The sequence below is a fragment of the Nansenia antarctica genome (genome assembly GCF_963989245.1).
Source record: "Nansenia antarctica genome assembly, chromosome: 2".
Taxonomy (NCBI): Eukaryota; Metazoa; Chordata; class Actinopteri; order Argentiniformes; family Microstomatidae; genus Nansenia; species Nansenia antarctica.
This window is the reverse complement of record NC_137675.1, coordinates 75,292,480-75,352,479: the sequence shown is the minus strand read 5'-3', so window position 1 is coordinate 75,352,479 and position 60,000 is coordinate 75,292,480. Positions and strand designations below refer to the sequence as shown.

At 43.8% G+C, this 60,000-nt stretch overlaps 5 protein-coding genes across 5 annotated transcripts in view; 2 read left to right on the top strand and 3 right to left on the bottom strand.

Annotated features, from left to right (window-relative positions):
- Positions 1 to 4,123: 4,123 nt before the first annotated feature.
- On the bottom strand, positions 4,124 to 6,644 carry kcnj4 (potassium inwardly rectifying channel subfamily J member 4; the record flags this gene model as incomplete). The annotated part of the gene is made up of 2 exons (XM_080523433.1): positions 4,124 to 5,714; positions 6,622 to 6,644. The coding sequence occupies 2 exons, from the start codon at positions 6,642 to 6,644 to the stop codon at positions 4,124 to 4,126; spliced, it is 1,614 nt and encodes a 537-aa protein (XP_080379559.1).
- Positions 6,645 to 20,621: 13,977 nt separating this feature from the next.
- On the top strand, positions 20,622 to 27,831 carry kdelr3 (KDEL endoplasmic reticulum protein retention receptor 3). The gene is made up of 5 exons (XM_080524215.1): positions 20,622 to 21,006; positions 21,621 to 21,721; positions 22,374 to 22,532; positions 26,492 to 26,744; positions 26,969 to 27,831. Exons 1-5 carry the CDS (start codon positions 20,916 to 20,918, stop codon positions 27,007 to 27,009), a joined length of 645 nt encoding a protein of 214 aa, XP_080380341.1. The 5' UTR covers positions 20,622 to 20,915; the 3' UTR covers positions 27,010 to 27,831.
- An 860-nt stretch (positions 27,832 to 28,691) lies between these two features.
- Positions 28,692 to 31,923, bottom strand: LOC308150618 (GTPase IMAP family member 9; the record flags this gene model as incomplete). The annotated part of the gene is made up of 2 exons (XM_080523432.1): positions 28,692 to 29,728; positions 31,788 to 31,923. 2 exons carry the CDS (start codon positions 31,921 to 31,923, stop codon positions 28,692 to 28,694), a joined length of 1,173 nt encoding a protein of 390 aa, XP_080379558.1.
- Positions 31,924 to 32,691: 768 nt separating this feature from the next.
- LOC308150617 (ankyrin repeat and fibronectin type-III domain-containing protein 1) lies at positions 32,692 to 42,121 on the bottom strand (the record flags this gene model as incomplete). The annotated part of the gene is made up of 17 exons (XM_080523431.1): positions 32,692 to 33,458; positions 33,829 to 34,033; positions 34,606 to 34,772; positions 34,962 to 35,124; positions 35,440 to 35,623; positions 35,977 to 36,143; positions 36,493 to 36,714; positions 37,076 to 37,195; positions 37,329 to 37,461; positions 37,890 to 37,989; positions 38,393 to 38,500; positions 39,229 to 39,319; positions 39,508 to 39,605; positions 40,464 to 40,580; positions 40,775 to 40,975; positions 41,296 to 41,587; positions 41,960 to 42,121. 17 exons carry the CDS (start codon positions 42,119 to 42,121, stop codon positions 32,692 to 32,694), a joined length of 3,297 nt encoding a protein of 1,098 aa, XP_080379557.1.
- A 4,397-nt stretch (positions 42,122 to 46,518) lies between these two features.
- Positions 46,519 to 60,000, top strand: part of mei1 (meiotic double-stranded break formation protein 1) — a gene marked incomplete at both ends in the record, with an annotated part of 37,565 nt that continues 24,083 nt past the window's right edge. Inside the window, 14 exons of the mRNA XM_080523430.1 lie at positions 46,519 to 46,659; positions 46,875 to 46,998; positions 49,985 to 50,035; positions 50,489 to 50,562; positions 51,888 to 51,993; positions 55,076 to 55,288; positions 55,570 to 55,718; positions 55,918 to 56,032; positions 56,970 to 57,086; positions 57,345 to 57,444; positions 58,892 to 59,026; positions 59,201 to 59,315; positions 59,455 to 59,546; positions 59,872 to 60,000. The exon at positions 59,872 to 60,000 is cut by the window's right edge and continues 19 nt beyond it. Of these exons, the coding sequence (XP_080379556.1) occupies positions 46,519 to 46,659; positions 46,875 to 46,998; positions 49,985 to 50,035; positions 50,489 to 50,562; positions 51,888 to 51,993; positions 55,076 to 55,288; positions 55,570 to 55,718; positions 55,918 to 56,032; positions 56,970 to 57,086; positions 57,345 to 57,444; positions 58,892 to 59,026; positions 59,201 to 59,315; positions 59,455 to 59,546; positions 59,872 to 60,000 (1,661 nt within the window). The remainder of the gene's footprint in view (positions 46,660 to 46,874; positions 46,999 to 49,984; positions 50,036 to 50,488; positions 50,563 to 51,887; positions 51,994 to 55,075; positions 55,289 to 55,569; positions 55,719 to 55,917; positions 56,033 to 56,969; positions 57,087 to 57,344; positions 57,445 to 58,891; positions 59,027 to 59,200; positions 59,316 to 59,454; positions 59,547 to 59,871) is intronic.

Genomic DNA, 60,000 nt, shown 5'->3' with positions numbered 1-60,000 from the left:
CTTCTTGAGAGCAGCTCTGAAGGCTCCTGTAACTGTTTGTTTACCTCTATATAACTTCATCTGAGGCACACAAGTATCAGTGTCAGTGTTTCCTTTTATCACCTGTGACGTGGCTGTAACTGTCCTTAGACACACACTGTCCTCCTCACCCAAACCGTCAGGCTGGTGGACAACCAGAGATGCTACTGTTTTAAATCAATGCTGAGAAAAGCTCTTGTGCTCCTTCGCAGAACATTCAGCTCTGGAGAGACTTTGTGCGTTTGATGTGGCGGCATCACTATAGGCTTTGCTTCCCTTTTTCTACAGAGTGTGTGGTTTTGCGTTCTTGTTGTTATTTAAAAAAAAAAAAAACGTTTTAACTGTTCTTACTTAAAAGGGTCTTTTGGGTACTTTTACACAACAAATGCTGGGCCATTCTGAAAAACATCATCTTTTTTTTTTGTCTTGTATTTTTTGGTTGGACCCAGGAGGAGGGCCAGGACATGTGTGTGTATAGTTGTCAGGTGCATTACCACTAAGCTGTGATGCTGGCACTGAACACAATTAGATTAACCAGTTTAGTTCAATCAGTTGCAGGGGAGGCTGGTGGAGGTAGACATTGGAGGACATGCTCACTGTAATGTTTGGAAGGGAATGAGGAATGGTATTAAAAATGTGTGTTTGATACCATTCCTCATTCCATTCCATACATTACAATGAGCCCATCCTCCAATGTCTACCTCCACCAGCCTCCCCTGATCAGTTGTGTTAACTTATTACTGAATTGGGCTGGCACAAAAGCCTGTACACTGGAACCATGCCTTGGGTTTGGGAGCAGGGTGGAGATATTAACTATTTCACCACTAGAGGGAAGCTCTGTCTCAGTATTGTCTACTGGAAACCTCAGTGATGGAAAAGTCTTGAGCGCCATCTAGTGGCATGGCATGAGAACAGCAAGTTTATCCTCAACCTCAGCCCTCCGTATTCTCTGTATATCCTCACTCATTTCTATAACCTGCATCAAGTGATAGGGTCTGTGCAAAAAAAAGTATGTATCAAACAATATACAATATAAATATTTATTTTTTAACACCAAAAGGTATACACAAGGAATAAAGTGCTGTTTTATTTGATATATTTACTCTCGTTTCAAGCTTGTGTCAGTCTGTCCAATGCAGAGGTTTTTCGTGGGTTTATGCATGTTTTGAAAAGCACATTCATACAGCATCATTATACAGTAGAGCAGTGCAAGCAGGAAGACTTAGCGGAAGAGATTGAATAAAACTCATTCTACAGTATATCAGGAAAGCATATCACTAATAGGTTAGTTTTAGTAAACAAAAAACAATCTTGACATAATTATGTGCTCAACGACTTGTCTGTCAATATTTACAGCATGTACACATTACCCATCACAAGTTTCATGATTTGAATATTTGTTTAGAATAACAAAATATAAAGTGCCAGTTGCATTGTATTTACATCTTCTTGTACTTCATTTGCTTCAAGAATCAAAATAAGTACGTAAGTAAGTGAAGTTGGAAGTTTACATACACTTCTGAAGTCATGAAAACAATTTTTTTAACCACCACCAACAGATTTTATGTTAACAAACATATAGTTTGTTATAGCTCTGGCAATCTACTTTGGCATCTACAACCGTGAAGCGTGGGGGTGCTTTGCTGCAGGAGGGACTGGTGCACATCACAAAATAGATGGCATCATGAGGAAGGAAAATGATGTGGATTTATTGGAGCAACATCTCAAGACATCAGCCAGGAAGTTAAAGCTTGGTCGCAAATGGGTCTCTAAATGGACAATGACCCCGAGCATACTTCCAAAGTTGTGGCAAAATGTCTTACAGACAACAAAGTCAAGGTACTGGAGTGGCCATCACAAAGCCCTGACCTCAATCCGATAGAGAGAACTGAAAAAATGTGTGCAAGCAAGGAGGCCTACAAACCTGACTCAGTTACACCAGTTTTGTCAGGAAGAATGGGACAAAATTCCACCAACTTATTGTGGGAAGCTTGTGGGAGGCTACCCGAAATGTCTAACCCAAGTTAAACAATTTAAAGGCAATTCTACCAAATACTAACTAACTGTATGTAAACTTCTGACCCACTGAGTATGTGATGAAATAAATAAAAGTTGAAATAAATCATTCTCTCTACTATTATTCTGACATTTCACATTCTTAAAATAAAGCAGTGATCCTAACTAACCTAAGACAGGGAATGTTTAGTTGGATTAAATGTCAGAAATTGTGAAAATGTATTTTGTATTTGGCTAAGGTGTATGTAAATGTCTCACTTCAACTGTAGGTATATAAGAAAGTGCAAGGCTTGCAATAAAAAGTGAAATGGTAGATGTATGAAGCAAGTAATACTGAATGCCCAGTGCTCATGTGCATGCACACACTCTCTCACAACACACACACACACAATTTTTACAAATTTACTGTTGAAAGAATATATACGCAAGTATGCAAGAGATGCATATTAACAAATGATAAAGAGGAAATGGGAGCGTTGTCAGGGCAGCAAAGAGGCAGGGAACACCTTTCAGATATCAAGCTTAAACACAACAAGAACAGGAGTTCCAAAAGTTAGAGAAATAAACATAATTTTAGTAGTTTATAGTCAGTAAACAGTAAATCATAGCCAGCCCAACAAAGAAAATAACTCTGATTCACCTCACTCATTCTACAGTACTGCACTAATAACATGTTCATGTCAGTCCAATCCACAGCACATGCATTCAGGATCATGTATTATTTATAACCCACTCAGGGATGTCCAAAACATCCCCTTTGAAAAACCTATTGCACATTTCAGGAATACCTTTACTTTATTAACATAGTGCTACAATTGTTGGCATCATCCTTCAACTTTCCAGATCCATCACTGATGAAGACAAGTATTTTTTTTCTGTATAACCATGTACAGATACTGTCAATTCAGTACTGCAACCACAAACCCTCTGTAAACAACAGTGTCTGAATTGTGTATTCTTTTACCAATGATGGAACCGTCAGTCAGTTCTAAAGGCGTAAGCATATGACCCCCACACATACAGTAAAGAGGAAATGTAATGGATAGAACTGAAACTATCAGCATAGAAAACAAAGTTGTCAAAATTAGATATTGTATTCGAAGAGCATTCATATAGATTTTAAAAATTATATTCTATTTAGTTAAATCTCTAAATTCAATCTTTTATCAGATCTCACATCTGCTTCCATTATGGTGCGTATTCATGCCAATTTTTGTTTGTACAGTACATGTGCTTGTTTTATACCAAATTAAATTAACACTGTCAGTTCATTGTACTTTAAGCTGATTTAATAAGAAATAGGGCTTTTCTATTTCCGAAATTGGCTTTTTCGAAGCAAAGTAGGTTGAAAAATTCAAAGTAATAACTACCTAATTGTGGCAAATCAAAACACCTATACAGTAGATTGATTTCTTTTAAAGCAAGTTACATCCTGGATGTTGGGAAATGAGCTATAGGCCTACAGTACGTAATGATTGCACTGGTAATTGTATTGTTGGTACAGTAGTTTGCACACAACAACCAATCGTTATTCACTGACCCGTGAAAAAGACACTATATGAAAGGAATGTTGACTGAGGAAAATAGTGCAAATAACCCTGTTGCGAGTATCTAACTACGATCTAAAGAAATTATTTTTACAGTATAAATCAGAAAACAACCCTGTCCCTCACACATTGTTCATGTGTTACCTTAAAGTTAAGCTTTTCAGGCCCTGTGTACTGCTCTTCGAAAAAGAAGACAGATTCATATCTCTTATTTCTTTCATCATTTCCTTCATTTCACATTTCGCATTCAAAGAAAAATCAGGACTTCAAAGAGATTACGGATAAAAATATGAATGTCAAATTGAAACATTCTGCACAGAAACTATGAAGATAGACTTAATATCCTACAACAAGATATTTAATCAGGTTGAATATCTCTACGTTTCTGGGTATCTTCCCTTGGACATTTCCTTCAGCAACTCAATCTCTCACAGTCTGTGCAAAAGTTCTTATTTGGTCCTTATTTGACAGGAAGTTATTTTCATCCACAACTACACACTCTTGGTGAGTCAGTCATTGTCATATCTCTGCCCCTACAATGCTCAGCGGATCGTCAGCGGATCAAGAGGGATGGTAGTCTGTAGAATGTCAAACTCTATCTGATTGTCCATGTCCATAACGCAGAGCACGTTGCTTCCTGACGTCACTGTCGCCGTTTCCTGAAACATCTTCTGGAAGTCTACTGACACTGAAGTCCTCCTCTCCTCTATCCTCTCTCTCTCTCTCTGTCCATCTAGCTCGTCGTCCTCCTCCTCTCCACAGCCGAGGGCCATCTCATTCTCGTAGCAGAAAGCGCTGGGGGACCTGGAGGTCTTGGGGGTGAGATGCTTGCTGGTCCTGGGACTGACTCGAGACGCTGACCTAGAGGAGGCAGAGGAGGGCCGGCTGTTAGCCTCGCTGAGCTCCTTAGCGCTGCAGTGTGGGGTGCCCTGGACCTCATAGGTATTGTGAAACAGAGAGTAGTCCACCTTGTAGCGGTCTCTGTCCTCACAGATCACAGGCTCAAACCTGTGTCCCCAGAAGATCTCCGAGGCCAAGTAGGAGCTGCGGGCCTGGGTGGTCATGGCAGTGGCCTCCACCATGCCCTCCATGATTACCACGACCTCAAAGTTGTCAGACTCCAGATCGGCACGGCTCAGGGTGTACAGGGGGCTGTCCTCGTCGATCTCGTGGATGATGACCAGGGGGGAGACGAGGAAGAGTCTGTCTATGCCCGTGTCGTAGCCCACGTTGAGATCCATTTGCTCCAGGGGGATGAACTCTCCCTCCGCGGTGACGTAGGGTCGTAGGAGCTGAGCGCGCACGTGGGCCTCCACGATGTGGCTCTTCCGCAGGTTCCCCACCCGCCACATGAGGCAGAGCTTGCCGTCGCGCAGAGCGATGACAGCGTTTTTGGAGAACAACAGGGTCTTTTGCCTCTTCTTGGGCCGTGCTATTTTGGCCATGATCGTGCCGATCATGAAGGCGTCGATGATGCAGCCCACAATGGACTGGATCACCACGGTGATCACCGCCACGGGGCACTCCTCAGTGACACAGCGCCACCCGTACCCAATGGTGGTCTGGGTCTCAATGGAGAACAGAAAGGCCCCGACGAAACCCTGTACTCGAAGTAAGCATGGCGTCCACTGTTTCTGGCCCCCTGCACTCTCACCGTCCCCTAACGCATTATCATCATGTCCTGAAGGGTCAAAGCTCATCCCAGGGTGCGGGTCAAAGTCCCCATGGGCCAGAGACACACTGTAGAAGATTATGCCAAAAAACAACCAGGAAACCAGGAAGGTGGAGCAGAAGAAGGCTAGTAGGTACCGCCAGCGAATGTCCACACAGGTGGTGAAGATGTCGGCCAGGTAGCGCTGCTGTTTTTCCTCCATGTTGGAGAACACCACATTGCATTGCCCAGTTTTCTTGACAAAGCGACTTCGTACCTGGCTGTTGTTGCCTGTAATGGAAAGATTTCTATTAGTCGAAATCTTTCCATTGTAATTAGTTACCCCTGGACCCCCAGCTCCTGTCGTCCAGCCACTCCCCTCTGTAGGACATGGGGAGAGTATTTGGCGGCTCGGGGAGCCGTTGTGTAGTCCCAGTTTGGAGATTTTTAGGCCCTCCTCGTCCGGCAATACGAAGTTGTACCTGTTGAATGAACAAACAGGGAAAAGGTGTGGACAGATAAGAAAATTGGCCAGAATAAAGAGGGCATGATGGGGGAGTCATTCAGAGGAAAGGGCAGGAAACGTGAAACCGGTTTAAGAGAAGGTGAGGAACAGGAAGAGGGGATATAATACTGTGTCTGTAAGCTGATTGCACTCTGTGAACTTTCCAGTCTACCTTGTAAAGGACACAAAGTGACTATGCATAGCTCGCCAACTCTGATGTGCACACACACACACACACACACACACAGAGAGAGAGATAATGTGTGACTCATATTCCCTGACGCAATAATACAACTCTAATAAAAAATATAGTGAATGAGGAAAATGTTTTATGTAGTACCCCTTTGACCTAACCTATGGTTCACTTTTCAATCGGTCAGACTGTACCTGCCCTCTACCTGCCTCTCTCCTCTGGGAGGGATTACCTGGGAAGGTGAGCTCAGTTTAGTGGGATTGCGGTCATCATGGATTTAAGGATTATATCTGGGTCAAGTGTCTTCTGATGACAGTCTATGTTGACCGGGACACATTGATAGGGACACATTAAATGTATCAATTAATGGTTCTGCACTGACTGGGAATCTGTATTGTACTGTATGTTTAATGAATATATCGTCAGTAGTCCTGTTGCATCCTACCAGTAATAGTATCAGTAATATCAGTTGAATTTGTCATTCTTGTGCCTACAATTTCAGTTTTACTACAGCAAAATCATAACTAATATCTTTGCTCAAAAGATTAATCATTTCCTTGAAAAGTAGGAGAAGACAGCTATCCTGACCAGGTGACCTAAAACTCTGTCTCTTAGTTACAGGCTCTGACGAGGGCCTGGAGTTTTTCTTGATCACAGGTATGACCAGTTCCTGTCATGGAGTCCTTCTCACCTGTTGGCCCGTGCTGTTCCCATGGCACCAGTGAGCACCAGCTGGTCAGCAGGTGTATAAAGGGGGGGTGTTGGTGGGAGGTGGGAGGCTGGACTCCGACCTGACAAGTAGTCTACTCTCAAAGATTTTGTATCATCATGGCAACCGTCAATAGGCCCATCGGTGGCATCGCCTGAGAGGACCACTAGGGAGAGAGAGATGATTTTAGTTTAGTTTAACAATTTCAAAGGTAGACATAAAACATAATAGATATCAAAATATATCATTGTGGATGATGCACAATACAGTCTAGGACTGATTTCCATTGTGGAAGATGGCTAGGCAACATTGACAACAAGGTGAGGCAAACACAGTATGGCAGCAATTTATTTTTTGTTTTTTTTCTTTCCTAGCACCGGGGGAGCCACCCCTCCTAAATTTCGTTGTTTGGTACCTGTACTATAGCAATGACAATAAAGACCATTCATTCATTCATTCATTCATTCATTCATTCATTCATTCATTCATTCATTCATTCATTCATATATATATATATATATATAAACTAAAAGCAAAGTGAATAAATAACATCTATTTCATTATTGTAGTTCCATTGTTTCAGCAGGGGGGCTCATTCATAAGGTCAAACAAGACCGTTTTTAACATGAGACATGTTACCAAGATGTAAAGACATACTGCTGTAGTTCTGTATTATTATCAGTTAGCATGGATAACTAAAACTCAATATTCTCAGAATTTAGGGAAACACTTTATCTTTTTGTAAGTTGCCCTTGTGTATACCTGTGTAGTATTACTGTAATTTACTTTATTACAACATTAACATTCTGTTACATGGTACAGTAATTAGGTAATTGCCTGGTATAGTGTATGGAATTGAGCAGTTTCTGTTAAGTGGAATAAAGGATTATTATAACAAACATGCATTACCATCCAGTATTCAATGCTCGCCCTGCATGCCCTTGTTGCCATGGCATTTGCTGATACAGAATGTGTCTGTGTTGGTAGCTCATTCAGAGACACTGTCCTGAGCTTACCCTGCTCTGTGGAAAGCTTTCCCTGTTTTAGAGCTGTTTTCAGAATCAGAATCAGAATCAGAAGACTTTATTGCCATGACATGTAAACATGTTAGGAATTTGGTTTGGGACAATGGAGCACGGTTTACAGCAGGACAGGTGCAAGACAGGACAAGACAGTGCAAACCAACATCAAAGTGCAAGAGCCATAATTAATATAAATATAAAGTGCAGAGATCAAGTGTTCAAGTGTTCATGTCCAGACAGTCCAAAGCTCTCTGGGTGGGGGTGGAGGGAGGGTAGATAGATAGGGGTCAGGTCAGGGGGGGGGGGGGGGGGGGGGGGCCAGCGGCATTTAAGAGCCGGATGGCTGTGGGGAAAAAGCTGTGTGTATGTATGTATACCAACTTAGTTACATGTTTCAAGGCCTTGCTAATGATAGCATTACTTCTGTTGGACTCTACTCCTGTTTAAAAGGGAATCCAGATGATCTCTCTGGCTGTCTTTATATTAGACTGGGTTTATGTGAGTAACAACCAGTGGAATGGATTCTTAATAGGACTGGTTGTTAAAATCCCTAAATATTCAGCACAACAATTGAGTGGAGTTGGAGATGTCCTATATATGAATCCTGTAGCAAGCTTGTCATTTTATGCATGTGTGATGTACTACCCCATAATATTTGCCCTTGAATAACCAAGTTTATTGACACATCGACCGACCTCGGAGATCAGTTTGATAATGTGTAGATTCTGAATTCCCCCTGTGTTTACATTGAGGGTTACCTAACACAATACAGTACCACAGATGAGATGAACTACCTCATTTTACCTGCTGGCCTTACAGATGAATGCAGGTCAAACAGGTGTGATCCTTGTTTGAGTTGCCATGCTTTTGAGGATCCCTGGGTGTAACAGAATGTTTTTATTGCCTCTCAGTTATGTTACTAACAGGATCAGTTCTGCCATTAACTGCCCATTTCCAAGTGTGATTGACTCTTGATCCCCAGTCTTTGGTGGGGTCTAGAACCTACAGTTGGGTTGTCAGCGTTCATGCAAACCATACATTGATTCCCATAGATTTGCATCAGTGCAGGCTGGTGGAGGTAGAAATCGGAGGCATTGTAATGCATGGAATAAGGAATGGTATCAAACATCTGTGTTTGATACTGTTCCTCTGATACCGTTCCTGATTCCATTCCATGCATTACAATGATGCCGTCCTCCGATTTCTACTTCTACCAGCCTCCCCTGATTTGCATCTATCTAAAGATATGGATTGTGCTCATGTTCAGTCCAAAGAGAGTAAATGTCTCCTATTCATTGCCTGATCCGTCTATTCATGGAGACCAACGTCACGATTGGAGTGTACCTCAGAGTTTACCTTACATATTGTTAGTGACCTATAATGTCAAGCAAAACAAAACAATTTGCTTGAAAAATTATCTCTGAATTTACTAGCATCACAACATCACATAATGTTAGAAAAAGGCTCAGGGTTGTTTATTTCTGCCGTTATGTAATAGTCTGCCCCAAAATAAAAGAAATCCCAACCCATAATCCTTGCATCATAATACCAGTAGAAATCACTTAGCAAGCCAAGATCACGGTTCAGTAGTAGTTGTAGCTATATTGCTTTTGTGAAAACATTACACAGGTTTGATGTTATGTGGGGGAGGCATACTAGATACTAGATACTCATGTGACCTTTGCGTGACCTTTGAATGGCAGTGGCAGTTTCCTTGACAGATCCACCACCAGATGTTAGGATCTACTGTACAGTACGTAACAGTTGCTAAAGCCTTGGACATGGATAACTGAATTTTTTTCGTTTCCGGTTTCCGGTTTGTTCATCATTTACCAAATGTACCTACTGATAAGATACAACAAATACTGTACATTTTTCAAGTAAAAAAAAACGTTTTAAAAAAGGAAATGTCCATCCGATCAGTTATAGACAGATATGGGTAGCACTTCTGACTGAAAATGAAAGTTACAGATTGTACCTTCAAAGCTGCTTGAAAACATTCTGTGACATTGTGACATTTACCAGAAACAAGGACGTAGTAGGAAGGGGATTCTGCCCTGATATTATGAGGTCACTATTTCCATATTTTACTGCTGCGGTCTTAATACTTGCTGCTGTCATTCATACAAGGGTAATGGTACCATAGGCTCTCATCCTCCACCCCCCCCCCCCGTACAGTTTGTCTACTGTAAATAAAAGAATAAATATAAAGATCTTCCTTCTTCTAGCATTGTGACTGCCAATGGCCCTTGGCTCGAGCATACTCGCGTATTACTTTTTCTTGCGATGACTGATGGATAGATGATTCACTTACAAATGTATTTGTTGTAAGTCACTTTGGATAATGGTGTCTGCTAAATGTCAAAAATGTAAATGTAAATAGTCTGGGACTAGCGCAGGTTAGCATGTCACCTCAATTAGGTGGAGGTAGAAATCGGCGCATGCAATACCAAACACGCGTGATACCATTCCTCATTCCGTTCCATTCATTACAATGAGCCCGTCCTTCGATTTGTACCTCCACCAGCCTCCACTTCTTTAACTATACTTGGCCCTCTCCATCCAGAACAGATTGAGACTGTTTTAGGAAGATGGGATGGGATGGGTCTTTGTCCTTTACCATTGACAATATTCTTGGGTTTTGCTGTACTACATGGGCTCAAACCCCTCACAATGTTTGACATCCTCAATTTGGAGGAGATTAGAAATAAAGTAACCTGCATGGATTTACTTGTCAAAGGCAGTGTCAAGAGGAACGTTACCACAACATTCCTACATTTTATAATGATAAGTCACATTAGCCATAGAACGATCTGAGCAGCCAGTTACCAATATGGATCATTTTAAAAAGACCACCTTAAAAAATGTTGAATAATGAATTAAAATAATCATAACTACAGTACTACTAAGTCTTGATAGACCAGATTTCTTGTCTGTGTTAGCCAGTATCACTACTACTGTACCATTTTCTCTTTGTGAAAAAAAAAAAGCATAGTGTTTTATGTTGATTTCTTTTCTCTATTCCCCCACAGATGCCCCTGGCTCCGCCGAGATCAGGATGACAACACCAACTGAGGACATGACCTATGATTCAGGAGTAAGCTGAGGATAAAACCAATCAACACCATAGCGATTGCAATGATGCACACTTTGTTGGTAACAGGTGATCAATAGTACAGATGCAATAGCCTAGCTCTTATGTGGCTTTAGCCAAGTTCTATGGATATCGTTGCCATGCAATGGTCACAATGGTACATGCTACAGATGTGCTGCTGCAGGTGCTCCATGGAACACCGGTGACTAACAGCGAGCGGTTTCCAAGGGAACGTGTTTGGAAGGTAACTGTGTGTGGTAAAGCGAGGGGGATGGAGCAGAATAGGAGAGAGCCACTAGAGACGGGGTGTAGGGGGGGGCAGCAAGAGCACTTTAGCATGAGTCACAAAGAGTGTGAAAGATGAAAGGGGCAACAGTACACAATTTGCTACACAAACAGTTTCAGAGGTGTTACTACAAAGTATCAAAGCATTTGCTTATTGATGTCAAATGAGAAATTGATGAGAAATCTAATGAACCGTTGTTACACAACACTGAAGGACTTAAGCCCCTGAAGCACAAGGGCAGTGTGTGTGTGTGTGTGTGTGTGTGTGTGTGTGTGTGTGTGTGTGTGTGTGTGTGTGTGTGTGTGTGTGTGTGTGCTGAAGATGGTGGGTCCTTTTACTGTATCTCTGTGCGTAATAATCTCCTAATCTCTAGTCTCGAATGTTGATATGAAAGGTGGGGGTAGGTCTTAAATCGGGCGACCTAGCATAGATCTCTCACACACTAATCCCATATGGAGGGAGATGGGAGCGAAGGAAGGAAGGCAGGAGGAGGTGGCAGGGGGTTGTTGTGGAGGTGGGATTACAATATGAACAGAGCTGATCTCCTCAAACACTTATTGTTGTTCTTATCTACCTCCAGCAGCCACCACTGGTGATGGGCCCAAGCAAAACCACATCACTCTGTGATAGACAATTCACACTTAAGTCTACAGTACAGTATTGATTGATAGATCTATAGTATAGATAGTATAGATTTATATTTAAAACAGGTAGGTAGGGGTTTGGTTTGTGTATCTCAAAGTAAAGTGGGAGAAATAAATAAACATTGTTTTCTTTTTCTCTGTGTCACTGTATCACCTCATCATTATGTAAAGTCACTGATGTAACTCAAATGCTAGGAGCTTATATGTTGACCCAATAAAGAACTGCTATTTAGACTTGGCTAATAAGCTTTTCTTGGGGAAGGGGGGGATATAGTAATTGCAGTAACACTGTTACATAAACTATTTTCTATTACCAGAGCTGAGTTCATGATTGTATGATTAAATTATACAGAGTTAAGTGTCTGTTAAGGACCTCTTATAGCTGTGATTCATGTTGGTGGCCTTTGTGTCTGTTTGAGTCCCTTTGAGGCCACTGTTGATCCCTGTGTGCTTCGGCTTTGGTACATTTCCAGAAATCCATTAGTTATTTTTTTGCCTGGTAGAATGGGATTATAATCATAAATCATTCGTATAATCTTAGCATGTGGTGAGAAATGTCTCTTCATACGACAGTTGATCATTTCAGGCATTCTGCAAGACACTCAAGATTTGACTAAGCAGGTTTCAGTGACATTGTCCTTACCATTCAACAGCATTTATTCTAAAATAAAGAAGTTTCACTTAATTCAATTCACAACAAATCAAACTACAAGCCACCATACGTTTTAAGAAGACAAACAACATCCAACAGTCTAGAAATGATCTCCTCATATTCAGCCACAGACAGATTTCTGCCCTCCAGACCTAAGGCCTCTGTCCCCCTGCATGTCCATCACGTCCAACAATCTGGAACCATCTCTGGGTGTTTGTGGACAGGAACATTAGGGTTAGTGATCAACTGCCTGCTAAGTGGTGATTGATCAAGCGGATAGACATCAAGTCCATTACTTTGCCTCAAGCGGGGGTTGAGCGTCATAATGACGTCGCACCACACCGTCAAAACAAAAGAACTAAATAAGCAGCAATTGTCTGCAGAATGGAAATACACAGCCCAGTTAATGAATGTATTTATTCCACTTCGTGATCAGCATTGTATTCAGACAATCAATTGAGCTGTTGCTGCAACTTGGTCTATATGCGGAACAGCAGGTCCCCTTTAAACAAGGGAAATATTATACATCATACATCATTGTTCTTTTTGCAATAACTGTAGGTAATCATATTTTTTTCTGGTCTGTTAAATGTATTACTGGATGTTGATAAGATGTTGTTTTAGAAAATTATGTTACCAAAAAAGCTAATAAAGTTGATGAAGTGATACGGTTTAGGTACTGGTATGTGACTTGGGATGTGGAGTTATACTGACTTTGTCAATGTTAAATCCCAGTTTTGAGACTGGGTACAGACACAGCCATGCCTGACCAGTCGCGTGATCCCCCATCCCGGCCCGACCCGGCCTGGCCAAGACACACAGCCAACTGTGGGATTATCTGTTTCATGACAACGTCCACTTTCCCCTCATTTTCATGATCCTTTACTCCCTCTGTTTATTTGTCTCTCCCAGTCTCTGAGCAGGGAGCCTGTCCCCCGTCCTCCTCCTCCTCCTCCTCCTCCTCACTCAGTTCTGCAGATCTGCCATCTCTCCCTGGAGGAGACCCTGTTTACTCTCTGTGTGTTTTATCAACTTCAGATGTGAAGTTTGTGTACTGTAAATGTACCAGTATAACTATAGTATATTTATGGTTTAGTCTCGTCTAGTTTGTGAACCCATACTAAAAACGGCATTCACTTTTCAGTTTGAGACCTGGGCACATTATGACACAGAGACGAACTTCAACAGACCACAACAACCTGCCGTTACTAAAGTTAACAACATAACACTGTTATGCCTGAGTGTGTCAGGGAGGGAGTAAGACTGAAATGCCTAATGGAGTTCTAACTGTATATGACGTAGGCAACAATTAACTCTGTCACACGGCACAGCAGTTTCCATGATGCATAAGGCTATTCTAGACTATGACACAGTGCTTAAACATACCCCCGGCAGGTAGAAGAGCTGTAGTAAGCAGGGATATACTGTGACTATGTCATACTGTTACCTTGAGCTGGTATTATTGCCAAGTACTTAATAGAGGATATACTATTAACCTAATTTTTGCTATCACATTGACAGGTCTCCACTCAAATGACTCAGTGTTCATGTTGTTAGTATATCTTCAACTTAATACACCATTGTTTCATTTAAACTTTTTTCAATCCAGCTAAAGCATTGTATCAACACATTCAACAGTGACACAACATGACAACTTTTCAAGTTGTTCAATCATGTGATACAGTAGTCATTAGTTACAAGTTATGTACTGAACTGTACTTTCTTTATCCAATTCTTTTCGTTGTTGTTGATTAGTCTTTGACTGGGAAATATGTACTGTAGCCTATTCACCATACAGTATTTGTACAGGTTTGTACATTAAATACATTTCACACTACAAACCTGTTAACAACAATGTACAATGGACCCTGGAGTCTTTTGCACTCTGAGAAGTGACTGAGGAGAATTTGACTGAGGAGACTGAGGAGAATACTTAATAAACAGGCTAGGCTTACTCACCTTGTTTTGTTGGATCACTTGGATATTGTTTTGATTCCTTTTAGTATTGTAGCCTCACTTTAGTCCACACAAACACTTGTAGGATCTGTATATATATATTTATTTTCCACTCAATCTTGTACAGGAGTTCTTTCTTATTCTCCCTTCACTTTAATCACATTTTTGTAGACCTTCATTCGTTTTCCTTTTGTGTTTCTCCTTTGTTATCCTCCGCTGCCTCCTAACTGACTCCTGTCTCCTGTAATCCCCGTCCGCGCGCGTTCTCTCTCCTCCATGTACTCATGCACTGTAGTCTCCAAATGCTGTGTCAATCTCCTCTGTGCAAAGCGTGTGGGTTCAAGAGGGAGGAGGGGGAGGAGAGGGAAGAGAGGGAGAGGGGAGGAGGGGGGGGGTGGGCCTGTCAGTTTGATTATGTCTTCCCTTTTATGTCTGTATATATTCCTCTGTGTGTAGGTGTTAAATGGTGCATCCTTCCTCTCTGAGAGAGTACGGATGACTACATCCATCCCAAATCTATCTCTCTGAGGGGTAATTGTGGTAATGATACAAGCGATGTGTGGAAGTAGAGAGGAGGAGAGGAAGAGAAGGAGAAGAAGGAGGAGAGGAGGAGTAGAGGAGGAGATGAGGAAGAGGAGTGGAGGAGAAGGAGGAGAAGGAGGAGTAGAAGTACAGTTAGTTGTCGTCTGGCAAGTAGCAGTTAAAGAGAGGTCTGTTATTAGTCTATTACCATGTTAATACTATGTTTTTACAAAGATGTCTGGTTCTGAACTGGATTCTACATCAACACTGAAGTGCAATTAGCCACCAAATATACAACTGAACCGGTACAGCTATCTCCTGGTTCCAGTCCTACCTCTCCAACAGGAAACACCATCAACGGCTCCAGTTCTTCCCCAGGCCCAGTCAACCAAGGCGTGCCTCAAGGCTCTGTGCTTGGACCGCACCTCTTCACTATCTACATGCTTCCCCTCGACCAGTTCATCCGCCTCCACGGCCTAAACTTCCACTGCTACGCTGATGACACCCAACCGTATCTCAGCACTACATCATCCTCTCAGCTCCCCCCTCAATCTCTTGTCAACTCTTGTGAAATAATCTCTTGTGAAATAAAAAACATGGATGTCAGCTAAACTACTCAAACTCAACAGCAAAAAAACAGAGCTCATGGTTGTGGCACCCAAGGCGCTGGTCCAGATGGTTGGTGACTTACTCCTCCAGGTCGACGGTTGCACCATCTCCCCATCTCCCGAAGTCCGCAACCTGGGTGTCATCCTTGACTCCACCCTCTCCTTCCAGTCACACATCAAATACATCACCAAATCTGCCTTCGTCCACCTCAAAAACATTTACAGATTCCGATCGTCCCTCTCTGACTCTGTGGCCGATACCATCATCCACGCCTTTGTCACCTCCCGTCTGGACTATTGCAATGGAGTCCTTTCGGTAAACCCAGCAAAGCCCTGGACAGGTCCAGTATGTGCAGAACTCAGCTGCCAGGGTTCTCAACCACACCAAGCCCTGGCAGCACATCACCTCCCACCCTCATTCACCTCCACTGGCTTCCGGTCAAGTCCCGCATCATGTACAAAATCCTCCCTCTCACCTACAAATCCCTCCATGCCTGCGCCACCCAGTAACTGACCTTCTCTGCCAACATACCCCATCCCGGAACCTGCGGTCCTCAGACATGGGTCTGCTTTCCACCCACCGCATCAACCTACGAACCTTCGGGGACAGGGCCCTCAGTGTGGCAGCACCCACCCTTTGGAACTCTCTCCCCACAGTGATCTGCAATGCCCCCCTGGACACCTTCAAATCAGCCCTCAACCCATCTGTTCACCTTTGGCCCTTAGTTTAGTTTTGTCGCTGTCTGACAGTTTTTCTGTAAAATGTGTAAAGCGTCATTGGGTTCTGTGAAAGGCGCTATATAAAACCAAGATATTATTATTATCATTATTACTATTATTATTATGATTATTATTATTACTAACTCTGGAGAACAAACCTGCATCCTTTCAAATCTGTATACCCACTCACAGTGGCAGTCAGGCGGGCTTCCAACCCCTTATCTTACCCAGTGCAGTCAGTAGCAGTGTCAATGCATGTTAGCCTCTAAACACGGTCAAACACCACATCCTGCCTACACCACTGCCAGACCCCTTCTACGCTTGGGGTGCTAATCCTCGCTCCTTCACATAAGAGTACAGCACATTCTCTAAGGTGCGGTAAAGTTGTTATTTCGATTTCCAGTAAACATGTTTACTCTTACATAAACCTCATTCTTTTGATGTAGTCTCATAAACATGTTTTTCTCAATATGAATCAATGTAACAGAAATTTAAATAACTTGAAAACATACCGTACTCTATGCATGAAATGTGTGTGAAATGCAACTGAATATTCAGGCAATAACTTCATGAACTTGAACATGAAAAAAGTAAATGAAATGAAATGTCTCCAGATAACTTGATGTGTTTTTACTGTAAAATATCAAATAAAATTAAGAATTTACAGTTTCTCAGCCCCAATGGAAACAACACAGAAACTTTTTTCCAGATCAAGCTAAAAATAATATTAGAAATCTTAGGCATGGAGCAAAGAAGTTTCTATGGAAACCATAAAAAAATGTTTGCTCTCTCTGTTCTCTGCCTCTAAATGATACAGCTGAAGGGACTTATTTTCAAAGCGCTCTTCCATTGAATAAAAGTACAGTGGGAGTATCTGGAGCCGTACAACAGACAGAGACGAGGAGTGAGGGGGTGGATGGATGGAAGGGGATAGGTACCATAGAAGAAGAGAGCAGATGGGCAGAGGTTTGAGGGGGACGTCAGGAGCTGGGAAAAATAGAATGTGAGTTATGAGATTGAATAAGGGCCTCTGCCAACTTAAAACCATAGCCCTGGAAATATGATTCCAAAAATTAACACAAAACCAGAAGACATAATGCAGCAACATGTAGTATATACAGTACCAGTCAAAAGGTTGGACACACTAGTGTGTCCAAACTTTTGACTGGTACTGTCCCATTAGAGACAGATTATGTAGTGAAGTGCATATGACGTGCATATACGCTTATGACGTGCCTTAAAAATGTAAAAAGAAAAAACGAATATGCTTCTTGCATGGCTTGTAGACTATGAAAAAACTTGGTGCAAGGGAGAAGACAACAATAATCTTAGTAAACAATAGAAACCCAAATCGCTGTCTAAAACAGTCTTATTTCGAGCACAAAAAGAACACCAGCATCACAACAAAGAGATTAAAATCTGGGGGAAATGATGGACACAGGTTAGCAAGGGTCAGACAAACAGTAGCAGGAAAGAGATCTCTCTAGCATCACACAGCACAGGGGAGGAGAACTAGGGAGAGAGGGTACATGAAACAGCTTATCCTGAACATGAAACAAGTACTTTTCCTGCTATGACTAGTGGATAGACGATTCACTTACTTAGTCAAATGTATTGATTGTAAGTCGCTTTGGACTTACTCTCTAACATACTCTAAATATTATGTTGAGTGCTCTGATGTCATCCTTCTATCTGTTTACAGAAACTCAACTCCATCGGAATCTGATCGACTTGGCATTGGGGCATTTATTTATAGATATCTTAGAATCTTTTTTCCCATGTTGAAAAGAAAGAGGACAGTGTGATGACCATGTGGTAGGAAGTGTGTGTTTGTGGAGTTAGAGACATGCTTGAGATATGGGAGATAGAGCATTGACCAGAGTTAGATATATGCACTGCTAGAGAAGACAAGATACAGTATAGATGGAAAAACACAAGACACTGCTTGAGATAGGCAGGAGTATATATCTCTAGAGATAGATGAGCATTAAAGATATCTAGAGATCAGTGGAGGCTGGTGGAGGTAGAAATCGGACGATGGGCTCTTTGTAATGCATGGAATGGAATATAGTTGATCCCATTCCTCATTCCATTCCATACATTACAATAAGCCTGTCCTCCGATTTCTACCTTCCTCAGCCTCCACTGATAAAGATAGACAAGAATTAGAGATGGGCGTAGCTAGGGGAATGGGGACGAGTGTCAGAGACAGAGTGACTAGGCAGGCTGCAGAAGGATCTGGGAAGAAGATGACCACACACTCCTGAGTGTGTATTAATAGCCAGTAATCAGTCCTGGGAGTCGGATTAGTTCCCATAACCTTTTGATAGGCACACCTTCATGACGGCATACAGGTCAGCTGAGTGACAAACTTTCTCCAGTGCTGCTTTCCTCCAGGTACACTCCTCTCTTCACACACTCCTCCTCTCCCTCTCATTCCATCTATAATTTCCGTCTCTCTCATTTCCCCTACAAACACTCACCGAGAAAATCTGAGCAACGTAGATCTAGATTCCATCAATACAACGTTGTTTAATGTCTTTTGACTGGTGCATCCGGTAATTGGGTGGCATTAGGTTTTACTCATTTTCTACATTAGTGTTATCATTTTTCAATATCCTTAGACCTAAAATAGTACAGAAACCATTCTGAATGGTTGAGATGAACATGTATATATGTTGCATTTTAGCAGGCCAAGTAAACACACACACACACACACACGCACACGCACACACACACACACACACACACACACACACACACACACTCACACACACCATGTCCGAATGGACCTTACAGATGTTTCCGCTCGGCAATTAGTCCAGGACTTAAATCTAAGTTCTTCATGAACGGAGGCGGGGTTTATTGTGATTTGTGACAGACAGAGAGACAGAGGAAGTTGATTATAATCAAACTGCTGGGCACAGAAACAGGAATTTGGGAGCAGAGGACCTGTGGGGTGGAGTGAGGGTGGGGGATGCAGAAGAGAGAAAAGGGAGGGGAGGGAGAGGAATGGGGTGATCGGTTTTCACAATGATTCAGAGATGTAAGAGGATTGGAGAGTAAGGAGGGAGGAGATAATGATAAAGATAGAAGGATGTAGAGTTGAATCAGAGAGACGGAGACGGAGTTTAAAGCACTAAACAAAACATGGAAATAAAATGACATGGCCCTCAAGTTGGGTGGTCATGTGAGTGCTAAGCATATTGTGTATCATCCTTTTGAACAGTTTGACGAGAAGGGTTCCTTTTTAGGGTTAGGGTTAGGGGCGATAAGTAGAGGCTAAAATTGGTTGAAAATAACTCTATAGCCCTACTGTTAAAAAATACTTGATGCCAACTGGAACTGTATTCAAAGAACAGCAGGCAGGCACCCAAAAAGTGCCTGGTTCGAATATGGTTAGAATAGCCATGCTTCTACAGAGCTGTGGTTAAATCATGTGGTAACCTTTTCCCGCTTTAACTTCTTGTCTGGACATTTGAGGATTAAGCTCAATAAAACCACTTTCATCCAAGCTGATCGATGGGAAGGCTACTTTGGATACAGCCAAAAAGTCGTTTTTACTTTGCCATCAAAATAAATATAATGCTCTAAGAAGTTGCTATCATGAGTCAGTGAGGTTAGATAGGGATGACACAGTGTACACATTAGATCTATATGACTCTGGATAACCATGAGTGTGCGTCACTGCGCACTATGACCCTTTGGTTTGCAAAATAACTGATACACCTAGTAGCCTACAGGCCATCCGGAAATATCTCCATTCTCGTAACCAACTTCTGTGTCCAATTGGCTGCTGTTTGTCGCCATCTGCTGTAGAAAAACATCACCTTTAGAATTGTCTCCCAGCTATGGAGCTATTTTAGTACCATCAGAAATTGAATTGTATTGGACAGATTGAATTGAATATGAGCACAAATTGAATTGTATTTCACAGATCTGAATTGTATTTGACAGATTGAATTGAATCTGAGCACAAACTGAATTGTATTCGACAGATTGCTCTATTATTCTACCTAGCCCAGAGTCCCCGGATGAGTGCCTCTAAAACGGAACTCGTATTTTGAGAAAAACTGAATTGTATTTTGAGAACTGAATTGTATTTTGAGTAAAACTGAATTGTATTTAGAGAACTGAATTGTATTTTGAGGAAAAAACTAATTGTATTTAGAGAAACTGAAAATAATGAAAACTGAATTGAATACAATTCAATCTGTCGAATACAATTCAGTTTGTGCTCAGATTCAATTCAATCTGATAAATACAATTCAGATCTGTGAAATACAATTCAATTTCTGATGGCACTAAAATAGCTCCATACCCAGCCCACTGTGACATGCGCATGCATTTCGAGCAGTAATTTGAGCGGCTGAGAGGGAAGACGGATCCTGCTGAAACTGTCAGCCACGTCACCGCCGCCACTAAGGATTGGTTTTTCAGCCCATCGCCTCCAGACCAGTGCTGCCTGCAGTGGAATCCCTATGCAAAAAAAACTTCTGGAAATTATTATCGTAGCCTGCATGTGCATTATATCGAAAGAAGAAAGATAATTTGTGCACTTTTCTTTTTGGGGGGGGAATTGTTTTATTTTTCCTACGGTGGATTCTAAAACCATTTAACTTTATTTCGGGTTCTCTACGAAGAGTAGAGCCTAGGTTACATTAGTCGGAGGCCTTACATTATTACACACTTTTGTAATATAGGTTTAGTCGATATCCTCGCTTTTTTATACGTGCCAGACTTTCTGGGTTTTTGTATTCCACCAAGACAACATGAACATTTTTCGTCTAGCCGGTGACGTGTCGCATCTCGTTGCTATCATCGTTCTGGTTCTCAAGATATGGAAGTCCAAATCCTGTGCTGGTATGTTGTTTTGACCATGTTTATGTCCACAGGACGTTTATTCTACATGAGTCTAGTTGTCTAACAGCTACAGAACTTCTGGGTGAATATTAACTGTCCACCACAAGAGTCTTTCACTGTATGACTGTCTGCGCTTTTATGATCAATGTGTAAACAAACCTGGAAACACAGGAAATTGCATATGATCACATTTATAGACGACTGGTCATTCTATTTCATAAGTTGACAACATTAATTAAATGATCGTCCTGCTGTCATTAAGTCTACACATGAGAGATGCCTAACTGTACTTGACGTAAGGCTGCGCTGCCCTAGAAGGTATTCAGCTCGTCGCATGATTGACTGTACTTTGAGTTGTTGTCGCAACTCGAGTAACAACCATATCAACACGAATCCTAACTTCAATCGGTTACATTGAAACATTTTGTGACCACAGTCAGTGAATCACTTTTAAAGTGATGACCACTTGGCCTCCAACTTCAAAACATGATCACTCACCTGTATGTTACGTGGCAAATAAGAGTTGCACGGATGCCTACTACAGCCTGCAGGCAGGCACAAGTAACTTGTCTTTGTGTGTGTCTTACGAAATGATTGGTATTCTATCCCTGCAGGTATTTCTGGGAAGTCTCAGGTGCTTTTTGCAGTAGTCTTCACCACCAGATACCTGGACCTCTTCACTAGTTTTATCTCCATCTACAACACTATTATGAAGGTTAGTGACACAGCAGCTAAAGCTGTGCTAAGGTTTCATCTTCCGTCCAAGAGAACTACAATACTGGGTGAACAGGTATTTGCCCTGTCACAGCCCTAACACACCTCCTGTTTCAAATAATCAACTTTTGATGGTCTTGACCATGATTAATTCAATCAGGAGTGTTTGTGCTGGGCTGGGCTGGGCTGGAACCGTGCCTGCACATCCCCACTAGCTATACTATACAGGACCAGAATTGGAGAAACCGGTCTTGTATAATGAAGTAATAAGCATATCTGCACATCTGATATTGTAAGTGCAGGTGCAAACAGAGTATGAATAAACATATGAAACTGTAAAGAGAAGAAAAAAAACTCAATGCAACACTGCTTATCGCAAAGATCACTGAATCTGATGATCACTGACGTTTCGGTCCAGAGACCTTCTTCAGAGTGTAAGCTTGGTTGCATGGAGTTTTTCTTTCTTTATAAGAGACCCTTTAAGGGCCAGTTTTACAGACAAGACTTAAACCTAGTCCAGGATTAAATCATACTTGCAATGGAAAATCTCCATTGAGGATGCTTTTTAGACTAGGATTTAATAGGTCTTAATCTGCATCCATGAAACCAGCCCTAAAAAGTGACTTAAAATCCCTTGTTGCTGTTTCTACTAGGTGGTGTTCCTGGCCTTGGCCTATGCCACTGTCTACCTGATCTACATGCGCTTCAGAAGCACCAACGACTCAGAGAGCGACTCGTTCCGTGTTGAGTTCCTGCTGGTGCCTGTGGCTGGGCTGTCCTTCCTGGAGAATTACGCCTTCGCTCCACTGGAGGTAAACAAACTCTTTAGGTCTGAAGCATGGGAGGCTGGTGGAGGTAGATATCTGAGGACGGGTTTCATTGTAATGAGATTTACATACTTCCATTACAATAAGCCTGTCCTCTGATTACGACCTCCACCAGCTTCCACTGGCCTAATGTCCTGTGTGTCTGAGGCTATAGTGCATATCATTGTTGGATCCATTGTCTTATGGCAGAAAGCGTGACGGTTGCATCTGCACTAATGGAGACTCAGATTGTCCTATAGGAATGACAGTACCTATTACTACATCACAGCATATGAATATAATGAGGGGGTACAATGTGGGCAATGGAGTTAGGTTCATTCTCACTGTTTCCCTGTATGGGAAAAATAATTGAAATGGCTGCCCACGAACAACTTAACTTATTTGACCCTAAATGGTCTCTTTGATGACTTTCAATCAGGCTTTCGCCCCCTACATAGCACTGAAACAGCCCATATTAAGGTCCTAAATGGCATTAGTGTAAATAACGATTCCAGAAAAATCTCAGTTTTGGTACTACTATCTTAGCGCTGCCTTTGACACTGTAGACCACAACATTCTAATAAATAAAAACTTGGGTAGGACTTTCGGGCACTGTCCTAAACTGGTTTAGATCCTACCTACAGATCAGAAACTACTATGTCTCCATTGGCAACTTTGTGTCCGACCAAATTAATATGACATGTGGAGTTCCCTAAGGATCAATCCTTGGCCCCCTTCTATTCAATCTCTACATGCTTCCATTGGGACACATCCTAAAAAAGATCAATATTGCCTACCACAACTGTGCGGAAGACACTCAAATCTACAAAGCTTTCTCAACGTACGACTATAGTCCCATCGACAATCTCTGTAATTGCATTGAACAAATAAACGCCTGGATGAGACAAAACTTCCTCCAACTAAACAAGGACAAAACAGAGATAATTGTATTCGGTGCACCTGACAAAAGATCAAAAGTCAGTGCAAAACTTGATTCTCTCTCTCTTCAAACAAAAAAACAGGTCAGAAATCTTTGTGTAATTGTAAACAAGAATGAGAGGTTTCATGTCCAAACAAGACCTTGAAAAAGTCATCCATGCATTTCGAGTAGACTTGATTATTGTAATGGTCTACTAATAGTCCTATCTAAAGGAGCTGTTCGTAAATTGCAGCTCATCCAAAACGCCACTGCTATGGTCCTAACAAAAACAAAGACATTTTAACACATTACACCAAACCTGAGATCTCTACACTAGCTACCAGTCTCTCAGAGAATTGAATTGAAGTACTCCTAATTGCATTAGGGATGGACGGTTTCCAATTATTGAAACCGAAAAACCGTCAAAGACTAAAACCGGGGTTTTCCGGTGAACCGAAAAAAAAGAAAAAAAAAAAGAAAGAAAGAAAGAGCGCCAATTTCTAATAATTGAGCCCTACTGCTACAATACACTCATGTCGAACACCATTAAAACACCGTAAGCACAGTCGCAACACATTTAGGCTACTTAGTTTCACAAATATAAGTGGAAAGGCAGACTTTTGTAAGCTACACCATACATGAAAACACATGAACACTTAACACACCAGCTCCCGCTGATCCAGGGTGCACGCCTGCACGGAAGATCATCTCTTGGAACAGCGTCTTCATTGAATGAACTGCTTTCTCAATATCTTGGTTCTTAGACAAAGTTTCAGCTGCTGCTCAATGTATTTAAATATTTGAATACTGCTCAATAATCACTGAAATATTAGACTTAGAATTATGCAGTGAACATACTTAAAGCTTTTCATAAAAACCACATGCCGCGAGACTGACTCGTCCTGAACTGTCGTAAGTCAATCAACAAAGAATGCCCCATCAAAATAAAAGTGCCCATGGTAGAGCTGTCAAAATAGAGCTTTCAAAATAAATGTACTAATACAGATAGAGATAAATACAGAACTACCTTTGCGTCACTAAGTGACCGCGTATCTTCTGAGACATGCGTTCTGTCATCACTTTCAGTAGCGCCTTCACACACAGTGGCGCTGTGCACAAACACTCTTGATCCGTATAGCTCTTGTTTTATTATATTGTGGTTTAGTAAATACTGCACTTGGAGTTACATTCAATGCATGATTTGTGCTATAGAACATAAATAAAGTTTGATTGATTGATTGATATCAAATCAAATCACATTTTATTTCTATAGCGCATTTCTCACAAAAGTGACCCAATGCGCTTTACAGAGAGCAGCGAAAATGATCTTATTAAATGTAAGCGAGTAATTGTAAAAAAAACTTTCCTATCTACCAATAACTGAAGGCAACTATCTTTCCCATAGAGTGATTCGTTACCCTTAAATATAATCCCAATTAGATATTAATCCTCAGTTATTCTTCACAACTGACCAAACCTCTCACTCATTGCGCGGCAGATTCAGACTGTATCATTGTTATTTTCACACACGACAAACATGTGACATGTTCCAGTTTTATTCTTTGAACAACATAGAATATACAATAGAATAGAAAACGTACCACACACCACACACTCTTGTACACACTCTAGGCATGTATTATATAGCAATCTATGATATCTTGATAAAATGTAAAAAAAATAAAAAAAATAAAAAAATAATCTGGTTTCAGACGGTTTTGATAAAAAACCGTTTCTATTTTTATAAACCCCGGTTTTCGGTATAACCGAAAAACCGTCCATCCCTAAATTGCATACAAATTGGATCAAAATACCTATCAGATCTCCCACCCTATATTCCAGCAAGGCCCCTAAGGTCAGCTGAGACAAATCAACGAATCATTCCAAGAGTGAAAACAAAACACAGTGAAGCATCTTTCAATCACTCTGTGCTCCTGGAACAAACTCCCGGAAGAAATCAAACAGGCTCAAACCCTAAAAATGCTTAAAACTAAGCTAAAAACCTTCATGTTTTGCACCAGTTATGAATGATCACTAACACTCTATCTATGTCTTATCCGTTATCTGTTATCCTATTAAATGTTTTATCTTTTTACTTCTTAAATCTGCAGCAGTTATGAGTTTAGGCTGAAACATGCTGAATCGTCCATAATCCAGCTGCTGTGAATTCACTGTAAATTTAGGCCGAATGTGTTTGCAAACGTGTCATTTTACACTGCGATCTCACACACCGTATCGGCCAGGATAGCAGTTGAATACAGATGCAGTATCAAATGTGTCATTTTACACTGCAATCTCACATGCCGTATCGGGCAGAATAGCGGTTGAATATAGATGCAGTAATAGTTTTTAAAATGTCAAGGTCGGAGCTGACGTCTTGAAATATGAATGCAGTACCTGTAATCTCACACGGGGTATCGGGAAGGATAGTGGTTGAATATAGATGCAGTAATAGTTTTAAAAATGTCAAGGTCGGAGCTGACGTCTTGAAATATGAATACGTGCAGCCCACTACCTGTGATAATCTGCGACCTTATTCCTGTATCGTGGTAGGATACTTATACAAGGTGCAGAGGTTTATCTCTCTGAGAGACATAACACTTTTATCTATCTTTTTATTCATTGTATATTATCTTGTTAAATGTTTATCTATTTATTTTCTCTCTATATATATTCTTGTCATTTTAATTTTCTTACTATTCTCCTCTTGCTGTATTTTTAATGCTGTATGTAAAGCACTTCTGAATTGCCCCTGTTGTATGAAATGTGCTATACAAAAAAACTTGCCTTGCCTTGCCTTGCCAAGGATGATAAGGGACATTTATACTGAGTTCTAACTATAGCTCACACATTTCAGTTGTTACTATAACATCCCCCTTGGGCCAATCAGTGTAATTTTGTAAATGTTTCATCAAAATTGGCCCAGTGGTGTCTGAGATGTCGCATGTGACATATACACGTCCCCTGATGGATTTCATTACGGAGGACAGTAAGGCTCCTTACCATACCAACACCCCTGAATATCATGCTTACCTTTGGTGTGTAGATCCTGTGGACCTTCTCCATCTACCTGGAGTCGGTGGCAATCTTGCCCCAGCTCTTCATGATCACCAAGACCGGGGAGGCAGAGTCCATCACCACCCACTACCTGTTCTTCCTGGGTCTCTACCGCGCCCTGTACCTGGCCAACTGGGTGTGGCGCTACCACACAGAGGGATTCTTCGACCAGATCGCTGTGGTGTCCGGTGTGGTGCAGACCATCTTCTACTGCGACTTCTTCTACCTTTACGTCACCAGGGGTAAGTAGTATGAGGAGCCTGGGAGAAGTTGGTAGGGTGTCAACCTGTACTGGGGTAGTGGTAGTGGTAGTGGTGGTGGCAGTGGATAGGGAGTTGGACTGGTGATCAGAAGGTCATGAGTTCAAATCCCACCTGGGAACACCACCACTAGTGTGTTTAGTGTTTAGTTTACCTTTAACATCCCGTTGACCTTGTTGTTCTCTTTCCCTCCCGTTTCTCAACAGTGCTCCAAGGAAGAAAGATGGGTCTGCCCATGCCCGTCTAAAGAAGGGTCAGTGAGGTTTTAAGCAGCTCCCATTTTGTACAATTTTCAATTGTCCCAGCAATTGAAAGCACCCCTGCCCACCCAGTATACCAAGTTGTGTATACCCCAGAACCTTGAGTATACCAAGTTGTGTATACCCCAGAACCTTGAGTATACCAAGTTGTGTATACCCCAGAACCTTGAGTATACCAAGTTGTGTATACCCCAGAACCTTGAGTATACCAAGTTGTGTATACCCCAGAACCTTGAGTATACCAAGTTGTGTATACTCTCCAGAGGACGAATGTTGTATTCATGGTACCAAGGTGTTTGTTGTTCAACGTTTGTGGATGTGTGCTTCTTCTTTCAATAAGATGACCAAAGAACGTTGTTCTATATATTTGTGCATGTGTGAGGAACTGAATGTTTGTGGAAATGTAGTATGTCTAATAACTGTGGGAATCTTTCTTTTATTACTCTTGCCTTATCTTCCTTCATAGAAGCAGATATATAGGAAGTTGGCCATCTTTAGTCAAAAGTTAGTGGTGCCTACATTTTCTTTTTATAGTATATGGCACATCTTTTGAATGTCATACATTGTTTATCATTGTTTTTTTTGTTTTTTCTGCTTTCATTTCTTTTTACAATCAGTACTGTACATTAAAACAGTGGCCAAGTAACTCTACAAAAGCCTTAAAGGTTAACATGGTTTCAACAATTCACATTTGAGTCATGTATTAAGGCTGCTATGGGCCATACAGTACTGTATGTGCAGGTATACACCCTCCTTGTCAAAGCTCTATTGTTATGTTTTGCCTTTATGAACATAAGTTAAGATAGACCCCATAAAGAATACCAATGTGATGTCTGTGCCTCGTGTCTGTCCACCTTTTTGAGTGAGGTATGTATACCAAGTTTCTTGGTTGCTTTAGTTTTCACCAGTATTTTCCATTCCATTTCTCATGAGAGGAAAATATAAAGTCACATATGAAGCCAAAGATGTCTTTTAATTGCTGAGGTATAGTGTTTAACACTTACAAAATAGTTAAATTCATATGTCAAATTTTTATTGTGCAGACATTTGGACTCAGATTACATTGTCATATCAGATTAATGCTTAAAAATGGAACGGTACTTAAATGGTTGATCCGGTTCTTCTCTGTTGAGTGCTTAAGGTGTGTTTCACTAGACCAGGATGTTTAATTTTCACACACTCACTCACAGACACACACAGAGCGCACACGCACACACACACACACACACACACACACACACACACACGCACGCACACACACACGCACACACACACACACGCACACACACACACACACACACACACACACACACACACACACACGCACACACACACACACACACACACACACACACACACACACACACACACACACACACACACACACACACACACACAGTCTAACAGCATTATTAAACAAGTTAGTCTACAATCACTGACAATGGATAAATGAAGTGATGTTGTGCAGCAAGGCAACTATAGTAGCTACTCTCATCCTAAGTCAATGTGATGTTTTTTTTCTTTTTCTGTTAATAATAACAGTGGAGTGATAAAACACTGTGTGTAACTTCTTAATTTGCACTTAAGAGACGACCTTCACCTTCCCCTGAGGAGTCCCGAAACACCGTAGTGAAAATTTTATTCTTGAATAACAGGCAGCGTCCTCCTCTCAGTGTAAGAAGGTTTTGCGGTGTTTGTACAACACTTTACCCCCCTCTCTCACGGCTCCTCCCACAACTTTGGCAGCTGACGTGATTGACAGCGGTGAGACGGCCAAAGCCGCCACCCTCTCCACGGCCTTCACCTTCTTCAGGCCCTTCTTCCCCTTCCCTGAGACCCCGGCCCCCTCAGCCGCACCCCTCCCCAGGGCGGTCACCAGCTCACATAAGAAAAGCTTCTCCGCCTTCTTCTTAGTTACCTCTTCCTCCTTTTTACCCCCCTCCTCCTCTTCTTTCTTTTTCTCCAGTCCCTCTATCTCTTGCCCTGGCTTCCCCTTCCCCTTCTCCCCCTCCTCCTTCCCCTGTGTCAAAAGACCCTCCTTCCTTTCTCCCAGAATGCTCTGTTGCACCTCCCTGATGGCTCTCTCGGCCTCCTGGTACATCTCGCCGGTGTAGCAGCCCCCTCCATTGACCGCCACCATCTTGTCCACCTTCTCCAGGAGCGTCGTGACCTGAGGGCTGTCAGTTGTCCTGCTGCTGCTGTTGTCAAAGACATGATACCCTCCCTGGCAGCTGCCTACGAACTCAGACAGCTCCTCACTCTCCTTCAGATAGTCCTCGATGCTCTTCCCCTTCAGCCGGTCGCCCCAGGTGAACAGCACTATGGTATACCTGGTGGCCTGTCGTCCGAAGGTGGCCTTGATCCACGCCAGGGCGTCCTTCTCCTCCTGGGTGAACCTGCCAGGCTGGAGGGTCACCAGGAAGGCGTGGGGGCCGGGGCAGGACAGGACCACGCAGCGGCCCACCTCAGCGGTCACCTCCTGGGGGGAGAGGCGCGTGTCGAAGAGCCCCGGGGTGTCAGTCACGGAGAGGCTCCGTCCAGCCACAACTCCTCTCTGCCGGTCACACTGACCGGTGACGGAGCACGGCGAGACGGCCACCCGGAAGGCCTCCCTGCCCAGGATGGTGTTGCCAGAGGAGCTCCTGCCTGAGCCGGTCTTCCCCACCAGAACGATCCTCAGGTCATCAGTACTGGGCTGTGGAGCTGCTTCACATGGTGGGGACACAATATACAGTGACATAGAACATCTGTGTTAGTGAATCTGACCCTCATAATGACCAAACTAATCTACAATTATACCTATAGGAACAGGTATTCCTGATACAGATTTGGTCATGTCAAGGGGAGAACTTTATTCTAAATTATCTATTCTACACAAGAGCAATGTATTAGTTTGAGGTTTATTTCTTAAGTGCTATTGATTATTTAAATTGTATAAGCCATGAAATAATTATACACTTGACTTAAATTAAACAATAAATTAAGTCTACAATCAGTATATTTAAAAAAATATATGATTTCACACAATCGAACATAAGCTACAGTTATATATAGACTGGACAGTTCAATGACAATCAATTTATAGTTCGCAATGTATTTTAGAAGTTCCATACCTGGCTTCGATGCAGCGCATTCCAATGACGCCATTCCAGCCGTCCAAAATGAGCCGAAGCGAGCACAGATGAAAGTACGTTTTATTCAAGTAATAGCCCTATAATCGCTGGAATTAGATACTCGTTTCTGCTGCAGCTTGTATTACCACCCCTGATTCAATCTTGGCTAAAGTCTTTACATGGGGAAAGCTTTTGTTATCCATATCTTTTCTACACAGTTCATTTTCGCATGCCGCAGCAAAGATGCTGCAGACATGATGTCACTGTGGTGATGCGCGCACGCGGCCGGACAGTCTGCGCTCGGTGCGCTCCACTGGGACCAGGTTCCCACGTGCGATGTTTATCTAATCTGTCATTACAGTAGACCTATTCATCTATTCAGATGTACAATTAAGTTATCTCACTTTAGATCCATGACACAGCATTATTCTGCATAGCATATGCTCAGGAATCAGAAGAGAAGGATTTTGCTGTAAAAGTTGGTAGAATGGAGATGATGATGGCATTTAACAGCTTTTGATTTAATGATCACATAATTATGATGAAACATGAAATACTACAGCACCATTTGGTAACTTTAAGGAGAGACTATTTGACAGATTTGTATTAATGTCTACTGTTGTGCTGAAAGGACAAAAGTGCAAACAGGTAAATAGAATAAAACACAAGTACAGTACATACAACATTTCAGCTGGTATAGTAAATGTCTACAAGGGCAGGAATATGTTCATCCTTGTCCTGTATGGAGAGCTTCAAGTTACGCCCAGCCCCATAGTTGGAATACAATGAGTAACCCGCATGTACAGGTGCTGGTCATATAATTAGAATATCATCAAAAAGTTCATTTATGTCAGTAATTCCATTCAAAAAGTAAAACTTGTATATTATATTCATTCATTACACACAGACTGATATATTTCAAATGTTTATTTCTTTTAATTTTGATGATTATTACTGACAACTAATGAAGATCCCAAATACAGTATCTCAGAAAATTAGAATATTACTTAAGACCAATACAAAACAAGTTTTTATTTTATTTTATGTTGGCCAACTGAAAAGTATGAACATGGAAAGTATGAGCATGTACAGCACTCAATACTTAGTTGGGGCTCCTTTTGCCTGAATTACTGCAGCAATGCGGCGTGGCATGGAGTCCGTCAGTCTGTGGCACTGCTCAGGTGTTATGAGAGCCCAGGTTGCTCTGATAGTGGCCTTCAGCTCTTCTGCATTGTTGGGTCTGGCGCATCGCATCTTCCTCTTCACAATACCCCATAGATTTTCTATGGGGCTAAGGTCAGGCGAGTTTGCTGGCCAATTAAGAACAGGGATACCATGGTCCTTAAACCAGGTACTGGTAGCTTTGGCACTGTATGCAGGTGCCAAGTCCTGTTGGAAAATGAAATCTGCATCTACATAAAGTTGGTCAGCAGCAGGAAGCATGAAGTGCTCTAAAACTTCCTGGTAGACGGCTGTGTTGACCCTGGACCTCAGAAAACACAGTGGACCAACACCAGCAGATGACATGGCACCCCAGACCATCACTGATGGTGGAAACTTTACACTGGACTTCAAGCAACGTGGATTCTGTGCCTCTCCTCTCTTCCTCCAGACTCTGGGACCTTGGTTTCCAAAGGAAATGCAAAAGTTACTTTCATCAGAGAACATAACTTTGGACCACTCAGCAGCAGTCCAGTCCTTTTTGTCTTTAGCCCAGGCGAGACGCTTCTGACACTGTCTCTTGTTCAAGAGTGGCTTGACACAAGGAATGCGACAGCTGAAACCCATGTCTTGCATACGTCTGTGTGTGGTGGTTCTTGAAGCACTGACTCCAGCTGCAGTCCACTCTTTGTGAATCTCCCCCACATTTTTTAATCGGCTTTGTTTCACAATCCTCTCCAGGGTGCGGTTATCCCTATTGCTTGTACACTGTTTTCTACCACATCTTTTCCTTCCCTTCGCCTCTCTATTAATTTGCTTGGACACAGAGCTCTGTGAACAGCCAGCCTCTTTAGCAATGACCTTTTGTGTCTTGCCCTTCTTGTGCAAGGTGTCAGTGGTCGTCTTTTGGACAACTGTCAGGTCAGCAGTCTTCCCCATGATTGTGTAGCCTACAGAACTGGACTGAGGGACCATTTAAAGGCGTTTGCAGGTGTTTTGAGTTAATTAGCTGATTAGAGTGTGGCACCAGGTGTCTTCAATATTGAACTTTTTCACAATATTCAAATGTTCTGAGATACTGAATTTGGGGTTTTCATTAGTTGTCAGTAATAATCATCAAAATTAAAAGCAATAAACACTTGAAATATATCAGTCTGTGTGGAATGAATGAACAAGTTTCACTTTTTTAATGGAATTACTGAAATAAATCAACTTGTTGATGATATTCTAATTATATGACCAGCACAGATTACGTAGTGGTTGTGCATGATTTTATAACTAGTGAAGATAACCACAATCACGTCTTGTATATACATTTGTTGAGACAGGTACAAGTGAGTCCAACCTAGATCAGTCTGTTTTCGGTAACATGTTGGTTCATCATGTCTTAATACATCAGGAGGAAGACTGGGGAGAGGAGGTGTCCCATTCTACCAGGTTCCGGACTGGAAAGGTGCCCCCCCTGCTGTCAACCTGGGCCACTGCGCTCTCTGTAGGTAAATCCCAGCTCAGGACAGGGGTGGTCCCCGGAATGGGAACAGGGAGAGACGTGGCATGCTCCTCTAAATTACCCGAGAACCCTGTACCCGCACAGTCTCCCAAACTGAAGCCTGATGTCAGAGTGTTGTCGTGACAACCGACATCTGCATGAGAGCAGAGCTCGGGTCCGCCCATCGAGTCAGAGTTTGTCAGGCCAAAGAAAGTATCGCTGCTGCTCACTCCAAGACCCTCCAAGGTGCCGAACACATCCAGAGCGTTGGGCATATGATCCACGCCATCCTCCTCCTCTATCAAACTTAATGTAGGGAAGATGTCCAGCCTTGCTATAGGCTGGATCACATCACTAGCTAGGCTGTGAGGACAGCCCAGCTCTCCACAGAAAGCACCTGACATGGCCAAGTCAACAGAGACCACATTTGATTGGCCCACAGTGTCTTCAAATACCACTCCTGGCTGGCTTATGCCTTCGACTCCTAATCCTGATTGGGCTAGGCTGGTAAGATCAACACTTGATTGGGCGTTGAGGTCCACAGGGTACCCCCCTTTGATGACCCCCTCCACTAAACACACAGCCAGTGTCTCTTCAGGGATCCCCAGGACACATACGGGGTCTTTGATCCCACCGTTGACAACCTCAAATGTGGCTGACTGACTCGCACTCTCTGGAAGGATGGAAAAGAAAAGTAGAGATGAAACAATTGTTAGGTTTTTACAACTCATGAAAGATGACCTTATAGAAGTGGTATAGACAGGTTGTTGCAGTATAAAGTGACTGATGTTTTTTCCTCACCTCTGCTCTCTAAACCCCATAACTACCTATATGTAAATGTCCATGGTAAGGAAAGAGTTTGTGTTTCTGTAAATGTTCTGGTTTGGTTCTTTATCTTCAAACTTACAGTAAGTAGGGTTACTATTTTTTGTGAGCTGAATAAATGTCACAGCAATGAGAGAAGAGAGAAGAGAGAAGAGAGAGAGATACACAAGAGATTTAGTTGTTACCTAAGTAGTACAAATATATAGTATCTGGTCTACCTGATATGGGTAATATCCTCTGGCTGTTTAAACGAAGGGGCCAGAGTCTGGAAGTGAGACTCTCTTCCTCCTCGTTGTCTGGGCGGGGAGGTGGATCTCCTCCCATGACCAGGCCCAGGGGCACGGCTCCCACCCACTGTCTGGACCGGACGCACTGCAGGACGTCCATCATCCAGCGGGCCTCCCGCCACACCACATCAAGACTCTAAACAAAAAAATTGAGAGAATTAGAGAAATAGACAGAAATAGAGAGATGGAATCAAAATGTGTCGACCGAGAGCTCTAGCAGATTTTCCCCCCCCCTGGCTACAGTATGTGATGCAGTTCGAAGGCTCTGCTTGTAGACTTGGTGTTCCTGGTCATTTTCTTTTCTGCTGCAGCTTGTATGCTCCTTTCCCTTCTTGTTTTTTTAGGTTTTTTTTCTTTCCTAGCACCAGGGGAGCCACCCCTCCTAAATTTCGTTGTTTGGTACCTGTACTATAGCAATGACAATAAAGACCATTCATTCATTCATTCATTCATTCATTCATGTACCACCCTTGATTCAAGGCTAGAGTCTACTTTAGATTTGGCTTAAGTCTTTACATGGGGAAAGCTTTTGTTATCCATATCTTTTCTACACAGTTCATTTTCGCATGAAAAACTCCCTGGCCTTATTTATAAGTGCTCATTCTCTCTCAGATGCACATACTAGACTTTCTAGACTTTTTTCCTTTACAAGGCTAAACAACATTCTCTTTTGAAAGGTGTTTTGGATCTCACAATAGGTGAGCTCACCTGTGAGAGCTGAGTGATGTGGCTGAGGCGCTCCCTGGCCTCCTGCACCTCCTTGGTGTCCAGTGCTTCTCTCAAAGCCTGCTGGGAGAGATGGGTGTCCAGCTCCAACCGCACCCAGGCCTGACAGTAGTGAGACAGGAAGTCTCGTTCGTACGTCCAGAAGTGCACTACAGGACGTGAGGTCACAAAGGGAACACATAAATCCTTCAACTCTGATATTTCAATTCTAACACCAACTCCACGCCAATGATTTAAATTGTTGGATCCCAATAGCATAAAAGAAAGACTGTATGCTATAAATATTCCCTCTCTATGACCCCAAGCCAGGTGTCTCCACTCCAAGGCAAAATACTGACCCAGCTCAAAGATCTGCAGGGGCATAGTGAGGCCTGCCTCCTTGGTGCCCACTAGTGGCCAGTAGCTGGAACTGAAGTCCTCGCTTGGGGGTAGCAGAAGCAGCATGGAGAGCTTTTCACCAAACTGCAGCACCTCCCTAGTGTACACACCATACTGATACGCCTGGTGAGTAAAATAGGGGAAGAGAGAGCGAGAGATAAAAGGAGGAATCGGAGAAGAGAGAGAGAGAAAGTGAGTGGGAGATGGATGAGGGATATAGTGATGAGCAGTAGAGGCTGGTGGAGGTAGACATTGCAAGGACTGGCTCATTGTAATGCAGGTAATTCCATCCTCTGATTTCTACCTCCACCAGCCTCTACTGCTTCTGTACAGGTGCATCACATTATCATTGAATAGGCTAACAGATGTCTTCCTATCCAGTGAATCACCAGTGTAGAAAAGTCCTAATGGTGTTTGGAGGAGTGAGACCATAGTTACCCTGTAGAGGGGGATGTTGAGCTTTGTAAGCAGGATAGTCACAGCTGCTCTCAGAGACCGCACAAACTCCCCTAACCCAGAACTTTCCATCAAGGACTCGTCCCCGCCCTCTGGGCCGCCGATCAAACTCTCACCCCCATTGGCTACGGGCAACGCATGGCTCTGCAACCACGCCCATTCGTCCCTAGAAAACATTTTTTGGAAATGTCATCATCTATTCGTCAACATCTTCTATCAGTCCATATTAACTCATTTAGAGGCGAGAGTAAACAGAGTCAACCGAGTTGTCAACATTCTGGGGTGACTTTATTCACCAGAAATGCACAAGTTATTATGTTTAATTTTGTAGCCAATCAAAGTATTGTTTCTAGGGAAATACCACATAAAACACTTAACACTAGGTGGTGAGTGTTCCGGAATACTTTGGCATTCGTGAGTTAAGGTTGAGATGCTAACAGTCTGCTCTTGAGGCATGGTACATGCTAAACTCAGAGGTAGTGTGTACTATATTTAGAGGTAGTTTGTTAGCTGTGTTACCGGGACACGTGGGGGTTGTGGCGCACTCGTGTGTGGCACAGCAGGTTGGGCAGTCTCTGGGGTACCAGAACCCTGATCTGCTCCACAGAGCTACAAAGCTTCAGGATGCCCACGTACAGGCCCGGCTGGTTCAACTGAACACTCCGTCTGTGGTAGGACAGCTTGTCCTGGGGGAGGGACAGAGAGGGAGAGGCACAGTGAGAGAGAGAGAGGGAGAGAATATTTAAATTTGGATTCCTGGGGGACAATGAATTAGTCATTTGGGTCTAATGATGGAAAACGAAAAGTACTCACACAAAAATACACATGAACGCACACACACACACACACACACACACACACACACACACACACACCACACCACACACACAAACACACACACACACACACACACACACACACACACGCATACACAGACACACACAAACACACACACACACACACACACACAAACACACACACACACACACCACACCACACACACACACTGAGTCACATTCCATCTGGAAAGGTCACCTTCAGCTGCTCCGTGAGTGTGTCCATGGCAGTGGGCTCTGGGAGTAGTGGTGTTCTGCTCCGGTTCTTCTCCAGGCGGGCCAGAGGGACCCAGCGGAGGGGGGAGTCAGGGGGGTTAGGGAGGGCTGCACAATCCTTCACTGTCACCAGCAGGACGTTACCTTGCCTGTCCTTCAGGGGTTCGTAGTACACCTGCCCCAGGTCCACTGTCCCTAGACAGGACTGCAATGTCACAGGGATGAAGAAAAGGGTAAATCAGAGTCATATATAGTATCTCTGTGGCCCTGTGGTCAATTACCAGACACTGAGTAGTTTACATGTGATGTAAAATATCTGGATGAAGGGAATAAGAGAGGAAGATGAATGTGGATGTGAACTAGGCGTAGAGAGTAAGAGAAAGCTTACAGACTAGAGAAATATAAGTTATAAATATTATATATAATATATATGTTACTTTATTAAGTTTGCTTTCTGTTTGCTTGTTGAGAAGAGGCGTTTCGTAGGTTGTGGTGACTCACACATTGCTGGTGGAAGCTTGTCTTTTTCGTGAGCTTGAATGACCTCATACTTCACTTTTCCTCACCTGTAGTTGTGCCACAGCCCGCAAGATATTGTGCCTGTTCTGAAGGAGGGAAGAGGAGGAGGAGAGAGTGGAGGAGAGGGCCTGCTGGAGCCAGGGAACCTGTTGCCACGCACAGGACAACTGTTAGAGAAAAAAGAATGAAAAAGAGAAATGGATGGCGAGACTTGATTAATGTTAACACAAAATGCACACAGATCATATACACAGCTAGAGAAAAATGAAGCTTGTATCAACATTTTGATTGACAGCTAACCTTGGCGAACCAAAGGAAGTCATTAGTGATGGAGGTGGAGCAGCACTGGATCTCCACCAATGGGAGCTGGTCGTCTGTAGTGACCAGGATGTTGTCCTTGTGGTAGAAAACGGTTCCCAGATACACACCCCCCCTAACACGGAGAAAGAGAGGAGAACCACAGATGAGTTTGATCCAAAAGGAAGAGAGATAACGACAAAACAGACAGAGAATAATAGAGAGATGTGGAAAGAAAGGACGGAGAAGGAGAGAGACAAAGATTTGTTTCAAAGAGGCAGGTCGTACAGGTACTGAGAGGACAAACTAGAGTACTCTTTCTGTAAACGTACAATTAGGGAGAGAGATGTTAGTGAAACTGAGGAGGTAGAAATCTCATTGTAATGGATGGCCTCATTGTAATGCTTGGAATGGAGTGAGTAATGGTATCAAACATGTGCGTGCCATGCATTACAGTGATCCCATCCTCCAGTTTCTACCTCCCCCAGCCTCCACTGTAGTGAAGGTAAAGCCAGGTTCATAGAGAGACAGAGTGGGTCAGTATGATTTGGCGACGTGTTTCACCTCTGTAGGAGACGGACAAACTTGGTGGCTGACTGGAAGAGCTGCTTCAGGCCGCGAGACACAGACAAACGCTTACTGGGACTTTGAGGCTTAGAGCTCTCTATGGGCCAGAGGACAGAAGGATGTACAGTAAGACAGACAGTCAGACAGCCAGACAGGCAGACAATCAGACAGACAGACAGACAGACAGACAGACAGACATAGATGACCAGGTGACCAATTATATTTACATTTAATTTACTGTAGATGTATTTACAATGGAGTTTTATTGCACTTCATTGCACAAATGAAATTAATCATATCATAATCCCAACCTCTAAACATGCTAGATAATACTGAGGAATTCGTATCAGAGTTGCAACTGAGATGGAATTTGTGTTGTCGATAGGATTCAGAGCACTCTACGTTTTATATTGGATACAACACAACACACCCATCAGGGGAGGCTGGTGGAGGGCCAAACCTGAGGATTTCTACCTCCAGCAGCCTGACATGACACCCACCTATGCAGTATCCCCTGTAGTGTGGCTCTCTGGTCTGCTCCAGCACTTTCTTTACTATAGCCTCCTGGTTCCTGCTCTGGGTCTTCACCCCGATGCACTCCCTCCAGCCTGCAGACAGGGAGGACAGGAATAGTACACACACACACAGTCTTAGAAGAAAATCATTCTACTTCAACGAAATAACGTTTTGGTGCAGGGAAAGTAAAAGGGGAAGGTATTGTAGATGTTGCCCCTAGTAACCACTGATATGGGACCAGATACTGCATATATATATATAATACATATATTAACTTTTATTCATACAGATAATTAAATAAAGAACAAATTCTAATTTACAATGACGAGTGACGACCCAACCTGTCAAGGGATTAGAGGTAGGGTAATCTGATCCTTGATCAGTTTCGGTTAGAGGCAACTTCTATTTTAAGCATACAGTATATGTGACAGCAGTCGGTGAAATCGGGAACAAGTCGCCAACCAATCAAAATGTTCAGACTTTTATTGGAAAAATGTATATACATTTCAGCGCTGTTTAAAATCAATGACACACTCGTTTGTCAAGCCAAAACATTGCAATGCAATGGATTCGGTGAGTAATCCCCACTACTCTACACTAACTAGGTAGGTACTCACCGAATCCATTGCATTGCAATGTTTTGGCTTGACTAACGAGGGTGTCATTGATTTTAAACAGCGCTGGAATGTATTTATATTTTTCAGAATGAAATTCTGAACGGTCCGTCGGTTGGCAACTTGTTCCCGGTTTCACCAGCAGCTGTCACATATTATTGAACACGAAAATGACATCTCTAGTGGCTGCAGTTCCATTGACTCACTGGAGGGGGCAGCACTGACTGGGTTGGAGCTCTGCGTCAGGCCCCATCCTTTCACATTGAAGGCACTCACTCTCACAAAGTAGTGCACACCCTAGGAGAACATCATATTATTACCATGTTTTTTTATGGACAGGCCCACTCCAAGGGGAAATGCATTACTTAGCAGTTATCATTAATTCATAAGTTAACTGAGGCGGTTCAGCTTAAGTGCTGAGTTTAAGGGTTCCCAAACTTGTGTGTGTGTGTGTGTGTGTGTGTGTGTGTGTGTGTGTGTCCTACTGTTGTGAGTCCTGTGATGCTGTGGGCAGGGCTCTTGGTGTCGGTGACCTGGGCGGAGCCAAGGATGCGCTTGAAACTGGCTGAGGTGCTCCACTCCACTGTGACCAATCGACAGGAGGGGAGACAGAATGTTCTAGTTTTACAAAACACTCAAATGAAAGTGTTTAAGACTTGGTGTTTTACTGTGTCTAGCATTTTAAGTATGTCAGCTTTTTCTCGATTCTGAAAATAGATGGTTGTTTTGTAAAATCCCCAGTAGTATTTGGTGTATCTGTTGAGTAAAACTAGCGTAAAACTCAGCGTCTTTGAGCCTCGGAAAAGCGCTATATAAATTTAATGAATTATTTATTATTATTATTATTATTATTAAAACTACTAGAGCAGAGGTAGTGTAGTAGTATAGTATAGTATAGTTATAGTATAGTATAGTAGTAGTATAGTAGTAGTAGTAGTAGTAGTAGTAGTAGTAGTAGTATAGCATAGTATAGTATGGTATAGTATAGTAGCAGTAGTAGTAGTAGTAGTAGTATAGCATAGTATAGTATGGTATAGTATAGTAGCAGTAGTAGTAGTAGTAGTAGTATAGCATAGTATAGTATGGTATAGTATAGTAGCAGTAGTAGTAGTAGTAGTATAGCATAGTATAGTATGGTATAGTATAGTAGCAGTAGTAGTAGTAGTATAGTATAGTGGTAGTAGTAGTATAGTATAGTATAGTAGTAGTAGTAGTAGTATAGTATAGTATAGTATAGTATAGTATAGTAGTAGTATAGTAGTATAATGGTAGTAGTAGTATAGTATAGTATAGTAGTCGTATAGTATAGCAGTATAGTATAGTAGTAGTATAGTAGTATAATGGTAGTAGTAGTATAGTATAGTATAGTAGTCGTATAGTATAGCAGTATAGTATAGTAGTAATAATACAGGTCAATCCTGTGTGTCTCTCCTTCACCCACCTCTGTAGCGAGTGATCAGTCCAGTGGCCTTGTTGTCTTCTGGCTCTCTGAATGACACAAACAGGGACGAGGCACTGGTCACCAGCAGGGAGACACTGCTGGGAGGGCCTGGGAGGTCTGGGGGGTACAGAGAGAGAGAGAGAGAAAGAGAGAGAGAGAGAGAGAGAGAGAGACTTGCATCAAACACAGACATGGAATATGAGGCACACGTGATACAGCAACATAAACAGCGACCCCTACCAAAGGCACTGACTTCCCAACATTCTGCTCACCACCCTTTCCCCCCTGACCCTTCACCTCCGACCCCTGACCTGTGAGGCGGAAGGTCTCCCTCATCTTGCAGTACAGCTGCTGCCGGAGGGTCCAGATGCGAAGTTGCTTCTGGACATCGGCCTGCGCCTGGGGTCCCGCCCCCGCCCGGCTGAGCAGCTCCTCCCTCCTCTCCTCCACACGTCTGCTCGCCAGCTTCACCAGAGCATCCAGCTTCAACGCCCACTCAGTTGAACGACATACTGAGAGAGAGGGAAAAGGGGGGAGGCAGGGAGCGAGGGAGGGAAGATAACAGACTGGATTTGCATTCCTTATAGTGTGGGCCAAAGATAAGGAGAGTACATATTATGACTACGAGAGAGAGAGCTATAGAGAGAGAGAAAGAGAGAGAGAGAGAGAGAGAGAGAGAGAGAGACAGAGAGAGAGAACAATGGAGAGAGAGGTGGGTAGAGGTATCAGGGGGATTTGCATTGTTTACTGTATGGTCCCAGAGACAGAGAAAGGACCATTACGAGGTTCTCGACCTCTTGATCATACTGATCAAACACTGTATCCCACTCACAGACAGGGTTGTGCCTGGCTCCAGCCTTGGTCAACACGTGCAGCAGAGGGGAGTTATGGGTAAGAGCCGCCACGTCCAAAGGCACCAGGCCCTGCTCGCTCACCCTGTTCACTCCTCTCTCCCTCTCTCTTTCCCAATCCTTCTCTTTCTTCTCTCCTCTGTCCCATCCTCCTCTGTCCCATCCTCTTCCTCCTCCTCCTCCTCCTCCACTGCCACAGGCTCTGTCCCTGGACAGCAGACTCTGGACTGCCAGGGTGTCCTCATTTTCCACAGCCTCCCACAGAGTGTTATACTAACACAGGGAGAAGGAGAGGGAGGGGAGGGAGAGGTATTGGGGGGAAAGGGAGGAGAGGGAGAGGGCCAGAGAAAAACACTGTAAGAGAGTGCGGCAGTATGAACAAGTCGAAAACACCCATAAGATGATGTGCCAATATAATCAATTGTAATTCTGAACAACAGTACTAAAGCCATACACAAAAATATGAAACACAAAATACATATTTGTAATAAATGATGGTGGTGATCAGTCAATCAGAGACTTCACTTGAACATGACTAAAAGAACCAGGAGTAGCCTATGTCCTGGCCATGTGTATTGACTAGGAAAAACTCCTGGCCCTGAAAGTGACCCCCCCCCCAACCCCTATTTTACTCAGGTGTCTCACAGTGGCCGGGGCCTTGCATGGATGTTTGGGCGTGTCCGTCTCCCCGTCAACAGAGGACTCCCCGCCCCTCAGCCTGACGGACAGGTTCCTGTAGATGCGTTTGGGCGAAACGGGACCCAGAGATCGTCTCCGCTGGGGCGGGTTTCTCACCGACACAGACATGGTTCAGTGTGGACAGGAGGGCGCTGGAGCTACTGGGAACAAGGGAGGAGGTTGGAGGAATGGATGGATGGATGGAGGACACAGAGAGGGGGAGAGAGAGTGCCTTCACCTCAGGAGCCCTATACAGGCATGAAGGGAAGAGAAGAATTCCATAAAGGAGAGGGAGAGGGAGGATGATGGAAGATGACCATGCAAATGTGGAAGAGGACTATCGGAGTGCTAGAACGGAGTGCTATATAGAGTGAATAAAACACAAGATTTGTTTTCTTTTGATCTTTTGATCAATAGTAAGCAGTTGCAGTATTTATCACTACTTAGGGTGATGAACTGACTTTGCTGAACTGAGCTGAGCAGCGCTGTTTGTGTGAGTGTGATTGTGTGTGTGTGTGTGCATGTGTGTTTGTGTGTGTGTGTATGTGGGCGTATAAATGGATAAATGCCTGAGAACAGCAGATGCAAAATGCCTGGCAGCAATGACATTGTGTCTTTCACTCTTCCCTCCCTTTTTTCTTCTTCTTTTTCTACTCTATTGCATTACAGCTTTTCTTCCCACAGTATATACGCTCAAAGCAATCTCGCCATCAATCTAATTAACTGAGTAGAATACTTCGACAGCGAGGAGAGAGAACTGAACCAAACATACAATGCTCTCTATCAGTCTGCAGACTGTATTCAATACATAATAATAAACATAAACTCATTTAGGAGCATTCTGATCGGCTTTCGCCACACCTGCCATTAACAATGGCTAATTGTCTATCTATTCCCCAACTGTCTTCTGTAGGACGAAACAACAGGTAAGAGTCATGCATTTATAATCAACCAGGCCTTGTTCCAAAAACCTCTCACCCTCTCTGTCACTGATGTTCTTGCTGTAGCTTGGACCAAAATGTGTTTTATGTCACTTCACTGAACCCTCTTTTTCTTGTCTCTTTCATCTCTTTTTCTCTCTTTACTTTCTCCTCCTCTCCAATAATAGACCCCTCCGACTTCTACCTACTTTGATGTTCGATTTACCTCATTTGGCATTCAGGCCTTCAAATGAATCTCTGGCAAGAGCTTCTCTCATCTCTCATCTCTCTGTCATCTCTCCCATCCTTTCCACATGTTCCCCCTGATCCTTGTTTCTCTTGGAAATGAAAGCCACATTCAGCCTCCCTCTCAGTGTGGCTCTGTCCTGATTCATCGCAGCTCAGTAAGTGAATACTCCCTCAGCTAACACTTAGACTTTGGTACTTTTTCTGTCTCCCACAAAGACATTTATGTCCCTGAATGGCACACTACAGTATCTGTGTACACCCGTCTATGACATAACCACCCTTCACATCTGCTACCAGCACTGCCTTTTCATGCATACCAAAGAAAAAATATATACGGGTGAGACCTTGCAATGTTATTGGTTGATTTTTGAGGGTGTGTTTATCAAGTCTTACAGCACTTATTGAAAGTGCTGATTTGTGAGAGTTGTTGAGTTAAGGGATTTAAGATTAATTATATATTTTTCAATTGTTTTAAGTGTCTGTCCTATGGAGGTGCCAGATGTCAATCATGAAGGGAAAACTGGATAACTGGAGTTGAGACTGAAGCCTCAATCATGCAGCTTTCACATAATGAACTAATGCACAAACTGTGTTAATTAAAGTGATGATTATTAAAGTTATTATTAATTAAAAATCGAATTGTTAAATAATTTGTTGGGGTTTTGCGGCATTTTTCTTCTTCTTCCTATAGCTAATATACAGACTGTATATACACAGAAGTGTTTTACAGAAGCTCGTGTACTGAAATATTTGGTGACTCATATCTACCAGCTCCCCAGGAAGTGCTGCTGTGCGACTTCAAATAATCATTTATCATGCAATGATTTACAAATGAACCAAATAAGGAAATATTTAAAGACTTTGTAAATAAAGATGAACATCTCTGAATTCCTAAAAGGCTATCATTCACATCTGATGCCAGCGAGTTCAAAAGTTTAACAGATGGTTCATGTTTGTGCCCATTCATGGACTGAAAATTAAAATAAGGCTACTTTGTATTTTTGGTCAATCTTTCCCAGAAAGTTAGAGTACCCTTAAATAGTCTACAGGTTCTAGTAGCCTATAAACTAATAGTCTAGGCTACTAAAGGCATAGGCTCAAGGCTGGAAGTTTTAGAAGATACTTTTTCTATTGCAAATGTACAATCAGTTCATTCACGCAGCCTCACTGTAAAAGTCACAGGTAGCAAATAAATCATCAAAAGTAGTGAACGTAGTAAAAATAAAGAAAGTAGGCTTATATGTACATCGATAGTACATTAGAAGTATTCCTACCGTGGGTGACTGTTCCCCCTTAAATGTCCCGTTTCTCCAATCCCTTCAGGCAGTATTAAATGTAGTTTACATTACACCGCAAAAGGGTAGTTAGTTATAGAGTAGTCAGTCACACACTCGATATTAACGCACTGAACCGTGAAGCGCGATGTAATTTACGAGTTCATAAACTTTCACTTTCCTCAGTCAAGCGCACCTGCTGGGACGCTCGTGAGAATACACCCCCTTCTCTCTCTCTCTCTCTCTCTCTCTCTCTCTCTCTCTCTCTCTCTCTCTCTCTCTCTCTCTCTCTCTCTCTCTCTCTCTCTCTCTCTCTCTCTCTCTCTCTCTCTCTCTCTCTCTCTCTCTCTCTCTCTCTCTCTCTCTTCTCTCTCGTTGTACTCCAAAAAACACTTGCTGGAGACATCCAGCGTTCCGAACCATACTGATTGGACAATAGGGCACAATCGCGTCGTGCTTGGTGGTTAATATATTGGGCTGTAATCTCGAGACTTGAGAATCTGATTAAATGATACTAATTAAACAATTTAAATATGCAACAAGCCAATGAATGTCCTAACTGTCCTGTTTGTCCTGTCTTTCGTGTTATTGTGGTCAGTCACCACAGGTTCAAATGTAGTAATGCATGTCCACCTCCACCAGCCTCCACTGATCTACGCTTGGCCTTCACACACATACGACATAGAACAGTAGACACAGAGGTGCAGATCTAAGCAACTGAATACATGATCTGTTTGTGTGTGCGTGCGTTTGTGTGTGTGTGTGTGTGTGTGTGTGTGTGTGTGTGTGTGTGTGTGTGTGTGTGTGTGCGCGTGTGTGTTATATGAAGGCAGGATGTGGTTTTAGTAAGATATGAATATACAGTGGGCCTAGAGAAAGACCCTCAAAATGAATGGAAATGTTTTCTGATTGCAGTTGTCAAACTGTCACATGTTAAATGTCAAGTGTGACCTGTGATGGGAGATGAAAAGCTGATTTTTCTATGCTTTATTGTTCCCTCAATAGTTCTCTGGGACATATTTTTTTCTAGAATTCGATTAACCTTAAAAATCCACTGTTTGTGTGCCTTTGTGCGGGTGCGTACAGTACTATGTGCACAGAGAAGTGCAGATCTAAGCAACTGAATATAATTGTGTGTGTGTGTGTGTGTGTGTGTGTGTGTGTGTGTGTGTGTGAGAGCGTGTGTGTGCGCGCGATCAGTGTAATGGTTGTGGTTACTCGCCCCCTCACTCCATCATCAGTTGTTCAGCACGCGAAGCTCTTGTTGTCATGGAGACAATCAAATTGTGACCTTCACTTCTAAGTAATACTGCAAAACCCCCACCCCATGGACACATAAACACTCAACCGCATACCAAAGCATCCAACGGTTACTTTTTGCTCAATGTCAGACCTGCCTCTGCTACAGTTAGTTGTCATTCACATCCTCCTCCTCTCTGTCCTCCGCTCCTCCTGAGTCCTTTGAATGAGTCTCACATTGAAGTGACCTTTTTATGTATCATAGTCCAGGTTTGGAGAGCTCAGATAGAAACTAGACAAGTGTAGGAATTGGTTAATAAAGTGGCCTATCACCGTGCACCATTCTGAACGTTAAAGTGGCCTATCACCGTGCACCATTCTGGACGTTAAAGTGGCCTATCACCGTGCACCATTCTGAACGTTCTGCCGCGAAAAAGACTCTCGAGACGGCTCTCTGACGGCTCGAGAGTCTTCCCTGAAGTTCCTGCTGACATTTATAGCCTCCTGTAGTGTTGTTTGTTCCAATTTGCGTGTATGCTGTAGCAAACAAGTTGACCATAATACATCTTTTTATAACTAATTTGAACGCAAAAACATCAAACGCAGTCACTCAAACTATAAGGTAAGGTTGTCAAACTGGACTTTGACGTCGCTGACTGGACGCTGACGTGAGATATCAGCTACCGTAGTTCGGCTACCGTAAGTTAGTTAGCTAGCTAGGGTAGTAGTAGTGTACAGTTGAGTTGACCACCTTGATAATGCCAAATAATAATGCCTCACATCAACAAACATACGTCTGCTGGCTTTCTTCCGCAACTTCTACCAGGAGAACGTCGTGTTCAAAATGAGTGTGGACGTCATTTACGACAAGATTCACTTCAGGCACGATCCGAAATGGACCGGGCGCCTGGGCCCCCCCGAGCAAGGCGGCGTGACGCTGTGCGTCGCCTGTGTGATTGAGATGATGGAAAGTGCTGACATTGCGGTAAAGTTAAAAGAGCTATATTATATTCTAGTGTAGTGTTTTTTTTAAGTAAAACATTCATACTCTATTCATATTCAATCCTGTCTCCTGGAAGCTTCAAGGGTGTGCATGTTTTTGTTTCCTTATTAGCCCAGTATTAACACACCACATTCAACAATACGAAATCATTGATTAGATGTCCATATGACACCCTGTTGCCCTTCCTCCCTCCCCAGTGTGTGAGAAAGGCTGTGGCCCTGACAGGGATCACTGGCGTGCTGAAATGCTCCCCCGGGGCTCTGAGGGAGCTGCTACTGCAGGACCACAGGGTCTGCCTGCATTTCATAGCATCTTTACTGGGTGAGACAAACACACACACATATGCCCCCCCCCACACACACACACACATTAAATGCTTTATTTATGTCCACATACATGTACAATTCTAAAGGACATAAATATTCAACAGTGCATTTTGACATTATGGAAACAATCTGTTACAATCGCACGCACACACACACACACACACACACACACACACACACACACACACACACACACACACACACACACACACCAGCAAGCACTTACAGTTATTATGCACCTGTATTTAGTCATTACAGTCAAGGCAAGGCAAGTTTATTTATATAGCACATGTCATACAACAGAGGCAATTCAAAGTGCTTTATTTAGCGCATAAAAGAAAATAGGCCAAAGTAATACAAATAGATATAAATAAAACATTAATTACGTAAAACATAAAACATTTTATAAGCATAGCTTAAGTGCAAGTGTTTAGTCATAAATGCTGCAGAACATTACTTCAGGTTTTTAGCCTAGTTTTGGCCGCGTTCGTAAATTCACCGGAGCGCACACTGGGTTCAACGTCATAATGGGACCAAGTAATTTGATTGGACAAGAGGCAGTCACATGGACGCTCCGACGCTCTCAGAGCGAATTTACGAACGCGGCCTTTGAGTTTGGGCCTGTTTGAGTTTTTCACTGTGTTTTGTTTTCACTCTTGGAGTGTTTAGTAGTTTGGTCTCAGCTGACCTTAGGGGCGTTGCTGGAATATAGGGTGAGAGGGCGGTCTGATATATCTGGTATATGTATTTTGGTCCAAGACTATTTTGTGATTTATATACAATTAGAAGTACTTTGAATTAAATGCTCTGGGAGCCAGTGTAGAGATCTCAGGATTGGTGTAATGTCTCTGATTAGAGAGAATCAATGTGGGTACTGACTTTCGATCTTTTGAGTGTCATCCGCATAGTTGTGGCAGGCAATGTTGTTATTTTTAAAGATCCTAATGGAAGCATGTAGAGATTTAAGGGGGCCAAGGATTGATCATTGGGGAACTGTCAAGTCTGACACGTCATTTTAATTTGGTCGGATACAAAGCTGCCAATGGAGACATAGTAGTTTCTTCTTTTTTTTTAACTTTGTTTATTGTTTTTTTGGGAGAGCAACAATTATGAATACAGCATTTATAAAAAGTAAAAAGGTACATACAGTTTACACTCTATAGAAAATACTTACAAAATGTAAAGACATACAAACAAAATCAAAAAGACATAGTAGTTTCTGTCCTGTAGGTAGGATCTAAACCAATAGGACAGTGTCTGAATGTCCTACCCAATTTTTTTGTCTATCTATTAGAATGTTATGGTCTACAGTGTTAAAGGCAGCACTAAGATCTAGTATTTACCAAAACAGAGATTTCTCTGGAATCTGTATTTACGCAAATGTCATTGAGGACCTTAATAAGCCTGTTTCAGTGCTATGTAGGGGGGCAAAAAGTAATTTGATTGAAAGTCATCAAAGAGGTCATTTAGGGTCAAATAGTTACGTTCCATAAGTTGTTTGTGGATAACCTTTTCAATTATTCTTGACGGGAGTAGAACTATGTACAAGTCTTCTGGGCTTCGTTCCCTCCTTGCATAGTTTTAAAGTTGAGTTTTAAATCATGTGTTAAAAAATAAATAAATAAAATAATATTATTCTAACACGTGATGCTGCTGTGTGACTTCCCTGGCTGCAGCCTGGGAGGCTGTGCGTTCCTAGCTGCTGGTGCTGCTAGCAGACTCGTCTCAGCCAAAGACTAGACGTATCACAAATTAGCATTTTTTTCTGGAGAATCATGTTAAATTCTTGAAAGATTTTGAAAACACGGTGTAAAGTGACTGTAGTCCAATAGTTATAATACAGTTTTTCTACTGTTCGTCTAGCATTGTGACTGTGTGAGCGTACCTATGTTCCCCGGTACCATAGCTCCCTCCCGAAAAAGGGTCCTATGTTCCCCGTGTCCTATGTTCCCCACTCCCTAAGGTTCCTTGCTCCCGAAAAAGGAGGTGTCTCTGCCCGCAACAGACGCACCTTTCGTGGGCCTGAAAGAGCGCACCCAGGCCGTTGCGCGTCTCCCTACTGGGTAAAATATTACGGCACCAGGGACTCCCAGGTGGTCTCCCATCCAGGTACTAACCTGGCCCAACCCTGCTTAGTTGCCGAAGTCTGAATAATGTCACCGATCATCCATATAGAACCACCGTGGGCACCTCCACACGCTGCCGGTGAGCGAAACTGCCCTGCCCAATCGGACCCTTTTTCGGAGCGGGGAACATAGGACCCTTTTTCGGGAGCGGGGAACCTTAGGGAGCGGGGGAACTTAGGACCCGGGGAACATAGGACCTGGGGAACATAGGACCAGGGGAACATAGGACCCGGGGAACATAGGACCAGGGGAACATAGGACCTGGGGAACATAGGACCAGGGGAACATAGGACCTGGGGAACATAGGACCAGGGGAACATAGGACCAGGGGAACATAGGACCTGGGGAACATAGGACCAGGGGAACATAGGACCTGGGGAACATAGGACCAGGGGAACATAGGACCTGGGGAACATAGGACCAGGGGAACATAGGACCTGGGGAACATAGGACCTGGGGAACATAGGACCAGGGGAACATAGGACCCGGGGGAACATAGGACCTGGGGAACATAGGACCCGGGGAACATAGGGATGACCCCGTGACTGTGTGCCAATGGCCCCTGATACTAGCATAGATCTGTTTTTTTCTGTTCTTATCATGACTGATCATGCACAAGTCATTTGGATAAAGGCGTCTGCTAAATGTCTAAAATGTAAACATTCAAACCCATAGCACAGTTCTCTCCCTGGTACTAAATTGACATTCATAGACATAAACTTGTACAAGCTGTCTCAGATTTTCCATGCCGTTTACAGTATGTGCACAAAAAGAGATGGTATAGGCCTAGGGGTACATCAGAACAGTCCTCTCCTTTATTATCCTGCTTGTTTTGACACATTTTGTCCTCTGCAGGGATGCTTCATACTGTATACGACTCAGCTACACTGGAGAAGGTGGTACAAGGTGAGGGAATAACCCAAGGGGCTCTGAATACACACACACACACACACACAAACACACACACACACACACGTACGCACACACACACAACCACATAGAGCTGTTTGTCAATGCTTGCTTGTGACTGAATCATAATTATTGCCTTTCACCACAATACTGTATATTCATTTCTTATTTTTCCGTTGAATGAACTGTTGGTGGTGTAAGCTGACAGATTCTGGGTGTGATAATGTGATATGAGCTTTTACTGTTAGTGCAGCATTAGAATGCTGTAGGTAATTAGGTTTCTGCCAGCTTAAACCACCTGGGACCACTAGGTTAAAGAAGCATTTACAGAGGTGTTTACTCTCCATATCGCTGTGTAATGTGTGAAATGCACAATTTGCAAGTTCCTAAACAGTGTAAATAATGAATAATGCAATTGTAGCTGTTTGTGTGTGTGTGTGGCTCTGTCAGTGCTGGTTCAGCTGCTTCTGGAGCTGCAGAGTGAGCAGTATGTGAGCTACGTCCTGGAGGAGATACACACACAGGTGAGACAACAACAGGTACACTGCATTGTTCCTGTGCCAAACACACACACACACACACACAAACACTGTAAACATGGCGGACAGCAATGATAACATTACCATCATTTTGCTGGTGGCCAACTATTTTATGTTATCGTGTTAACATTAACATTGACGTTAACTAGTTTTCTGTTGCTAACTTTAGTGATGTTGACAGTAGATACTCATTACTAACGTTGCCATTTTCATCTTTTAAAATTCATTCAAATGAACTTTAATTCATCCCATGTGTAAACATGATTATTATCTGTTTTGTTACACATAGATGCATCTTCAATAATACTCTCAAGATTACTATCAAGCCGCAACCATAACATTTTGCAAGGACTTGCTCCGACATTTTCCGATTGGAATGTTCCGACGCTCAAACAACTGTCAGCGCATGCGCAAAACATGCCGGCATCGATAACCTCTGAGGCATATGATTCCGATTCATCAAACAATTACCGGTTCTCAACTGGAACTGATTCTCGATTCCCATCCCTAGACCTAACACACACACACACACACACACACACACGCACACACGATGACACACATACCATTATCTTGGTTTGCAATTTGGTTTGCATTCTGCAAAGCATCAGCTACTCTTCCTGGGCTCCTCACAAAACATACATAGAGTCGGTCATGCATGTTGTTTATATTTGCTCTCATTGTGCACTGCAAGGGAAAAATGAGCTGCTCTGTTCTGAACCCATTGTAGCTTCCCTAGATTTGTTTTAGTAGTGCCTGTCCAGACCACCGGGCAGTCATCTAACTGTGATAATACTAGGGTCTGTAGGACATGTTTGGTCAGATGTGGTGTTAAAAAAGAAAAACATCTCTTGACTACAGATTATCACTTTATTGCCTTTTTCTATGTACCCTCACCTTCCGGACCTAGTGTCACGCACATGCATTCACACACACACTCAACCGTGCATGCAGACGCACACGTGGTTGTCAGTAGGGATACCTGGGAATAATTAACACTGGCCCTAGGTGTGGAGAGGTCCTCTCACATTACTAGAAAGGGACTTGATTAAAGGAAAATTATTGGAAAGTGCCTTTGTTGTTGTTGGGGGGGGGGGGGGGGGTAGTATTGTTGACAGATTAAGGGAAAGGAATAGACATATACCGTAGGAATAAATAGATTGTATGGAAAAATTAATATAAAACCGAAAAAAATGTTATACTTCTGTTTGGTAAATGTTTTGGGCATCAGTTTGTAGTTGAGCTGCTTAGGTTATCTCTGTTCAGATCTACCTCCCCTCATAATTTCTGTCTGTCTGTCCCCTGTCCAGCTGTGTAACCAGTCCAGTGTGAGGGGTTTCCTGCCCACCTTCACCTTCCTAGGGAAGCTGGTGGACACGGTGCCTAACCTGCCTCAGAGCCTGGCCTCGCAACACGGTGAGAAGGTGGTTAATGTGGCTAAGTGGGATGCTTGGGATGGTCCTAGGTGTGGACAGGTCCTCTCACATTACTAGAAAGGGACTTGATTAAAGGAGAATTATGGAAACGTGCCTTTGTTGTTGGGGGGGTGGGGGGGGAGTATTGTTGACAGATTAAGGGAAAGGAATAGACCTATACTTAAGGAATAAATAGATTGTATGGAAACATGTTAATGTGAAGTGGGATGCTTGGGATGGCCCGACTCTAACCCTGTCCCCAGGGTATTGCGCACAGCCTGGGGACTATTAGCCTGGAATAACGACGACTCAATCCTGGCCTTAATGGGAGTCAATTTACTGAGTAAATTATTTGTTATAATTTCAGCGTATCACAAGGCGTGGCTCTGAATCAGAAAGGTGTGGTGTGTAATGAATGGGAGAGAGTGGTTGATGTGTGGGAGATGGTTGATGTGAAGTAAAGCCAATGGCTATGCACCGTCCCTTTTCAACAGTTTTTCTATTGGCTATTATAATGATGGCCAAGTTTGACACGTTGGTCCACCAGATATTTTTTGTGTCAGGAAACGAGACTAGCCAGACTCTGACGTCAGTGATGTTTAAGACGGTTAAAGGGGGGGTTAGGTTAGGGTTAAGGGTTAAAAGTTGAGGGTAGGGTGGTCCTAAGGTTACTACTCAAGGCCTGCGGTAGCTCTGGGCAGGGGTGCGTCTTGCCCAAACGTGCGTCTTGCCCACCTGATCAAAAGTTAAGACTTTTTTCTTCTTCTCAGAATTGTTGATATTCTGGAGCATGTTGTACTGTTTAATCTTATATTTGTATTTACTGTAGGTCCATATAGTATGTCTATCAATTCCCCCCTCCTCTTGCTCCACTCACCCAGTGTTTAACCCTGCTTACTCTATTTTAACCCAGTGTATTCTGATGGAGCCTCACGTTGTGCTTCCCCCCTGTTATATCAAGGGCTTGTATTTACATATTGGCTTGTCAATGCTGTCACTGGTGATAGTGATGAGGGTGTCTTGGGTGAGTTATTACGAGCGCACCCAAAGCCCCAGACCCCCCTCTGGAATCTAATTCTCTACCGCCATCACCTGTATATCACCTGGTTCCTCCTCGGACCATTAGTCACTTGTATCTATGCAGACACTCTATCAGTCACTGGAATGTGTTTATATTATAGGCCTTTTTACATTACAAAGTGTCACAAAGTGCTTCACAGTGAGGTGGGCCTGGGACATCATTGAAAGCTCATGGACTGACCTTGATAGAGAGTGTTTCCGCATATCTCACTCAGAATCTCAGGTAGTGACTCCAAGGTGAAGTGTTTGTGTTTTATTATGTGTTTAAGTGTGTTTAGGTGTGTGTGTGTGTGTGTGTGTGTGTGTGTGTGTGTGTGTGTGTGTGTGTGCACGGATGTGTGTGGGCAGGTGCGCGTGTGTGTGTGCGCAAGCATGCAAGTGTGTGTGTGTGTGTGTGTGTGCATTGTCTGCGTTTTACTAGTGTGTCTGAGATCAGCTTCCCAGTGTTGTGAGTCTATGCGGGCCGCCGCTATTGATGGTGTGCTCCTGCCGGCGACCTGTCACTCAGCGAGGCTCCAGCGGCCTGTTTGGAGTAACGACAGCAAAACAACGGCAGAGACCAAAACCCTAGAACCCCTCTGTGTTCCACTGAGGGAGGAGGGTGGATACACACAAAGAGAAAGAGAGCTAGAAGAAGAAGAAGAAGGAATTGAAGCCACCACTATTATAATATTTGTATTATGGTATACTCACTGGTGTGGATGTATTGTACCTGTAGATTGCAAGGTGGTATAGCATGTATGCATTATTACACATAGGTTGTGTTGTGTGTATTACGTATTATTTTATACTTGTATACTGTATTATGTTTCTGTTATTTGTATTAAATGTTTTTTTTAATGGTATGGAGGAATTGCCCAATAGGGCTGAAAGATGATCCAAATAAAAATGGAAAATTCAAATGAAGGATTTGAAAGATAGGCAGGGGATGGGGTGGGGGAGGGGTGGGGCGTTCAGGAATAGCAAGAGAGGTTAAAAGAGAGAGAGAGAAATAGAGAGAGGGATGAAAGGAGCATAGAGGGGAAACGATAACATAGAAATCGTCTCGGTGCGGCAATTAACAGGAATTTCTGAACACCTGAACATGCAAATGTCAATGAAGTTGTCTGGTTTCTGCAAATGAACGTGGGTGTTTTATTCATTTGCACTAGACTAGCTACAGTTCTCTGTGCAGTCAGTGTTGAAAGTGACTAGTGGCTTTCTCTAATTAATTCCCCTCCCTCCCTCCCTCCCTCCCCCTCTCTCCCTCGTTCTCTCATCCTGCTTGGCTCATACAGTATATTTTGGTTTAATCAAACATGTCTGGGACCGGGAGTCTCTCCTGACTCAGTGGAGTTTGATACGCTCCATAGAGCAGCTGTGCCTGGGCATCATTGGCCCTAGCTCTCTCTCTCTCTCTCTCTCTCTCTCTCTCTCTCTCTCTCTCTCTCTCTCTCTCTCTAACCTCTCTCTCTCTCTCTCTAACCTCTCTCTCTGTCTCTCTAACCTCTCTCACTCTCTATTTCTCTCTATTTCTCTCTCTCTCTCTCTCTCTCTCTGCATCAAAGTCAAGTCTCCGTCCCAAAGGATGCCTGAGCCTCACATAGGCATATATAGTTGATAGTTGTGTTTTTTTTATGTCCTATCTATTCTCAGTTCTAGAGTGTAGCATGCTAGGAGGTTGGTTTCTGCTCTGGTCTGTTCAGTGGTGTTGCTTTCTAATCCTTGTCTACATATCTCTCTCTGTTGTGTTTGTTTTGTCTGTCTGTGTTTTTCTTTCTCCTTTCCCTTTCTCATTTTGTCCTCCCCTTTCCCACCTCTCTCTCCCTCTCCCTCTCTCTCTCTCTCTCTCTCTCTCTCTCTCTCTCTCTTGTCCTCTCTCTGCACCCCCTTCCTTCCTGTGCCCCTCTCTCTCTCTCTCTTTCTTTCTATCTCTCTCTCTCTCTCCATTCATCTCTCCCTCCATCTGCCCCCCCTCCCCATCTATCTCCCTCTGCCCTCATCCCCCTCTATCTCTCCCCCAGTGCCTCTGTTGGAGAGGCTGTGCTCGGCCCTGCTCTACCCCGACGAGGGGCTGAAGGCCTCGGTGTTGTACGTGTGGCAGAGAGTGTGGGGGGCAGCCGGGGCGGCCGGGGCGGCCCAGTGTCTCCCCGCACCCCTCAAGGACAGGGTGTGTGTGCTGCTGCTGAAGACCCTGGCTCACGCCTGCTCTCCTCAGCTCACCATCAACTGCCTGGGTGAGGGTGCGGGGGGGGGGGGGGGGGGGGGTCTGCACTTAGAAGGTATAGAGCAGTCAGACCTTTTAGACACTAATGGTGAATTATTGCTGCATAATGGCTAATCTAACAAACTAAAGAGTTTTGTGTCGCTCTTTAAGTGTGTGTAAATCTTCGGTGTACGTCCCTATGTTTGCTGTCTCTGTTAACGATGAGGATCCACTGTACTTTGTTGTGTTTAGCTTCTGTGTTTATGTGTGTGTGTGTGTGTGTGTGTGTGTGTGTGTCTGTGTGTGTGTCAGGTTTCCTGAAGCAGCTGCTGAAGCTGGGGCAGGTGGTGTGTAGGCTGATGAACATCTCCTCCGAGCAGGTCCTCTCTGACCCAGAGGGTGACTCTAGCAGCGGCCAGCTCTCTACGGAACACTGCTCGCTGCCTCTCATACTCAAAAAGGTCTCACACACAGCAGAGCCTGTCACGGACCTGATGTGCCACACTGGCCGTTGTCAGAACAAACTGAAAGAGAATAATGTCTCTTGTGCATTTTTTTTGCTAGCCTAAGATGATTCTGTTGTGTGTGTGTGTGTGTGTGTGTGTGTGTGTGTGTGTCTGTGTGTGTGTGTGTGGGTGTGTGTGTGTGTGTGTGTGGTAGCTGTTGCTGAGCAGTGATGAGACGTTGCAGGTAGCCAGCGTCCAGTGTATGGCTGCCATCTTGGTTCACTCCCCGAGTCAGTACTGTGCTCCCTTCATCCACGCTGACGTACCTGGTGAATGACCCACACACACACACACACACACACACACACACACACACACACACACCTGTGCAATGTGCCACACTCCTCTTTCTCCTCCATCTCTTTTCTGCCTCCCTCATCACTCTCCTGTTCTTTTTCCCTTCTTCTCTCTGCCTCCCTCTCCTCCTTCCTCACACTGCTTCTCTCTGCCTCCCTCTCCTCCTTCCTCACACTGCTTCTCTCTGCCTCCCTCTCCTCCTTCCTCACACTGCTTCTCTCTGCCTCCCTCTCCTCCTTCCTCACACTGCTTCTCTCTGCCTCCCTCTCCTCCTTCCTCACACTGCTTCTCTCTGCCTCCCTCTCCTCCTTCCTCACACTGCTTCTCTCTGCCTCCCTCTCCTCCTTCCTCACACTGCTTCTCTCTGCCTCCCTCTCCTCCTTCCTCACACTGCTTCTCTCTGCCTCCCTCTCCTCCTTCCTCACACTGCTTCTCTCTGCCTCCCTCTCCTCCTTCCTCACACTGCTTCTCTCTGCCTCCCTCTCCTCCTTCCTCACACTGCTTCTCTCTGCCTCCCTCTCCTCCTTCCTCACACTGCTTCTCTCTGCCTCCCTCTCCTCCTTCCTCACACTGCTTCTCTCTGCCTCCCTCTCCTCCTTCCTCACACTGCTTCTCTCATTCCTCTCTCATTTTATCCATGCCTTCCTTTCTGGTTCTTTCTCTCCTCTGTCCCATCCCTCGCTCTCTTTTTCACTTCTTTCATTCCCTTTTTTCCCTCTGAGTTATTTTTAAACATCTGAGTGTCACATCCACAGCACCATTTCGTCTCCTGTGTCTCATTCCTCCGTTTCATCCCCTCTCCCTCCCCCTCTCCCGCTCCCTTTCCCTCTGCCTCTCACCCTCCCCCCTTCACTCTTCTAATCCCTCTCTCTCTCGTCTCACCCCTCTCCTTCTCTCTCCCTGTGCCAGAGTTTCTGTTTGAGCGATTGAGCAGTGTCAGTGAGGTGCTGCTGTGGTCGGTGTACAGCTGTCTGCTGCTGCTCACTAAGGACGCGCTCTTCTTCTCCAAGTGTCACTCTGTCTACGGTGAGACAGGACTGACAGCCTGGCCTTCACCTGGTCATCACAGTGTTAACAAGCTAGACCACCAGCCAGTAGGCCTCAGCTGGGGGCTGAAGTGAATGTGTGTGTGTGTGTGTGTGTGTGTGTGTGTGTGTGTGTGTGTATGTGTGTGTGTGTGTGTGTGTGTGCATGTGCATGTATTTGTGTGTACGTGTGTATTATGTATCTGTGTGTATATGTTTTGTGCTCACATGCCTGTGTGTATTGGTGTTTATGTACCAGGTATTGAGTCTCTGGTGCGCAGTCTGAAGGAGGCCCTGAGGCTGGCCAACCTGGAGGTCCAGAGACGGGGGCTTCTGCTGCTGACCTGCATCCTGGAGAGGTATCATCATCATCATCATCATCATAACCATAAGCATAATCATAAGCATAATAATAACAACAACAATAATAATAGGCATAACCATAATCATAATAATAACAATAATCATAATCATAATAATATAGTTATAGTTTTATTGCCATGCAAACAACTTGTCAGTCAATTGTTGGAATTTGGTATTTTATGCCCTAGGCAAGGGATCGGCCATAGACGGCAACCCTGGAGCAATTAGGGGTTCAGTGCCTTGCTCCAGGACAGCCGGGGTTCGAACCGCTGAATTGCCGACCTTGCGATCATCAGACGCCGGCTCTACCTCCTGAGCCACTGCCTCCCTGTGAGGTTTCGATTTCTATTAAGGTGAGGGCAGGAGGCCCAATAGAGGGCAGGAGGACCAATCACCTTAATAGAAATCGGCAGCGGCGCTCATTAATAGAATTACCTTGTCATCTACAAGATTAAAACCTACCGCGCGGCAATTACACCCACGCTACCTCACAGGGCCGGCCCATATGTGACACACGTCACGTAAAATCATTGGCAGTTGTCCTTCACCTTTGGCCAAAGTAGCGTGAGTGGTTTCTGAAGCGCGACAGAGGCGCTGAGCTGGCAGAAGCGTGACACAGGGAAAAGGGTGGTTTTATCTCATTCTAATGACATTGTGTCTGTCTGACTGTCTGTGTTCTGGCCCGAGGGGCAATGTGAGGTCCCTCTGGGCTGCTGTGGCTGTTGTGGCAACACTCTGCCTGGCCACGTCTATATTGGTGCCACGTCACAGACAGAGAAAAAGCAATGTTGATATTTTTATGACAGCTATAGGTCATGGCCGTTTGTTTATTATGTGTGTGTGTGTGTGTGCGTGTGTGTGTGTTTGTGTGTTTTTGTGTGTGTGTGTGTGCGTGTGTGTGCGGGTGTGGGTGTACTGTGCGTGTGTGGGTGCATGTGCGTGGATGTGTGTGTGTATATGTGTGTATATGTGTACACGGGTGTGTGTGGGCGGATGGGTTTGTGTGTGGGGGGGTGGTGTGTGTGTGTGGGTCCACGGTCTGTGCACGGTGTGTATGTGTGTGTGTGTGTGTGTGTGTGTGTGTGTGTGCGGGTGTGGGTGTACTGTGCGTGTGTGGGATCATGTGCGTGGATGTGTGTGTATGTGTGTGTGTATATGTGTACACGGGTGTGTGTGGGCGGATGGGTGTGTGTGTGGGGGGGTGGTGTGTGTGTGTGTGTGGGTCTACGGTCTGTGCACGGCGTGTGTGTGTGTGTGTGTGTGTGTGTGGGTGCATGTGCGTGGATGTGTGTGTGTATGTGTGTGTATATGTGTACACGGGTGTGTGTGGGCGGATGGGTGTGTGTGTGGGGGGGGTGGTGTGTGTGTGTGGGGGGGTCCACGGTCTGTGCACGGCATGTGTGTGTGTGTGTGTGGGTGGGTGGTGTGTGTGTGTGTCTCCAGACAGCCTGTAGGTGTGCGTCTGTTTCCTAGTGGTTCAGGGTTCCTGAGCGTGGCGGAGGTAGTGCTCGCAGGAGTTTCCATATCCTGTCTGCAGGTGGCCACACAGGCCGCTCACGCTGCCACCGCCCTCCTCAGGTACACACACACACACACACACACACACACACACACACACACACACACATATGCTATATACATACACACAGTTACAACCACATATCCAGACACAGTGTGAGCTACCGAGCTAGAAGTAACCTAACCTTATGCATTAACGACAGATAGTATCGAATTGTCTGTTTGTGTTTCCAGGCTGAACCACCAGTCCAGCCCGGTGCAGTACAAAGTGTTAGAGAAGGTGGTGGAGGCCTTACTAACCAGATGCACTGAGATGCTCTTTCTCACCTCCTCACATCATCTCAGCACTGTGAGTCTGCCTTTGTCCACGTATGCGTGTCAGTGTCGGGCTGAACTACCTGCACGGTTACGGTTAGTGTTAGTTTATTTCTAATAGGAATCCCATTAGAAAGTGGCCTTCTGACTTTGGTCTCTTTTCTCTCTTTCAGGGGGTTCTCAAGGTAGCTGGGTCCAGCAGCAAGGCCTCAACAGAGGGAGGGTTTCTACTCCAGGCCCTGGCCTGCTTCCAGGCCGCCTGCAGGTCAGTAGGGTTAGAGCAGCAGCAGCACGTCTCAGCGTCTCAGCAGTGAATTTCAACTGATCATAGCGAAGCTTTAAGTTACACAATGTTGTCTCTGCAGTAAGTGTCAATGGTGTGTGTGTGTGTGTGTGTGTGTGTGTGTCTGTGTGTCTGTGTGTGTGTGTGTGTGTGTGTGTGTGTGTGTGTGTCTGTGTCTGTGTCTGTGTGTGTGTGTGTGTGTGTGTGTCTGTGTCTGTGTCTGTGTGTGTCTGTGTCTGTGTCTGTGTCTGTGTGTGTGTGTGTGTGTGTGTGTGTGTGTGTGTGTGTGTGTGTGTGTGTGTGTCAGGTTGGCAGAGCACTGTGGGTCTGAGCCGGGTCTGAAGGAGAATGCGTTCACAGCTCCGTCCAAACAGGGTTCCAGTCAGGACTCTCTGGAGTCCCTGTGTCTGTGTCTGCTACGCTGCTGTGACACTGT

Bases quoted from the DNA above. Each gene is read 5' to 3' on its own strand.
- kdelr3 (XM_080524215.1), top strand. From the start codon at position 20,916: ATGAACATTTTTCGTCTAGCCGGTGACGTGTCGCATCTCGTTGCTATC. The intron at 21,007-21,620 runs GTATGTTGTTTT...CTATCCCTGCAG, and splicing joins GAAGTCCAAATCCTGTGCTG to GTATTTCTGGGAAGTCTCAG. The intron at 21,722-22,373 runs GTTAGTGACACA...TGTTTCTACTAG, and splicing joins TCTACAACACTATTATGAAG to GTGGTGTTCCTGGCCTTGGC.